The sequence below is a fragment of the Dasypus novemcinctus genome, chromosome 16 (genome assembly GCF_030445035.2).
Source record: "Dasypus novemcinctus isolate mDasNov1 chromosome 16, mDasNov1.1.hap2, whole genome shotgun sequence".
Taxonomy (NCBI): domain Eukaryota; kingdom Metazoa; phylum Chordata; class Mammalia; order Cingulata; family Dasypodidae; genus Dasypus; species Dasypus novemcinctus.
In genome coordinates, this window is record NC_080688.1 from 20056026 (window position 1) to 20128114 (window position 72089).

Genomic DNA, 72089 nt, shown 5'->3' on the forward strand with positions numbered 1-72089 from the left:
TTTGAAAAGTTTTTCTCAGCATTATACTCTCAACGAACACTAGACAATCTTCTATGTTTGTATGTTCCCCCAACCTCCCCCCAATTATTTGGGCAATATCACCCATCCTCCCATCCCTAGCCCACCTCAAGCCCATAAAGCCCCACCCAAAGGTAACCCTATGCCCCCATTTTACCCCTTCCTTGTACACATACTTACCTCCAGTTTATCATAGATGTCAGCCTGCAGCTTTCCTCTACCCCCCGATTTCCTGTAAGCCTATCATCCAGTCTCCAACCTTTTGGGGCAGCTTGGTTTACTTATTTCATATCATTGAGGTCATGTAGTATTTGTCCTTCAATGCCTGGGTTGCTTCACTTAACATAAGGTTCTCAAGATTCATCCATGTTATCACGTGTGTTTGCAGTGTATTTGTTCTTAAGCCGAGTAGTATTCCATTGTATGTATATACCACATTTTATTGATCCATTCATCTGTTGATGGACATTTGGGTTGATTCCAACTTTTGGCGATAGTGAACAATGCTGCTATGAATATTGGTGTGCATACATTGGTTTGTGTCCTTGTTTTCAGTTCTGCTCAGTATATACCCAGCAGTGGAATTGCTGGGTCATATGGCAAATCTATGGTTAGTTTTTTGAGAAACTGCCAAACTGTCCTCCAGAATGGTTGGATCCTTCTGAGTTTCCACCAGCAGTGGATGAGTGTTCCCATTCCTCCACATCCTCTCCAGCATTTGCATTCTTCTGTTTTTACATAGCTGCCAATCTTATGGGAGTAAGATGGTATCTCATTGCAGTTTTGATTTGTATTTACCTGATAGCTAGAGATTTGGAGAATTTTTTTCATGTGCTTTTCAGCGATTTGTATTTCTTCTTTGGAGAAATGTCTGTTTAAATCTTTTTTCCATTTTTTAAATGGATTGTTTATCTTTTTATTTTCAAGATATAGGAGTTCTTTATATATGCAAGTTATAAATCTCCTATTAGATATATGGTTGCCAAATATTCTCCCAGTGTGTAGGCTCCCTTTTCACTTTCTTGACAAACTCCTTTGAGGTGCAGAAGGCTTTAATTTTGAGGAGGTCCCATTTATCTATTTGTTCTTTTGCTGCTCGTGCTTTTGGTGTGAAGTTCATGAAGGCATTTCCTGTTACAAGGTCTTATATATGCTTCCCTACACTGCTTTCCAAAGTCTTTATGGTCTTGGCTCTCTTATTTAGGTCTTTGATCCATCTTGAGTTGATTTTTCTGTAAGGTGAGAGATGGTAATCCTCTTTCATTCTTTTACATATGGATATCCAGTTCTCCAGGCACCATTTGTTGAATAGGTCATTCTCTCTCAGTTGAGAGGGTTTGGTGGCTTTATTGAATATTTTATGGCTGTATATATGAGGATCTATATCAGAACTCTCAATTTGGTTCCATTGATCTGTGTGTCTCTCCTTATGCCAATAGCATGCGTTTTCACTACTGTAGCTTTGTAGTATATTTTGAAGTCAAGTAGTGTGATTCCCCTAAATTCATTTTTGTCTTTCAATATGTCTTTGGCTATTCGGGGCCTGTTTCCTTTCCAAATAAATTTCACAGTTAGTTTTTCTAGTTCCTTAAAGACTGCTGTGCTGATTTTTATTGGGATTGCATTGAATGTGTAGATCAGTTTTGGTAGGATAGACATCATAATAATATTTAGTCTTCCTTTCCATGAACAGGTTGGACTTGTGTTTGCCATATTTTATTTGTTTTTTTTTCCCTTTTCTTTTTGTCTTTTTTGTTGCTCTTACACTGTTCTCCAACTCTGCCTCTCCTGTTTTTTCCTTTCTTTCTGCAGAATTCCCTTTAGTATTTCTTGAAGGGGAGGTTTCTTTTTGCCACACTCTTCAATTTTTGTTTATATTGAATATTTTGAACTCTCCATCATTTTTGAATGCTAGTTTAGCTAGGTAGAGTATTCTTGGTTGGAAATTTTTTTCTTTTAGTACCTTGACTATATCATACCACTGCCTTCTTGCCTCCATGTTTCAGATGAGAAATCAACACTTAATCTTATGGAGCCTTCCTTGTATGTGATGGTTTTCTTTTCTCTGCTGCTTTTGGAATTTTCTCTTTGTCTTGAGCATTGGATAATTTGACAAATATATGTCTTGGGGTGGGACTGTTGGGCTTTATGATGTTTGGGGTGCATTGTGCTTCCTGGACATGTACATCCACCTCTCTCAGTAGATTTGGGAAGTTTTCAGCCACTATTTCCTGCAACACCTCTTGTGTCCCCTTTCCCTTCTCTTCTCCTTCTGGGATGCCTATAATACATATATTTGTGCATTTTGCATTGTCATTCAGGTCTCTACGTCCCAGCTGGATTTTTTCTATCTTTTTATCGATCAATTCTACTATCTGTTTGATTTCTGATATACTGTCTTCCATGTCACTAATTCTCTCCTCTGCCTCTTCTAATCTGCTGCTATTTGCAGAGAGTGTATTTTTTATTTCTTGAACTGTAATGTTCATTACCAGTATATCTGTTATCTTTTTGCATATGTCTGCAATTTCCTTTCCAATTGTTTTTTTTCAGATTGTTAAACTCTTCCTTTAATTCATTAAGTTGGTCTCTAATATATGTTTTGAGATGTTTAATTACTTGTTCGATGTTCTGCTCCCCTTCCTGGTTTTTAGTATGTTCATTGGATTCGCCATTTTTTTCCTGATTATTGGTTTGCTTTGTAGTTTTTTGTTGCTGTCTGGTCAGCATTTTATCTTGACGGGTGTAATCAGTTCCTTAGCTTCTTTGTCTAGTCTTGGGGATTAATTAGTTTTTGTTCTTGCATAAGCTTTATGTCTTCTCTTTGTCACTTTGTTCTTCTTACTCTAATTTCTTATTGGTGGCTAAGTTCACTTTGAAGGAAAATATTAGGGCCAGGAAAAGTAAAATGAGTAAGACAAGTAAATGTGTAAAGTAGTATTGGTAATAACTGTTAAAGGAACAACAATGTGACATCTGGGAGAATGGATATTGGACTCATGTAAGTTGTGTAGAATTATAGCAGTAAGTAGAGTACCTATAATGAGAGAGTCAACTGAATATGGGGAGGAATATAATATGGATTAAAAAGCCAGTGTTTTCATGAGAGAAGGAAAGAGAAAAGAAAGACAATAATATCAAGAGTGGATAAAAGACAGAAAAAAGAACAAAGGTATTAGAAATTAAAAGTTAGACAATTTGGGGGCTCTAGAAAGGGAGGTGGAATGTAAGAGAGACAGTAGATGATGGAGGATAGCAAGATGTGGGGGAAACAGGTTAGTGTAGGTGGCCAAAATCAATTCACACAGAAACCAGGAAATGAAGGATGAGGAAACACAGCAAATGTGAGGAGCTCTGTGCAGCACCTATTGTATAAATAAAATAAAATAAGAAGAAAAAGAGAGAAAAGGGAAAAAAAGAGAAGAAAGAAAGGGGTTGGGCAAAGAAAAGGGATGGAAACAAGCAAGAAAAAGTAAAGAAGAACAAAAAAACCTAAATAAACATAAAAGTACCTGGGGGATACAATGGGAGAAAAGACCAGGAGATAATGGAGCATTAGCAACCAAGACAATAAAAAAAAAAAAGAAAAAAGAGAAAAAAAAAAACCCAAACGCTGAGGGCTAGGACAATCAAGGACCTCAGATGGACCTCAGGGCGTGGTGGATTCAGGGATGGGAAGTCTGTGATATTGCAGACTCAAGAGGTGTGAGTCTCTGGAGTGTGGGCCACCAGAGTTTAGAGGACACAGACCTGGGAACCACGCATCTGGTTAACAGGGAGCCTGGGAGCACCGCAGCACAACATAGCATTCAGGGATCCCTGCAGCTGGGCGCCAGCCTTAGGGGGAGGGGTCACGCCTGCAAACTCTGACCTCTTTGTCAGAAACCCAAAATTCCACCTCTCACAAGAGTCTCTTCTGTCACTGTCTCACCAAATTGACTTCAGGACACCTCCCACCCTGCAAGACCCCGAAACAGCCTGCTGGGGGTGCCGCTGCCCTACAAACAATTCAGGGACAGCTGTAGATGGGCTGCCAGCCCTAGGGGGAGGGGATCCAGCCAGAAGCTCTGACCTCCGTGTCAGAAACCCAAAATTCCATGTCTCACAAGAATCTCCTCTGTCACTGTCTCACCAAATCGACTTCCAGACACCTCCTGCCCTGCAAGCCCCCCAAAACAGCCTGCTGGGGGTGCCACTGTACTACAAGCAGTTCAGGGACTGCCACAGATGGGCCACCAGTCCTAGGGGGAGGGGCTCTAGCTGAAGCTCTGATCTCCATGTCAGAAACCCAAAATTCCACATCTCTCAAGAATCTCCTCTATCACTGTCTCACCAAATCAACTTCCAGACACCTCCCACCCTGCAAGCCCCTGAATAGCCCGCTCAGGGCTTGGGAACTCCCTAGCGCAGCAAAGCCTCCAGGAATCACCACTGCCAGGCCACCAGCCCCAGCAGGAAAAGTCCTGTGCGCAGTCCCAATCTCCTTGAAAGAGACCCAAAGTTCTACCTTTTACAAGAATCTTCTCTGTCACCACCACTAAATTGACCTCCAGACACCTCCTGTCCTGCAAACACCCAAAACAGCCCGGTCCAGCAGGATTCCAACCCTACTCAGCCACTTCTGTGCAGGAAAGATTATAAGGTGCACTCACTCAGATGCCATCTTGCCCCCACCTCTATAATTTTTTTAAAGATTTATTTTATTTATTTATTTCTCTCCCCTTCCCTCCCTGCCCCAGTTGTCTGTTCTCTGTGTCTATTTGCTGCATCTTCTTCATCCACTACTTTTGTTGTCAGTGGCACAGGAATCTGTGTTTCTTTTTTTGTTACATCATCTTGTTGTGTCAGCTCTCCATGTGGGCAGTTCCGTTCCTGGGCAGGCTGTACTTTCTTTTGTGCTGGGCAGCTCTCCTTACAGGGTGCACTCCCTGCACGTGGTGCTCCCCCACACAGAGACACCCCTGCATTGGCTCTTCTTGCACACATCAGCGCTGCATGTGGGCCAGCTCCACATCGGGTCAAGGAGGCCCAGGGTTTGAACCATGGACCTCCCAAGTGGTAGATGGACGCCGTAAACACTGGGCCAAGTCCAGTTCCCTTTTATAATTTTTAATGTAACATTTTCATGATCTATGTATCTTAAAAAAGTCAATAAAAATAAAATAAAATAAAATATAATTTTAAAAATCTGGCCAGGGACTCACCAGTGGGAAGCAGATTTCTCCCAGGAGTAGGATAAAAAAAATCCAACAAGAGCTTGTCGATGCAATTTCTAGACCAGCAGATGAGCAGATGGTGCTCATCAGTGCACATTTCCAAAGTGGTGTTTCAGTCTGAATTTCATGTGTTCCTGTTTTGATTCTGTAAAGCAGTTGTTCAAAGCAGGTTCTGTTGGCTGAATTCACTGAAGAAAAGGAAAAGCATTCCAATTTCCCTCCCCTTTCCTTTGAAACAGTTGACAGGAAGGAAAGATATCTGTTCCCATCTCAGTTGGCTGTAGTGTGTCAGAGATTTTACTCCAGCTCAATGTCTTGGATGTGGAGTAGAGGAGCCCTACTGGTAGCATATTTATTGTTCTGGCTTCTTCATCTCTCTGTCCCTCACTGTCCCGGGAGTTGTGTAGCACTGTCCTGGTCTGCTGTCCCCCAGACAGATTCCTAGGACAGCTTTTGTCTCTTTCTCCACTGTTTTTTTGTGAGAGCATTGAGCTCTTACTGTTAGTTCAATGTCATCATCCTATATTTCCCAATTCTTCTTGAAATGTTTATCAGAATTCACCTCTGAAGGCATCTGGTATTTCACTTTTTTTCTTTGAGTTTTTATCTCTGATTCAATCTCATTAAATGTGATTGGTTTGTGGAGTTCCTGTATTTCTTGTAAAGACAATGAAGTTGTTAGAGCATTTTTTCTAGGAATTTGTCTATTTTATCTAGGTTGACTAATTTCTTGGCATAGAGTTTCATGTAATATCTTCTTATAATCCATTTTATTTTTGTGGATTCAGTCATAATGTGCCTCCTTTCATTCCTCATATTATTTATTTGCATCTTTCCTCTTTATTCTTTCTTAGTGTGCCTAAGGCTTTGTCAATTTTCTTGATCTTCTCAAAGAAGTTTGTTGTTTTGTTTTTTGTTGGGACCCAGCCTCCCACCAAATCTTCAGCCTGTAGCCACCTGCATGATGTAGACATGTTAAAAACTAACAGCTCTCTCCAAAGGGAAGGGAATGTATAGACGTTATCATAAACTATAATCTTCCCAAAACTGTAAATATCCTTCCTACAAGTTTAGTGAAAACATCACCACCTGCCATGTGTATGCTTCATGTGACCCCAGCAGAAACTCTGTTCTCCCACTCTATGGAATGTCTTTTTCATGAAACCTCTTAAATATAGCCCTCATTGTCTCTTCTCTTTGCAGAACCATAATTTTCATTCTCTGAATCACAGCCATGAGAGATTCTCTCCTGTTCTTATGTCCCAATAAAGCTTATGCCTTCCTACATACCAGGTGCATTCATTGTTCTTTCAGCCTCATCAACTCATGACATTCATGAGTTGGGTTGCAAAATTGGTAAGCCACAGCTAGGAGACCAAAGGACCACTGTCAGCTGTGGGCATGAGCTCAGGGAAAGGAGAATCTGCAGGGGAAATCCCAGGTTTGCTTCTAATGTACATGTGGAGAGGAGTGGCTGACCTCCCGAATGAGAGAGGACCACTGAGAAAATATGGGGATGCCCTAAAAACTCTGGCAGGTATGCTGTCTGTACTACAACAGGTAGCAGAGCAACTGAACTTAAATAAGGAAAAGGAAAGAGTTTAATAGGATGTCATTTTGACAATGTTTTAAGTTTTATTCACATTTCATTTTGATGAAATTTTGTCAAGGTGTTAAAAAGAACTTTCCACTTTGAATCAATAACTTACTCCTGAGCTTCAAGTCTAACTAAGTGTATTCCTAAAGAGTAACCCAAAGTATATATACGTGTTGCATGTCTGTCTGTCTAAACTGCTAAATTAAGACTTAACTGCATTTATACTACTCAAGTATTCATAACTGGTTATTGGTACTAATAAAAATCTTTCCAAGAACTAGGTTGCATATTAAAGGCAACACTTATTCCAGAGGACAGCTTAAAGGCAGTAAAAATCAGAGATGTGAAATGAAGGAGAGCCTGAACATAGCTATAATAAAGTAGTGAGAATAATGAGCCGAATTAGTGAGTTTTATGTTTCTCTTGTTGTATCTTAACTATTTTTGTCAGTTTGCTCATTGTATATTTTTCATACCTCCAGATGATAATATTAAATTAACAAATGAAAATTCATAAAATAGCTCTATTCAAATTCCTAAAAATTGAATGTGTGCTTATATGAGTAAATGAGTACTCCTTAATTCTAAATCAGAGAAACCAAGCAGGATAAAAAGTCACATAAAATCAGAATAAAGAAATTATTTAAAGGAAAGAAACTAAAAAGTTTATCCTAAATTCTCCCATAATCTTTCAGTAGCCTATTGTGTCCCCAGGGTCTTCTCCTAAACTTGACTGAATTCAAGGGACTCAATAAAACAAATTAAGGAAATTAAGGGGATAGACTTAGTGTGGAAAGTTATGTGAACTTACTGAGAATTCTGAATATCAGGACTGGAAAATAAAATAATAGGGACAGAGGAGATTTTACAGAATACCCCTTGTTTTGTATATTCTGTCCTCTAATTCCCCAATTAAATTTTAGCAGCTTTTACGCTAACAGCAATAATCTAATGGCCAAACTTCAGTAAGTAAAGAAAAGTTCTTGAAAGGTATGGAAAGATTTTCCTAAATTATGATTAAAACAAATAAAAAATTTTTATGTATTGCAAAACCTGGCATTCAGTATGCTTTTAAGGTTATTCACAATTTTAGGATTTTATTAAAGTAAAAGAGATGTTTAGCTTCCTGTGTATGGAGGAAGAATAAAGAACATCTCTTGCATAAACAGGTTTTTGTAAACTTAATTCATTTTCTAAGTAATTAATGAGCATGCCTATAAGATAAAAGAATATATCACTTAAGTACTGTCTTTATTTGCTTGCCATAATCTTATCTTATTTTTTGATAATATTGTCCTTGCAAGTTTATGGCTGGGACAGTCACTCTCCTCATACCTCTCCTAGATGTTCTAGGCATAACCATTACTTTGGTTACTGGGGGTGGCAGATTCCTGGACAACATTTGAAATTTAACGGGACATTATAGATCCCCCCAGGGCCCACTGGATGGAACGTGAGAGAGTCTGGGCTATGATGTGGACCATTGACTATGGGGTGCAGTGATGCTCAGAGATGAACTTACCAGGTGCAATGGATGTGTCATGATGATGGGAGAGAGTGTTGCTGTGGGGGGAGTGGGGGGTGGGGGCGGTGGGGTTGAATGGGACCTCATATTTTTCATAATGTAATTAAAAAAATAAATAAATAATTAAAAAATAAAAAAAAAAAGATTTAGCCATTCACCTTTGGGAGTATGTAGCCTCTGGAGGCAACTGGCCTTTCACATTCCCATGGTCCATTATGTCATGGCTGGCCCCCTTTTGGGGGCTGTTTACAACCATTTTCTTTATCCTTTTAGTAAGACCACATATCTTCAAAATTCTAAGCTTATTTCTTCCAGAATCAATGCATTTAAGAACAAAGTATTAGTCATGTGAGATTTCATCCATTTCCAACCACAGTGCAAGATCTGCCTTCCATCAACCTCAACAGAATAGTCAGGAGGGCAAATGCACCTACATCACCTCTACTACATAAGTGCACCTACATCACCTCTACTACAGAGAACTGGTTGTTTGGGGATAAGGTCTTGCCTGAGTGAGCTGTTTTGGGATCCCATAAAGCAAGAGGCTTCTGGACATTGATCTGGAGAGAGTGTGACAAAAAGAGTGATTGCTAAAGGTAAAACTGTAGGTTTCTGATACTTTTGCGTGGAGCTGTGGGAGGGCTAAGCCCTTCCCTTGGGGAAGGTATATGTGGCATTCTCTGAGCCCTGCTTGTCACAGTAGTGTTCCCCAAAATCCACATACCCCAAACCTGTGATCCTCAAACCTGCATTCCCTGAGCCCACTTCCCCCAAACCCAGTGCTCCCCAAGCCCCAAATCCCAGCATTCCCTGAGCATGCCAGTCTAGGACAGACTCAGAAAGTGGAAGGGTTCTGGTGAAGGGTGCACAGGGGTCTGAGGAGTACGGATTCAGTTGTGTAGACTCCCGTTTTGAGCTTTGAGGAGCATATTGGCTGGCTTGATGAGAAACTAGGAAGAAATGAGAGGTAAATCTGTTGAGGCAGCCTGATTTACCTAAACACCCTTAGATAGGGAAAATTGGTGTGGAAGAAGGTGGAGTCAAGCAATTAACTAGTCCTGTGCAACACACCTAAGGGAGGGGGATAGTAGGAATTTCTTGGTAGACTTCTAAAAGAATATTTTGGGTTCCTGAGAATCATTTTCTGTGATGAGTTAGTTCACTGAGGCCCCAATTGAATCTCTGAGAGAAGCTCTCACACAGGCTACCTGCTGCCCTGGGAGAGAGGGAAGCGAGGGAGGGAGAAAGGGATAAGGACTGCTTGAGGGCTTGTCTGGTTTTCTATTTTGTTTCTTGTCTTTCCTTCCTCTTTATCCCCCTACTCCTTTTTTTCCCCTTTTTTCCTGTTTTTTTTTTTATTAAGTGCTGCTGACTTGTTTCCTGATTACTGTGCTTCCTCATTCTCAATTTCCACTTTTCTGTGTGTATGCACCAATGCTGTATCCTTTCCTTTCTACAGCTTTCTATTCTCCACTTTCCATTGCAGCTCTTACATCCACCTTTCTTTGTTAAGCCCCAAATATTTCTGAATTTTTATTTCTAACACTTTTATTCTGTTGCCTATATTTTATTAACTCTTTCTGTTATTGTCCTTTCTTTTCTCTTTCTCTCTTTCCTGATCATGCTGGCCTCTAAATTCATACTACATTCTCCCCCATATTCAGTTTCCCATCTCATTATAGGCACTCCTCTTTTTCATTTCTATAAATCTACACAGCTTACATGAGTTTAATATTCATTCTCCTAGATCTCATATGGATCTTCTGCTAACATTTACTATTGATACTACTATTATACTTTTACTTTTATTTATTTATTTATTTTTTTTTTAAAGATTTATTTATTTTATTTAATTCCCCCCCCCCCCCCCCCCGGTTGTCTGTTCTTGGTGTCTGTTTGCTGCGTCTTGTTTCTTTGTCCGCTTCTGTTGTCGTCAGCGGCACGGGAAGTGTGGGCGGCGCCTTTCCTGGGCAGGCTGCTCTTTCTTTTCACGCTGGGCGGCTCCTCACGGGCGCACTCCTTGCGTGTGGGGCTCCCCCACGCGGGGGACACCCTTGCGTGGCATGGCACTCCTTACGCGCATCAGCACTGCGCATGGCCAGCTCCACACGGGTCAAGGAGGCCCATGGTTTGAACCGCGGACCTCCCATATGGTAGACGGACGCCCTAACCACTGGGCCAAAGTCCGTTTCCCTACTTTTACTTTTATTACCTCTTTTGCTTTCCCTGTCCCTAATCTTTTTCCATCAAAAGAACTCAGACAACAACAAGGAATAAAATAAGAAGAACAAAGTGTGAGAAAATTTAACACACAGATAGAAGCTAACAAGTGGAACAAACCCATCAAGATAAAATGATGACCAGAGTGCAACAAAATATTACTAACCATCACAGGAGTCAGGAAGACATGATCCAATCCAATGAACAAGCTAAAAACCAGGAAAAGGAGCAGAACATTGTAAAACTAATTAAAGCTCTCCAAACAAATATCATGGAACAACTTAATGAAGTGAAGGAAGAGAATAAGGATATTAGGAAAACACTTGGACACTATTCTGGAGAAATTGTAAAAATACTCAAAAATAAATGGATATTTTGGTGATGAATGGCACAATTCAAGAAATCAAATATACATTCTCAGCAAATAACAACGGTTTTGAACAGGCAGAGAAAGGAATTATTGATGTGGAAGGCATTATATCTGAAATCAGATAGTAGAATTGATCAATAAAAAGAAAAAATTCAGCAAGGACTTAGAGATATGGATGAAAACACAAAATGCCCAAGCATATGTATTATACGCATCCCAGATGGAAAAGAACATATACTTGTCAAATTATCTGATGCTCAAGACAAAGAAAATACTGAATGTAGCAAGAGAAAAGAGAACATCACATACAAGAGAAGCTCAATAAGATTGTGTTGATTTCATTTGAAATCATGGAGGCAAGAAGGTAGTGGTATAACATAGTCAAGATACTAAAAGAAAAAAACAAGTTTCAGCCAAGAATACTCTATCCAGCAAACCCGGCTTTCAAAAATAATGGAGAGTTCAAAATATTCAGAGAAAGAGAGTCTGCCAATAAGAAAGATGCCCTTCAAAAAATACTAAAGGGAGTTCTGCAAGAGGAAATGAAAAAATAGGAGAGACATTGTTAAAACTGAGTGTAAGAACAACTAAAAAATACAAAAAGGGAAATAAAAACAACATATGGCATACATAAATACAAAGAAAATATGGGTAATGTAAGTAATTCTTTGAGAATAATAAAGCTGAATGTTAATGGCTTAAATTCACCTGTCAAGAGACACAGATTGACAGAATGGTAAGGGAAGTGTGACAGAACTTCATGCTGTCTACAACAAACATACCTTAGTCCCAGGGATTCATGGAGGTTAAAAGTGAAAAGCCAGAAAACAATCTTAGAAAGAAACAATAGTCTAAAAAGGGCAGAAATCACTATAATAATATCAGATAAAATAGACTTTAAATGTGAAACTATTGTGAGAGACAAAGATGAACCCTAAATATTAGTAAAAAGAGCAATCACTCAAGAAGGAACAATGATAAACATTTATGCACCTAAACAGGGCACCTCAAAATACAGGAGGCATTCACGGGAAAAAATTAAATGAAGGAATAAATGTCTCCACAATTATAGTGGGGGACTTTAATACACCACTATCAACTTTAGACAGAACATCTCAAAAGAGAATCAATAAAGAAACAAAGACTTTTAATGATATATTAAAGGAACCAGACCTAATAGACATATACAGAACATTATACCCAAATACAGCAGGATATACATTCTTCTCAAGTGCAAATGGATCATTCTCCAAGATAGACAACATGCTAGGCAACAGAGAACTCTCAATGAATTCTGAAAGATTGAAATCATACAAAATAATTTATTTGACCACAGCGAAATGATGCTGGAAATCTGCAAGAGCCAGAGAAACAGATTAAGCACAATGATATGGAAGTTAAGCAACATATTCCTAGAAAAATGTGGGTCAAGGAAGAAAACTCAAAAGAAATCAATAACTACCTTGAAACTAATGAAAACAATAACACAACATATCAAAAGTTATGGGATGCAAAAGTTACTGAGAGGGAAAAGCCACAAGTTCATATATCAAAAAAGAAGAAAGAGCTAAAATCAAAGACCTAACTGTGTACTTGGAGGAATTAGTTAATAAACAACAAACTAACCCCAAAGGAAAATGAAAGAAAGAAATAAGAAAGATCAGAGGAGAACTAAGTGAAACAGAAAATAAGAACGCACTAGAAAAAATAAACACAACAGAGAGCTGGTTCTTTGAGAAGATCAATTAAATAAATAAAATAATAAAAATCCTTTGTTAGACTAACAAAAAAAGATAGAAGATGCAAATTCACAAAAACATATTGAAAAAGAAAAATGAAATCAGAGGAATTGCACTACTTGACTTTAAAATATACTACAAAGCTATAGTGGTCAAAATGGCATGGTACTGGCACAAGGATAGACATACTGATCAATGGATACAAATTGAGAGATCTGATATACATCCTCGCATGTACAGATGTATTAGTCAGGCAAAGGGATGCTGATGCAAAACACCAGAAATTGGTTGGTATTTTAAAGTGTATTTATTTGGGGAAGGAGTTTACAGATACCAGGCAAAGAAACAAGTTATTTCCCTCATCACAGTCTATTTTCACATGTTGGAGTAAGATGCCTGCCAATTTCAGCATGGGTTCAGGCTTCCTGGTTTCCTCCCTTCCTAGGGCTTACTTCTCTTTCCTCTGTGGGCTTACTGCCTGGGGCTCCAGCTAGAGGCTTCAGCATCAAACTCCAACATAAAAACTCCAACACCAAAAAATACTTGCATCAAAAGCTCCAGCTCTGCCCTTTGCCATGCCTCTTATCTGTGAGTAACCATCCACCAAGGGGTGGAAACCCAATATCCTAATGACGTGGCCCAATCAAAGCCCTAATCATTACTTAATCATGTCCAGTAATAGACCAGATTGCAAACATAATCCAATATCTATTTTTGGAATTCATAATGATATCAAACGGTTAAACTCCACCTTCTGAATTCAAAAAAGACATTACAATATTAAAAAAAAAACTTTAAATCAGTAACAATGCAAGTACTAAATCATATCATGATCAACTTAAGGAAATACTTTGCCTTAGGGCAAAGTCTTGTCTGCTATAGACCTCTGAAATTTGCAAAACAATTTATCTGTTTCCAATACATGAATGGGCAGATAAAGAATAAACATTTCATTGCAATAAGGAGAAATTGGGAGGGAAACATGAGTCATGGGTCCTCTACAGTTCAATAAATCTACAGGGCATCCTCCATTCAATTTCAGTCTGAGAGTCACTCTTAAGATGAAGGTTTCTTCTCCTTGGTGCCTTATGGGAACCCACACTTTCCACCAGCTTGCCCAATGGACATTTTCTTGCTTCCATTTTCTTGTACCTGGGTGTCGGCCAAGCTCCAGACCTCTCCCTCCAAGAGTGTTGGGATGATTGCCACACCTTACGCAATCTTTGGGTTAGAGTATTAAATCCCCTAGTACAGTGGCATGAAGATAATATTCCCCTTAACTTTTTGCATACAGGCACTACTTACTCAGAGCAACTAGTTGACCACATGCCCTTCACTAATCCTTGGGAGATAGGTCCACCCTTCTCATACCTGTGGGGTACTGACCTTAACCACCATAATCCTTGGGGAATATGCTCCATCCTCTCTGCACCCTGGAGTGGCAGAACTCTCCCAGAATATTGGGTAGGAACATCAAGCCTCTTCATCTGCAGGTACAAACTCACCCTCTCTGTACACAAGGTTGGGATTAATCTCTTGGCCCAAGGTGATGTCTTAATTCCAGATCTCTGCTTCCATGGTTTTCCTCTTAAAGCTGTTTCACCTTCAATCTCTCCTTTTACTCTCCCTTTTAGTCCAAATTGACAGTGGCTTTGTTCATATAACTCTCTCAAAAAACTTGTTGGTCTAACATGCAATAAGCAGGGGTCCAAGCCATCACACAGTAAGAGTTTCCACAAGTTTTTCTGAGATAACTGTATCTTCAATCCTTATTTCCAAGTTCCAAGTTTAGTTAATTCCTCCAATGGGGCACTTTCATCTGTGAGCTTAATTTTCAGATGCTTGGAGTTGCCAGAATTAGTTTGTTTTCTTCGTGCCTGACAGTTCATTCCTCAGTATATCTCTTTAGTCTAGCATTTTGCTATAAGCTGCAAGCAGAAGCCAAGCTGCATTCTCTAGATTTTGTTTGGAAGTTTCTTCAGCTAAATGTCCAGTCTCACCATAGTCAAAGTCTGCCTTCCATTAACCAGGAGTTAATCTTGCTAAGTTCTCTGCAACTTTAAAACATGGATCACCATCCCTCCAGTTTCCAATAATAGTTTCATCATTTACTTCTAAGGCATCATAAAAAGTCTCTTTGGCATCCCTATTGTTATCAACAGTCTCTTCAAAGCACTCTAGGTCTTTTCTTCCAAGCATCTCACAATTGCTTAAAAAAATACCTCTTACCCATTGATAAAACCATTCTGGCACTTTTTTCATTGCAAAAGTATTTCCACATTTCTCGATACCAAATACCGTATTAGTCAGCCAAAGTGGTACAAATGCAAAATACCAGAAATTGGTTAGTATATATAAAGGGTATTTATTTGGGGTAGGAGCCTACAGATATCAGGCCATGAAGCATAAGGTACTTCACTCACCAAAGTCTATTTTCATGTGTTGGTGCAAGATGGCTGCCAACATCTGTGAGGGTTCAGGCTCCTGGGGTTCCTTCCTTCCTGGGGCTTGCTTCTTTTTCCTTTGTGTGCTTACTTCCTGGGAATCAAACTTAAGGCTTCAGCATTAAACTCCAATATCAGAACTCCAACATCAGATATCCTTTCATCAGAAGCTCCAACTCTGTCCTTTGCCATGCCTTTTTTCTGTGAGTCCACACCCACCAAGGGGTGGGAACTCAATGCCCTAATGATGTGGCCCAATCAAAGTCCTAATCATAACTCAATCATATGCAGTGTTAGACCAGATTACAAACATAATTCAATATATATTTTTGGAATTCTAAACATATCAAACCACTATGACAGTCATCTGATATTCAACAAGGCCACCAAGCCCACTCAACTGGGAGAGAATTGCCTCTTCAACAAATGGTGCTTGGAGAATTGAATATCATATGCAAGAGAATGAGATAGGATTGTCATCTCACACCTTATATAAAAATCAACTAAAACTGCATCAACGATTTAAATATGAGAGCCAAAACTATAGAGAACTTAGAAGACCTTGTAGGAAAGCATCTACAGGACTTTGTAATAGGAAATAGCTTCATGAATTTTACACCCAAAGCATGAGCAATGAAAGAAAAAAGAGATAAATGGGACCTCAAAGAAGTTTACCAAGAAAGTGAAAAGACAGCCTACTCAGTGGGAGAAAATATTTGGTAACCATATATCTGATAGGAGCCTAATATCCAACATATATAAGGAAATCCTATATATTGAAAAGAAAAAGACAAACAACACATTCAAAAAATGGGCAAGAGACTTGAACAGATGCTTCTCCAAAGAAGTAATACACATGTCTAAAAAGCACATGAAAAGATGCTCAACATCATTAGTTATTAAGGAAATGCAAACTAAAACTACAATGAGATACCATCTTATACCCATTAGAAAGGTGGCTATTTTTAAAAAACAGAGGACTACATGTGTTGTAGAGGATGTGGGGAAATGGGAACCCTCATCCACTGCTGATGGGAATGTAGAAGGATCCAGCCATTTTGGAGGACAGTTTGGCAGTTCCTCCAAAATCTAGCTATAGATATGCCATAAGACCCAGAATTCCACTGCTGGGTATATACCCAGAAGAACTGAAAACAAAGACATTAATGGATATATGCACACCAATGCTCATTGTGGCATTATTCACTATTGCCAAAAGTTGGAATCAACTCAAATGCCCATCAACAGACGAATGGATAAACAAAATGTGTTATATACATACAATGGAATAGTACTCACCTGTAAGAAGGAATACAGTACTAACTACTAACACATGCGATAACATGGATGAATCTAGAGGATCTTATGTTGAGTGAGGCAAGCCAGACATTGAAGGGGAAATGTTACATGACCTTTCCTATATGAATAAACAAATTAATCTGTCTCAGACATTTAGAGACTGGAAGATTGGTGTACAGCAAATGGAGGAGAGAGGAAGTTTGATAATCAATGCCCACATGAGTGAAATCTATGATAAACTGAAGGTAAGTAGATGTGCAGTGAACAGATAAGACGGGGGCATAGGGATACTATTGGGTTGGGCTTTGCAGACTTGAAGGGAGCCTGGGTTGGGAGGATGGATCAAATGGCCAAAGGAATGGGATGGAGGGTTGGAGGGGAGCAAGTGAACACTGGAGATTTTCGGGTATGTGGTTGAAACTATAATGCTGAGAAAATTCTTTTTAAAATATCATAAGAAAGTTACTGGTTTAAGGTGTGTGATGGAGGTCATTTGGCAAAGGGTGCACCTGGGGCAGACTTGTAGGGACTGTGTTATATCAGTGGTTGCAGACGCATACAATGAGTGGGAAGGTGTTATTACCCCATCCTGGTAAGGCCTGATGTTCTCAGAGGGGTTGGTTTCTCTCAAAAGCATTGGTGGCTCCCTATGGGGAAGGACTGATTGTGTGTCAAACCCTAAGCATTGTTGCAAGTATCTGTGAATTTTGTCCTTCAAGATGTGAAGCTTGGTTGTCATTGAGGACCCTGAGGGGATAATGAGAGAGGAAAATAATAGTTGGAAGAGGGTATAACTAGGGGACAGTGGAAGTGTTCTGCAAGATCCTGCAATGATGTATACAGGCCATTTAAAATATCAACAAAATTTATAAAGATGAATAGCCTAAAATGTAAACCATAATGTAAATAATAATTTAGCCAAAAATTTATAAAAGTCTACAGTCCAAAATGTAAACCATAATGAAAACCATAATGGAACCATGGTTTGTAGTTATATTTCAATATTTGTACATCAGTTGCAGCAAATATAACATCCACATGTAAAAAGATCATTGCTGGGGAAGGGGAAAAAGGTTTTGATGTTGAGTATATGGCAGTTCCCTATATTCTATATGTGAGTTTACTGTGGCCTAAAATTTTCTGAAGACATAATAAAGAATAAAAGGCTGTAGTCACTGAGGAAGAAATAGAAAGGATGACTTTGCCACTGTATAGGAGTGCGGGCCAGTTCTGGGCCGGCAGCCCCAGCCAGCCCGGCAGCAGGCGTGTGCACAGCCTGAGACCACGGTTTAGGGTGGCTGGAACGGGCGACCATGCCCTCGGCCTGGTATGGGCGCAGCGCCCTCAGCCTACCCCGGCATGCATTATCACCAACGGCTGCCTCCTTTTATCTCTCGCCTGAGCGCTGCATCTGGTCGGCTCCCCGCCGCTGCTCCCCCTCTCACTTCCCTTTTCTTCCCGCCGAAATGAAACCTCACAGCTGCCCCTCTACCTAGTAACTGCTTATGGCAACCAATCAGAATAACCCCCTAAGCCGAGCCAATCGGCGGCCACCATGCCACCCCTAGCCCTATAAAAACTACAGCCACTTCCTCAATAAACCAGACTTGTGCCACCAGCCCTGTCTCCGTGGTTCGTGTTCCTCCAGCCCGGCCGCGTCGTCCTCGCCTCCTGCGCCCCCACGAAGCCCCCCAGAGGCTTCAGCTGGCGCCCAACTTGCCACTGTACATACAGGGCAACACTTATTACAGCAATGAAAGGTAAAATGTCAATAAAAGTTTTATGATATTTTTCATTTTTAATATCCCAATTTATTTTGTACTATATTTTAATTTCTCTAAATTACTATGTAGTCTATTTCTAATCTTGAAAACTATCATTACTATTTCATATTCCTAATAATTGAATTTGGCAGTATATTAGACTTCATTTTTAAGAGATTTTGGATCACAAGGAATACAACTATTGCAGGGGAGAAGTGATGATTTGTGGTGTCAATTTATGGGGGATGCATGGGTGGGAGGGAGTTCTCCATGGCATACATATAAGGTGTGTGTGTGTGTGTGTGTGTGTGTGTGTGTATATATATATATCTTCAATATTCGTTTGGTATTGACATGAAGTGTAGAATCTCACACAACAACTGAGGGACTGCTGAGTTCCCATTCCTGGAAACTCTGTCATGCTCCCCAGTGGAGGATCAACAATCTCCCAAGTACAGAGTCAGAGTCCAGAAAAGAAGTATGGTTAAATGATGGACACTTGATCCTGATGACTGTGCCTATTAGCCTGTATGATTGAAATTTCAACTAGGCTGAGAGCTGCAGGGTGCCTACAGTTAACTCCTGAGAACCTCCATCTTGCTAAAATGTGGCTACTTTCTAAGCCAAACTTAGCAAGTAAATGCATTACCTTCCCTCCAGTATGGGACATGACTCCTAGGTGTGAGCCTCCCCAGTGCTGAGAGATTATTGGTGAACACAAGCTGGTGATGCAACTAGAAAAAGACCTTGAATAAAAGGGGATATGGTAGAGCCAAATGAGTTTATATGGATAAGAGACTTCAGAATGAGTTGTGAGGTCATCAGAGGGTTGCTCTTATGCACATCTCAACAGAATATCAAAGACTGCCAAAGTAGATACAACTCCAGGTAGTGGTGCTCCTGAGGGTTACAGAGACACCCAGGTGCAGCAGTCAGGACAGATGGCTCTAGAGTTTGGTGCCTTGCCATTTGGTCCTCCTTTGGAATTTGTGCTCCTGAGCGTGATGAAATTGGACTTATATGTGACCTCTCTATGCATGACTTTTCTGTCAGTTTTACTGAACCTGCAGTTGATGCTAGGGTTGGTGTGTGTTTAGGAGACTTGAATCTCTGGACTGTCTATGTGTGAGCTGGGCTCTGAACCTCAGCAGAGTTGCAACACCTATTCTCTGTTTCATTGGTTTTACCCAAGTCAGCAAACAGTGAGTTGAGGATTGTCAGTCACCACACCAGGGAACCAAGAGAGTCTACAGCTGCAAGCAGGAGATTTCCATTCATCAGCCATGTGGGATCTAAGCCCCCTCTCATTTTAGAGGTGGGGTGGAAATTACCATCGCAGGGTCCTCAGGATATAGGAATAAAATATGGATTAGAGTGGACTTACTGGTATTCTACTAAAGAATTATTGTGACTCTAACAATGGAAAAAATCATATCATTGATATGGAGACATTGGCCATAGGAGTTGCAGAAAGCAGGTAGAGAGAAAAAGAGGTGATATTCAGGCATTTTCAGGACTTGGTGTTTTCCTGAATGATATTGCAGGGATAGAGGCAAGACTTTATATATCCTGCCATAACCCACTGAATGGACTGGGAGAGAGTGCAATCTACAAAATAAACTATAATCCATGCTGTGTAGCATTGTTCCAAAATGTACTTATCAAATGCAATTAATATACCACACTAATGAAAGAAGTTGTTGATGTGGGAGGAATAGGAGATATGGGGAGTGGACTATATGGATTCTGTTATTTTTTCTTCTTTTTTTTTTTTGGTTATATTTTTTATTGTAACATTTTGTGTGATTTGTGTATCTTTAATAAAAATAGAATTAAAAAAAAAAAGACTGAAAAAATTAGAATAGTCAGAGTTTCACATCTTGTCAGGCAGGGAACTTCTGCCCCTAACCAGTGGGAAGCAGGTACAGAAGGATAAGGGTGTGAAGTCTCTGAGGGAGGAGTTGAGTCAGATTAGTAAAGGGAATGAGGGAAGGAAGATGGTAATAATAAAACTTGCCAAAACCCTAGGTCATGGGGTCTAGTTCGAAAGTCCTGGATTAAAAAAAATTCTGTATAACTCCAAACAGAAAGACCTCCCCATTGTTTCCCTGAAAGCTGACATGTGAAAGTAGAAAGGCAAAAAATCATGTCAGCAAATAACTGGGGCCCTGTGTGTTCTGATATCTTTTATTGGATTACCCCTATTATTCTGTAATATGTTATACTCTTGCTGTGGAATGTGGATGCAAAGCTTGTCCTATGGTCAATGTAAGCCTCTTCATTGGGGTGAATTGTGTGGACCCAAAGCATGCCCTAAGTCTTCAGCACATAGCTCCCTGTGTGACCTAGACATATGCTAAAGGTTAACAACCCTCCCCAGAGGGAAGAAAATGTATAGATGTTATTGTGAACTATAATCTTCCCAAAACAGGAAATGTCCTTCCTATGAGCATAGTGTCATAGGACCCTAACAGAAAGACTGTTCTTGTACCCTATGCAATGTCCTTGTTATGGAACCACTTATATACCACCATTAATTTTCTCATCTCTGCAGAGCACTAACTTCATTCTCTGAACTGCCATCATCAGAGATTGTATTCTGTCTACAATTCCCAATAAAGCTTTAGCCTGTGTACCAAGTGTGGTTTTGGTCTCATGGCCTTACCAACTCATGCCCTTCAGAAATTGGGTTGTAGCATTTATTTTTTCTATTATTTAATTCTCAATTTAATTTATGTTGCATTAAGCTTTGTTATTTAATTATGTTTATTTGCTTTGGGATTGATTGCCTGTTGTTTTTCTATTGTCTTCATGTGTTCAGTTAGGTCTTTTATCTTAGCTCTTTCTTCTCTTTTAAATATATTTATTTAAAAGGTATTTAGGGCTATACATTTCCCTCTCAGCACTATCTTCACAGTATTCCATACATTTTGATATACTGTGTTCTCATTTTCATTCCTCTCATGATATCTACTAATTTCTCTTACAATTTCTTGTTTGCCCCACTGACTGTTTAAGAGTGTGTTGTTTAGCCTCCATTTCCCACCTATTCTTAATTTTCCAGCCTCATTCCAATATAGTGAAAAACTTATCTTTGTATAATTTCAATTTTCTTAAATCTATTGAAAGATGTTTTGTTGCCCAAGCTATCATCTATCATGGGAAAAGATCCACAAGCTCTTGAGAGGAATATATAACCTATTTCTCCTTTCAGTTTTTCTAGCATTTGTATTTTGGGGGAGCCTGGAAAGCTGCATAGATATATATGACTGTTACTCTTTCCTGGCAGACTGTCCCTCTTATTAAAATACAGTGGATCTCAGCATCTCATTACATTTTTGCTTTTAAAGTCTGTTTGTCTGACACCAGTATAGCTACCCCTGCTATTTTTTACTGTTTGAGTGAAATACCTTTTTTGAAAGCTTTCACTTTCAGGCTATTTGTACCCTTGGATCTATGGTAAGTCTCCTGCAGACTACACATGGATGACTTTTCTTTTCTTATCCACCCTGGCAATCTATGTCTTTTGACTGGAGAGTTTAATCCATTAACATTCATTGTTATTACTGCAAAGGCATTACTTCACTCATTTTATCCTTTGGCTTTTATATGTCCTATCTTAGCTTTGTCTTTATTTTTACCATTTTGGTTACCTGTTCTGATAGTCTTCACTTCTACACTCTCCTCCAAGTCTCTCTCTCTTATCTTTCCTTTTCTCACTGTAGAAGACCCTGTAGCATTTCCTGCAGAGCTGGCTTCTTGTTTAACAACTCTGAGTTTCTGTTTTCTGTGAATATCTTAAACTCACAATCATATTTGCAGGATAAAGAATTCTTGGATGGCAGATTTTCTCTTTCAGTACCTTAATTATATCATACTACTGACTTCTCACCTCCACAATTTCTGTAGATAAATCCACACTAAGACTTACTGGATGTCCCTTGTTTTGATTTTTAACTTCACCCCTTGCTGCTTTCAGAATTTTCTCTTTATTTTTGGCATTGGCATTCTGAATATTATTCATCTTATGTAGGTCTATTTGAATTTATTTTAATTGGGTACACTATGCTTCCTGGACACATACATTCGTGTCTATCATGAGAGTTGGGAATTTTTTAGCCATTATTTCCTCATTTACTCTTTCTGCCAATTTTCTGTTATCATTAACTTCTGGAACTCTCATAATGCATATATTGAACTTCCTTAGATGCTGTTCACTATTTTTCCATTCTTTTCTCACTGCTCTTCTTTCTTTTCAGTTTCAGCTCTTCTGTATTCTAAGCCACTGATTCTTTCTTCCAAGATTTCAAATCTGTAGTTCTCCATGTTCATTTTATTTTTACTCTCAGTTATTGTGTCTTTCAATTTCATAAGTTCTGTTATTTTTTCTATCCAAGATTTCAGATTTTGTTTTGTCCTCACTCAGTTTCTTCATAGTGTCAATTATTTCTTTAACCATGTTGTCCTTCAATTCCATGTTATGATTTAGGAGATTTGAATGATTATCTTTGATTACATGTTTCAAGTATTCTGTCTCAACTGGAGCTTTGATTTGGCCCTTTGCCTGAGCCATATCTTCCTTTTTCTTAATGAGTTGTAGTTTTCGATGATGTCTAGACAAAAGATTATGATGTTGAACTTACTCAGATGTTCAGTTTCTCTCTCATTTAGGGATTTACTGTTACGTAGCTGTGTGCTACAGCTGTTCTTTGATTCTTAGTTTAACTTGTTCCAGGTATTTAAGTTTGTCCCTGTCTAACTGTTCAAACAAGGGCTAAAGAACCAATAATGGGGTGCAGGCCATTTTCCAAGGGCCTTGGGGAGTGGTTCAGTATAGACAGCAGATTGTCTCACTTATTTTCCCATTCTTTGCATGGACTTTCCTGGTCTGCCAGCAGATAGCATTCTTTGGCAGGCCTCTCAGTTCAGACCCAGGTGCTAGAAGGAAATGCATTCACTGTAACCCTGCCCATGGAGGCAGTGCAGAATCAAAGTCCTTAAGGGTGGGACAAGCATCACAAACAAACTTTCTCAAAACTTGCTGTACTCACATGACCACCCTTACCCTCTCTTCCTCTGCATCCTTAGCACCAGTCAAGGGCAATAGGGAGGTTATATTCTAGGAAAATTATCTTTAGTTTCTTAAGACTTTCAGGGAAACAATGCTGCAGCCCACCTGGATTATTAGTGTGTGGCCCCTCCAACACAGTAGACCAAAGTCATTGTCCAACACCTGAATTTGTCAAAGGCTTCTTGGGGAAGAACACCTGTAAACCCCTCAGTCTGTAGCCACCTGCTAGTGGCCATAGAACCCAATGCTCTTTGCTCCCAAGTTGGAGGGATGGGTGCCAACAACTGTTGCTACAGCTGTACTCATTGGATTTTTTCAACCATTAGAGACTTCTTTCCTTATAGGATTACCTTTGGGTGGGGCTTTGTGGGCTTGAGGGGGGCTAGGGATGGGCAGATGGGTACTATTGCCCAAGAAATTGGAGGGAGAGTGGGGCAACATGCAAACATAGGAGATTATCAGGTGTTGGTTGAGAGTAAAATGCTGAGAAAACCTTTTCAAAATATAATTAGGAAAGTTACCTGTTTAAGATACTTAAAGGGGATAATCTGATGTAGGACAGACTCCTAGGGAATATCTGAATGCTCATTTTGCCAGAGTGGGTTATACCATTGGGTAGAGACCCATATAATGAGAGTGAAGGTAGACCCACATCCTGGGGATGACTAATGCCATTAAATAGAGGGAGCTGTATCTCTCAAGAAAAATAGTAGCTCCCAGGGCATTAGGGCAGTTGAGCAAGTCAAGCCCTCAACACTGTTGCAAGTATCTCTGAACATGGCTCCTCAAGAAATGAAGATTGACTGTCACTGTGGGCCCCAAGGGGAGAGGAAATAGATATTGAATAGATGGAACCAATGTAACTGTGAGGGCAATAGAAGTGTTTCAAAAGAGTATGCAAGGATGGATATAAAACATGTAACATTACACCAAAAACATATAGGGGATGACGGACTAATAATGTAAATCATAATGTAAATCATAGGATAACTAAAAATTTAGAAAATTGTATAGCCTAAAGTATAAACCACAATGTGAACACAAATGTTACCTTGTTTGAAAGCTATTGTCTCAATATCTGTACATCAGTTTCAGTAAATATGGTATGAATATGTTAAAAGATTATTGCTGTGGAAGGGAAAAGATTTTATATTGGATATGTGGGAGTACTGTATATTGTATATATGAATTACTGTGATCTATAGATCTTGTGAAGAGAAGCTTAATAATTAGGAAAAAAGAAAAGAAAAAGATAGGATGTAGAATTTTTCCAAATCAATATGTATTCTATATCTAACCTTCAAACTCATTGTTATATTCCATTTTACTATTAAGGGAACATGGCATTAAATTGGGCTTCCCTTTTCAAGAAGTTTTGGATCACAGAGTGGTTGAACAATGGCAGCGAGGAATACTGGTTTGGGATGTTATTGACAGGGGACATATGGTTGACAGGGAGTTATACAGGACATGTGTCCAGGGTGCATGGAAATGTTTGGATATACTCATAGTGGAAGCAATTAAAAACTACAGCTGGGGGGGTGCTGGGTTTCTGGCAGGGGGGGCTCTGTCGTGGTCCCTAGGGGAGCAGCCACAGTCCTCCAGGTGCAACGGCAAGGACCAGGAAGGAATGAGGGTCCAACAGTGAGCCCCTGATACTAATGACTATGCTTGTTAGCCTATACACCTGAAATAAGAACAAGGCCTAGAGCAGCACTGTGCCTAAGAGTTTCCTCCTGACAGCCTCCGTGTTACTCAAATGTGGCCAGTCTTGAAGCCAAACTCAGCATGTAAACACACTGCCTTCCCCCCAGCATGGAACATGACACCCGGGGATGAGCCTCCCTGGCACCGAGGGATCACTACCAAGTACCAGCTGATGACGTAACTAGAAAATGACCTTGAATTAAAGGTTCAACGCAGACCAGCAGAATATCCTTGTCTACATATAATAACAGGAGTTAAAAATGCTTTTTGACCTAAATTAAGGGGGAAATGGAAAGGACAATTGAGTTTTATGGCTATGAGTCTTTAAAAAAGAGCCAGGAGGTTGTCAGAAGGATTGCCCTTATGCACACCTGAGCAGAGTCTCAGAGACAGCTAAAGTAGATACAACCCCAGGTATTGGTTCTTTTGAGAGCTAAAGAGACCCACATGTCAGTTGGCCCTTCTTTGGAGTTGGTGTTTCTGCATAATGGAGCTGGACTCAGATGTGATCTCTTTTCACAAGTCTTCCCTGTTACTTTACCGGAATTGTAGTTTGTGCTGGGGTTTAAGATATATCTAGGGGATCTGAATCTCTGGACTGACAATATGATAGCCAGGCCCTGAGCCTCAACAGACTTCAGCTCCTACACTCTGGTTTAGTGGACTTACCCCACTCAGCTAACATGGAGTTGAAGAATGTCAACCATCACACCATGGAGCCAAGAGTGCCTACAACTGAAAGTAGGAGGATTGCATCCAGTATCCATGTTGAATCTAAGCCCCCTCTTGAAATAGATGTGGAATGGACATAACCAATCCAAGGTCCACAGGAAGGAGGAATACAGTAAGGATTAGAGTGGACTTACTGCTATTCTATTCATGAACTACTGTGGTTAGTAATCGTGGATTGTAAGACTAAATATTATGAAGATATCTGTTCTACCCAAACTTATTTATAAGTTTAACACAATCCCAATAAAAATTATAATAACATTTTTTTTTACTGAATTGGAAAAGGTAACTATGAAATTTATTTATATGGGCAAGAGGCACTGAATAGCTAAAGACATATTGAAAAATAAAAACAAAATTGGAAGAAATACACTACCTGATTTTAAAACATAATATCAAGCTATAATGGCCAAACTGCATGGCATTGGCACAAGAATATACATACTGACCAATGAAACAGAGTTCTGATAAAGATTTTTGTATATATGGTTAAGTGACACTTGGCAATATCATCAAGCCCACACAATGGAAAGAGAATGAACTCTTCAACAAATTGTGCTTGGAAAACTGGATATCCATATCCAAAAGCATGAGACAGAATCACCATTTCATACCTATACAAAAATTAATTCCAGATGGATCAAAAATCTAAATATAAGAACCAAGACCTAAAAACTCCTAGAAGATAATATAGGGAAATATCTACAAGAACTTGTAGTGTGAAATGGTTTCATAAACTTTACACCCAAAGCACAACCAATGAAAGAAAAAATAGATAAATAGGACCTATTCAAAATGAAAAACGTTTGAGCTTCAAAGGAGTTTGTCAAGAAGGTGAAAAGGCAGCCTACTCAATGGGAGAAAATATTTGATAACTAACTATGCAATAGAGTCTAATATCCAGCATATATAAAGAAATCCTGAATCTTGAAAAGAAAAAAGACAATCAACCCATTTTAAAAATGGGAAAGAGATTTTATTAGACACTTCTCTATAAAGAATTAAAAATGGCTAAAAAGCACATGAGAGGCGGAGCAAGATGGTGTCCGAGTAAGTACACCATCATCATCTCTCCTGCAAAGGACCAGCTGAGTGGTGATGGAATCCTGCTGGAGAGAGCTGTTTTGGGAATCTACAAAGGAGATGTCTGGACAGTGATCTGGAGAGACTGCAACAAAATTAGTGCTTGCTCAAGATGAAACTGTATGTTTCTAACACTGAACTCAGAAGCTGTGGGAAGGTAAATCCCTTCCCCCTAGGGGAATGGTTGCAGCATTCCCTGAGAACTGTCAGTCTTGTGGTGGAGTTCCCAAGCCCTGTGTTCCCCAAATGCATGAAACCCCAAGCCCATGTTCCCTGAACACCTGCAACCCACATTTCACAGACCTACATACCCCGTGTCCACATTCTCCCAGGCCTCTGTTTCCCAAACCCAGCACTCCTGGAAATCTGTCATTACCCTAGCCCTCAGGTCTTGGACTAACTCTGGGAGTGGGAGGGCTTAGGTGAGAAGTGCAGAGGGGCCCAAGGAGTGCAGGTTCAATTATCTGATCCCCCCCTTTTATTAAGTTTGGAGAACCATACCAGCTTACTTGGGAAGAGCCTAGGAAGATAGGAGGGGCAAATCTGCTGAGAGAGCTCAATATACCTAAATGCCCTGGGATAGGAAACTTAGTCTGGGAAAAGGTGGAGTCAAAAAATTAACTTGCCCCCCTGTAGCATACCTAAGGGAGAGAGACAGTAGGACGTGCTTTGCAGGCTTCCAATAGCATACTTAAGGTTCTTGGCAAGTGGTGGGTGCTGTCTCTCAAAAAATTAAGAAACATTGTTTTCTGAGGTGAGTTGGTTCACTGGGGATCCATTTGAATCTCCTATGGGAGCCCTCACATAGCCTTCCTATTGCCCTGGGAGAGAGGGAAGTGAGGAACAGAGAAAGGGAGAAGGTCAGACTCTTAAGCAGTTTATTCAATTGCAAAGATGATTCCTTGCTTGAGGCCTTCTCTGGTCTTTTTTTGATGGTTTGTTTTCTTGTTTTTCCTTCCTCTATATCCCTCTATGGCCCTTTTTTTCCTTTCTAGTTTTCTTGCTTGCTTTTTTTTCTTTTTCACTTAAAAAATTTGTTTTCTTTTTTTTTTTTATATTAGGTGCTGCAGGCGATATTTCTTATTTGCTGTGGTTCCTCATTGTCAATTTCCTCTTTCCTATGTGTACTGATTTTGGGTACCAATGCTATACCCTTTCCTTTACATCTTTCTATCCTCCATCATTTATTGTTTCTCTTACATTCCACCAGTCTTTCTTTACTCCTAAAATTTCTGACTTTTTATTTCTAATACCTCTAATCTGTTTTCTATCTTTTATTCACTATTCATATTCTTGTCCTTTCTTTTCTCTTTCCCTCTCTCCTTACCACACTGACCTTTTAATGCATATTATGTTTCTCCCCATATTTTTTTAATATGTCATTATAGGTACTCCACTTTTTTTGCTGTTATAACTCTACAAAGCTTACATGAATTCACTATCCATTCTCCTAGATCTCACCTTGTCTTCTGCTAGCATTCACTATCAATACTACTATTATATTTTTCTTCTCTTAGCCCTTTTGATTCTTCTGGCCCTAATATTTTCCTTCAAGGGAACTTAGAGAACAACAAGGAAATAGAATAAGAAGAAAAAAGTGACAAACAGAAGACTTAACATATACTCAAAAACAACAACTAATTAAACCCCAAGATAGCTAGTTAACAAGAAGCTAGTTAACTGAATAAACCCAACAAGATAAAATGATGACCAGACAGCAAAAAACACTGCAAACCATAACAATAGTCAGGAAAACATGATACAATACAATGAACAAACTAAAAGCCATGAAGAGGAGAGGAACATTGTAAAGCTAATTAAAGCTCTCAAAACATGTATTGTGGACCAAATTAATGAAGTGAAGGAAGAGATTAAGTATATTAAGAAAACTCTTGGAGAGCATACAGAAGAAATTGTAATCATATGCAAAAAGTAAATGGATATGATAGGGGATCAACAGCACAATCCAAGAAATCAAAAATATACTCTCAGCAAATAGCAGCAGATTTGAAGAGGCAGAGGAAAGAATTAGTGATATGGAAGACACTACATCTGAAATCAAAGAGATAGTAAAACTGATAGATAAAAAGCTAGAAAAAGTCCAGCAGGGACTTAGGGACTGAATGACAATGCAAAATGTGCAAACATATGCATTATAGACATCCCAGAGGAGAAGAGAAGGGAAAGGGACAGAAGGAGTGTTAGAGGAAATAATGGCTGAAAACTTCCCAAATCTACTGAGGGAGATGCATATACATGTCCAGGAAGCACAATGCACCCCAAATAGCATAAATCCCAACAGGTCTACCCCAAGACATATACTTGTCAAATTATCCAATGCACAAAACAAAGAGAAAATACAAAAAGCAGCAAGAGAAAAGAGAACATACAAGGGAGGCTCTGTAAGATTAAGTGCTGATTTTCATCTGAAACCATGGAGGCAAGAAGGCAATGGTATGACATAGTTAAGGTACTAAAAGAGAAGAATTTTCAAAAAAGAATACTCTATCCTGTAAAGCTAGCATTAAAAAATGATGAAGAGTTCAAAATATGCACAGATAAACAAAAACTAAGAGAGTATGCCAACAAGAAAACTGCCCTTCAAGAAATACCAAAAGGAGGTCAGCAGGAGGAAAGAATAAAAACAGGAAGGACAGAGTTGTGCAGGAGAGTGTAAGAACAACTAAAATGACAAAAAGGGGAAAAAAATCAAACAACGTATGACAAACACAAATCCAAAGAAAATATGGCAAATTTTAAGTAATTCCTCGAAAGTAATAACACTGAATCTTAATTGATTAAATTCACCTGTTAAGAGACACAGATTGGATGATTGGATAAGGAAATATGACCCATGTATATGCTGTCAACAAGAAACACATCTTAGACACAGAGATTCAAGGAGATTGAAAGTGAATGGCTGGAAAACAATCTTACAGGCAAACAATAAACAAAGAAAAAAAGGGTAGAAGTAGCTATAGTAACATCAGACAAAATAGAAATTAAATGCAAAATAATTGTGAGAGACAAAGATGGACACTACATATTAGTGAAAGGGATAATCTTCCAAGAAGAAAGAACAATCAAAATGATTTATGCCCCTAAAATGTGTGCCTCCAAATATGTGAGGCAAACACTGGAGAAACTAAGGGAAGGATTAGAATCCTCCACAATTATAGTGGGAGACTTTAATACACCACTATCACCATTGGACAGAACGTCTCAAAAGAACCAATAAAGAAACAAAGACTTTGAACAATATATTAGAGGATCTGGATATCATAGACATATACAGAACATTACACCCAAATACAGCAAGATATACATTCTTCTCAAGTGCACATGGATCATTCTCCAAAATAGACCACATGCTAGGCCTTAAAGAAAGTCTTAATCAATTCAGAAAGATTAAAATCATAGAAAATAATTTCTCTGACCACAGTGGAATGAAGCTGAAAATATGCAAGGGCCAGAGACCCATATTTGGCACCAAGATATGGAAGTTAAATAACACACTCCTATAAAAAAAAAAGTGGGTCAAGGAAGAAATGCAACAGAAATCAATAACTACCCTGAAACTAATAAAAATGATAGCGCAGTGTACCAAAACTTATGGGATGCAGCTAAAGGTGTACTGATAAAGAAATTCGTAGCCATAAATTCCTATATCAAAAAAGAAAGAGCTAAAATAGAAGACCTAACTGTACACTTGGAGGAACGAGTAAAAAAACCCAACAAACTAACCCCAAAGAAAGAAGAAAGAAAGAAATATCAAAGATCAGAGCAGAACTAAATGAAATAGAAAATAAGAAAGTGCTTGAAAAAAATAAAACAAAGAGGTGGTCTCTGGGAAGATCAATAAAATTGACAAAACCTTAGCTGGACTAACAAAGGAAAAAAGAGAGAAGATACAAATAGACAAAATAAGAAAGAAGAAAGGGGATATCACCACTGACTCTCTCAAATAAAGATGATCATAAGAGGATACTTTGAAAATCTATATTCCAACAAGAAAGACACTTTAGAGAAAACAGACAAATTCCTAGAAACACATAGCAGCATACATTGATGAAAAAAGTATTCAATGTTCTCAAAAAACAAATGACAAGAAAGAGATAAAATCAGTCATTAAAAACTTCCTTCCTAAGTAGATCCCTGGTCCATATTGTTTCACAGGTGAATTCTACCAAACATTATAGAAAGAACTAACAATCTTGCTTAAACTATTCCAAAAAATCTAAATAGAAGGAGCATTGCCTAACTCATTTTATGATGCCAACATTACCCCAATACCAAAGCCAAATAAAGAAACCACAAGAAAGGAAGATTACAGACCAATCTCTCTAATGAACCTGGATGCCAAAATCCTCAACAAAATACTTGCTAATCATATTCAGCAACCATTAAATTGAATTATACTCCTTGACCAAGTAGGATTCATTTCTGTTATGCAAGGATGGTTCAACATAAGAAAATCAATTAATGTAATACACCACATAAACAGATTGAAGGAAAAATATCACATGATCATATCTATAGATGCAGAAAAGCATGTGACAAAATACACCACCCTTTATTGATAAAAACACTGTGGAAGATTGGAATAGAAGGAAACTTTCTGAACATGATGAAGGGTATATATGAAAAACCCACAGATAATATCATATACAATGATGAAATCCTAAAATCTTTCCATCTAAGTTCAGGAACAAGGCAAGGGTGCCTACTATCACCCCTTCTATCTAACATTGTGTTAGAAGTACTTGCTTAAGTACTGAGGCAAGAAAAAGAAAAAGATATAAAAGGATCCAAATAAGAAAGGAAGAAGTCAAAATTTCACTATTTGCAGATGACATGATCCTGTACATAGGAAGCCCTGAGAAGTCTACAACAAAGTTTCTAGAACATATAAATGAGTTCAGTAAAGTCCCAGGTTATAAGATCAATGCATAAAAATCAGTAACATTTCTGTGCACTAATGATGAACAGTCTAAGGAGGAAATCAAGAAACAAATACCATTTACAATAGTATATTAAAAATCAAATACCTAGGAATAAATATAACTAAAGATGTAAAAGACTTATACACAGAAAAGTACACAACACTGTTCAAGGAAATCAAAGAAGATTCAAATAAATGGAAGACTACTCCCTGTTCATGGATAGGAAGACTAAATATTATTAAGATGTCTATCCTACCAAAACTGATCTACAGATTCAATGCAATTCCAATAAGAATCAACACAGCATTTTTTAATGAACCAGGAAAAGTACCTATGAAACTTATTTGGACAGGAAAGAGGCCCTGAATAGCCAAAGACATATTGAAAAAGAAAAATGAAATTGAAGGAATCACACACCCTGATTTCAAAACATACTACAAAGCTATAGTAGTGAAAACAGCATGGTATTGGTACAAGGATAGACACACTGACCAATGGAATTGAATTGAGAGTTCTGATATAGATGCTAATATATACAGTCATCTGATATTTGACAAGGCCACAAAGCCCCCTCAACTAGGAGAGAATGGCCTCTTCAATAAATGGTGCCTAGAGAATTAGATATCCATATGCAAAAGAAGGAAAGAGGATTACTATCTCACATCTTATACAAAAATTAACTCAAGATGGATCAAGGATCTAAATATAAGAGCCAGGACTGTAAAGACCTTGGAAAACAATGTAGGGAAGCATCTACAAGACCTTGTAATAAGAAATGGCTTCATGAACTTTACACCCAAAGCTTGAGCAGCAAAAGGACAAATAGATAAATGGTACTTCCTCAAAATTAAAGCCTTTTGCACCTCAAAGGAGTTTGTCATTAAAGTGAAAAGAGAGTCTACCCATTGGGAGCAATATTTGGTAACCATATATCTGATAGGAGACTTATATCCTGCATATATAAAGAACTCCTATATCTTGAAAATAAAAAGGCAAAAAAAAAAAAAACTTTAAAAAATGGGCAAAAGATCTGAACAGATGCTTCTCTAAAGAAGAAATACAAGTGGCTAAAAAGTATATGAAAAAATACTCAAAATCACTAGCTGTTAGGGAAATGCAAATCAAAACTACAATGTGATACCAACTTACTCCCATAAAACTAGCAGCTATCAAAAAATCAGAAGACTACAAGTACTAGAGAGGATGTGGAGGAATGGGAACACTCATCCACTGCTGGTGGGAATGCAGAAGAATCCAGCCATTCTGGAGGACAGCTTGGTGATTTCTCAAAAAGTTAGCTATAAGTTTTCATATGATCCAGCGATTCCAACTTGTTATATACCCAGCAGAACTGAAAACAAGGACACAAACTGATATTTGGACACCAATGTCCATAGCAGATTTATTTGCTATTGGATAAAGTTGGAATCAACCCAAAAGCCCATGAACAGATGAATGGATAATTATAATGTGGTATATGCATACAATGGAATACTAGTCAGCTTTAAGGACGAATACACTGCAAACACATGTGATAACATGGATGAATGAATCTTGAGAACCTTATGCTGACTGAAGCAAGCCAGGCATTGAAGGACAAATACTACATGACCTCTCTGAATGAAATAAGAAGGCCAAGCTGCCTCAGAGAGCTAGAGACTGGAAGATAGGCATAAAGGAATTTGGGGGAGAGGAAAGTTGTGAGCTGATGCCTACATTGGTGAAGTCTATAATAAGCTGAAGGTAAGTATTTGTACATGTAAGGGGTAAGATGGGGGCATATGGAAAGCTTTGAGTGCAGCTTTAAAGACTTAAGGGGGGCTAGGGTTTGGAAGATGGTTCAGATGGCCCATGGAATTGGGGGGAAGGCTGGGGGAATAGTCTAATATGGGAGACTGTCAGGTATGTGGTTGAAACTATAATGTTGTGAAAACACTTTAGAAAGTATAATAAGGAAGGATCACATGTTTAAGGCACGTAAGGGGGGCATCTGGCACAGGGGAAGGCTTCTAGGGAGTATATGAGTGCTCATTTTGTCATAGTGTGTTAATTCATTGGTTGGAGACCATACAATGAGTGTGAAGGTATACCCACAACCAGGGGAGGCCTGAATTACTCACACAGAGGGAATTGCATCCCACAAGAGAATTGGTGGCTCACAATGGGTTAAGGCAGTCGAGTATGTCAAGCCCTCAACATTGTTGCAAGTACCTGTAAATCTGGTCTCTCAGGTAGTAAAGATTGATTGACACTCTGGGCCCTGGTGGGGGGAGAGGTATAGAATAGATGGAAGCAGGGTAAATGGGAGGCAATGGAAGTGCTCCACAAGATCATATAAGGATGGATAGAGGGTATATTAACTTATAACAAAATGTATAAAAGTCTATAAGCTAAAATGTAAACCATAATGTAAAACATAAGGAAAATGAAAATTTAGAAATTTGTAGAACCTAAAATATAAACAATAATGTAAACCAAAATGGAACCATGTTTGATAGCTATGTTTCAAAATCTGTACATCAGCTGTAGCAAATATGGACATGTAAAAGATCATTGCTGGGGAAGGGGGAAAAGTCTTTGATGTTGGATATATAGGAGTCCCCTATATTGTATATATGAATTACTGTGATCTAAAACTTTTTTGAAGACAAAATTAAAAATTAGAAAGAAAAAAAGAAAGAATGGAGACACTGAGGAAGAAATGAAAGAAAGTGCCTTGCCACTTTGCATACTGGCAACACCTATTACAATGATGAAAGGCAAAGTGTTTAAAACAAAGCTTTATAATATTTTTCATTTTTTAAATACACCAATTTGTTTTTACTTTATTTTACTATTTCTAAATTAGTAGATATATTTCTAATCATTAAACCTATCTCTATATTTCATTTTCTTATTAATTGAATATGGCAATATATTAGGCTTCAGTGTTGAAGAAATTGGACCACAGGGAGGTTCAACTATGTCATAGGAGGAACATGGTGTGGGTTGTTATTGATGGTGGTACATGTTTGGGAGGGAGTTTTCCAGGGCATGTATATCAGGCATATTAAAATGTTCTGATACATGTTGGGTATTTTCATAGAAATTACAGTTACAAACATCAACTGAGGGAGTGCTGACTTCATATTTAGGGGACCTCTGTCACATTCCCCAATGTAACAGCAATAATCCCTCAAGTGCAATGGAAAAGACCAACAAGGAAGAATGGTCCAGTGATGAGCCCTTGGTACTGATGACTATGCTTATGAGCCTGTGCACCTGAAATATGAACTAGGCCTAGAACTGCAGGGTGCCTAAGATTTACCTCCTGAGAGCCTCCATGTTGCTCAAATATGGCCACTCTCTAAGCCAAACTCAGCATGTAAATGCGTTACCTTCCTTCCAGTGTGGGACATGACTCCTGGGGATGAGCCTCCCTGGTACTGAAGAATTACTACCAATCATGAACTGGTGATGCAACTAGAAAGAAACCTTGAATAAAAGGGTCAACAGAGACAAGCAGAATATCTCACCCTATATGTAGGATCTTGTGTTAAAAGCTTCTTTTTGACCTTGAATAAAAGTGGAAAATGGCAAAGACAAATGAGCTTATATGGCTAAGAGTCTTCTAAAAAGTGTTGGGAGGGCATCAGAGGGAACATGGTTATGCACACCTCAGCAGGTCCCCAGAAAAAGCTAAAGTAGATACAACCCTAGCTACTGGTTCTCCTGAAGGCTATGCAGGCTCACAGGGTATATGGTCATGGCTAATGGATTTGGAGTTCTGTTCCATGTCAGTGGGTCCTACTTTGTAATTTGTGTTCCTGAAAGTGATAGAGCTGGACTCAGATGTGACCTTTCTACATCATGCCTTTTCTGTCACTTTTACTGAACCTGTGGTTGGCGCTAGGGATGGTATATATTCAGGGGACTTGAATCTCTGGACTGCCCATGTGCCAGCTGGACCCTGAGCCTCAGCAGAGTTGCAATTCCTACTCTCTAGTTCATTGGACTTACCCAGATCAGCTAACAGGGAGGTGAAGATGGTCAACCACCACACCAGAGAACCAAGGGTGCCTACAACTGCAGGCAGAATTGTATTCATCATCCATGTGGAATCTAAACCCCCTCTTGATATAGAGGTGGAGTGGATGACATCATCTCATGGTCCACAGAATGGAGGATTAAAATATGGATTAGAGTGGATTTACTGATATTCTACTACAAAACTATTGTGACTAGTAATAGAAGAAATTGTCACATTGATGTGGAGAATGTGGCCACAGTAGTTGCTGAGGACAGGGAGAAGGAAGAAGAGATGTGATGTGGGGGCATTTTTGGGACTTGGAATTGTCCTAAATGATATTGCAGGGTCAGATGCTGGACATTATATATCCTTCCATAAGCCAGTGAATATACTGGGGGAGAGTGTGAACTACAAGGTAAACTATTATCCATGTGGTGCAGCAGTGCTTCAAAATGTGTTTGTCAAGTGCGATGATTGTGTCACAATGATGTGGGAAGTTGTTGGTGTGGGAGAAGTGGGTTCAGGTGGTGAGGGGTATATGGGAACCTCATGTTTTTCTAATGTAACATTTTTTTTGTGATGTATGCATCTTCAAAAAATACAATTTACAAAAATGTTTGGGGTGGGGTGTGGATGGTGGGTTATATGGGAACCTCTTATGTTTTTTTTTAAATGTAGTTTTCTGTATGATCTATTAAATTTAAGTTAAAAAGTGTTAAAAATAACAAATAAAAATTAAATAAAAAGCACATGAAAAGATGCTCAACATCACTAGCTATTAAGGAAATGCAAATCAAAGCTACAATGAGATATCATCTTTTACCCATTAGATTGGTGGCTATTTATAAAAACAGAGGGCTACAAATGTTGGAAAGGATGAGTAGGGAGGGGAACACTTATACACTGCTGGTGGGAATGTGGAATGGTGCAGACATTGTAGAAGACAATTTGGCAGTTCCTCAGGAAGCTAACTATAGAAGAGCCATATAATCCAGCAATCCCACTGCTGGATATATACCTGGAAGAATTTAAAGGTGGGATATGAACAAATATATGCACACCAATATTCATAGCAGGATTATTCATTTTTGCCAGAAGTTGTAATCAACCCAAATTCCTTCAACAGATAAATGGATAAGCAAACTGTGATATATACTTACAATGGAATATTACTCAGCTGTGAGAAGAAATTCTGTGTTAACACATTGGATAACATGGAAGAAACTTGAAGACCATGTGTTGATTGAAGTAAGCCAGGCACTGAAGAAAAATATTACTTGACCTCACTGATATGAATTAAGCAAATTGAGCAAATGCACAGAGCTAAAGTCTGGAAGACAGGTTTACATGAGACAGAAAGGGAGTAGAGGGTGGTGAGCTGATGCCCATATGGTCAAACTCTAGGATAAGTTGGAAGGGTATGGTAGGGCAGTGGATGGACATGACACTAGTGCAGTGATGTGAGAGGGTATGGCTTTGCTGGTCTGTTGAGTGGCTGTAGGGTGTGGGGTTTTGGTTGGATTATCCATGGAACTGGGGGAGGGTCAGGGAAAGGAGATGATGAACTCTGGGGATTTGCAGTTCTATGGTTAAACCCACAATGTTGGGAATATTCTTTTGGCAAATATGGCAGTTGAGGGTTATTGGTGTGTGGTGTTTGTGGGGGCAATATGGGGTAGGGAGTACTTGAGGCAGGCTTCTATGGAATACCTAACTGTTGGTCATGTCACAGTGTGTTATATCAGTTCGTGGAGACCCACACAATAAACAAGAAAATATTAAACTCTCACCATGAGAAGTCCTGCTATATTCTCAAATAGAGGGTCCAGAATCTCATGAGAATAGGGAGTGTGTAATAAAAGAAAACAAAACAGTATGTGTATGTCAATCCTTTAATATTTTTGCAAGTAACTATGAATCCTATTCTTTCAAAATTCAAACTTAGTGGTTACCAAAGGCTCTGATTGGTAGGGGAGGGAAAATTAGAGTAGATGCAACACAGGGCATTTTTAGGATATTAGAATTGTTCTGCATTTTCTTGCAATAACAGATATAGGCCATTTTAAATTTCATTAAAACCTATAAAAGTATATGGTCCAAAATGTAAACCACGATGTAAACCATTGACCATGTTTAGCAGCAATGCTTCAATAATTGTAAGTCAATTTTAACAAATGTGCCATACACATGTAAAGTGTTATGAATAAGGAAGAGTGGAAAAGGGGGAAGGCGTTGGGTATAGAGGAATCCTCTATATTCTCTATGTGACTTTTCTGTAAACTAAAGCTTCTTTGAAGATAAAATGAAGAGAAAAAAAAAGAGACACTGGTGAAATATAAGGTATAAAATGTCTCTCTACATTCAAGACAATATTTCTTATGGTGGTGAAAGACACAATGTCTAAGCAAATTTTATTGTTTCAAATTTTTGTAATTTACTTGCTATTTTTAAAACTTATTATTTCTTTTTGTTATTAATTTCATTTGCTTATTTTTTGGCTTCATTTTTGGAGAGGTTTTTGATCACAGAAGTTCACAACTGTGGCAGGGGAGGATCATTGTTGTGGGGTGTCAGTAATGGGTGTCAGTAATCAGGAAAGGTTCACCTGGAACATGACTCTAAGGCATATGAATATATTCAAGTGTTCATGGGACACTGCCTCAATGGATGGAGAACCACAGAATAACCACAAAAAATATTGAATTCCTATCCTGGGGAGCCCTGCTACAGTCTCTAATAGGATGGTAAGAATCCATCAAGTACAAGGCAGTGTCTAGTGAAGGAAGACCGATCATTATGCCAGGCCCTTGATATTAATGCTTGTACTTTGAACCTTTTCTTGTGAAATTGAGCTTAGCCTAATATTATATATTGCCTAAGAGTTACCTCCTGAAGCCTCCTTGTTGCTCAAATGTGACTTCCCTCTAAGTCGATTGTAGCATATAAACACACTACCTTCCCCCACTGTTGGGCATTATTCTGGGAGATAAGCCTCCCTAGCATCAAGGGATTACTACCAAGCACCAACTAGTAATGCATCTGGAAACAGAACTTGGCCAAAAGGGGGAAATGGTAAATACAAAGGAGTTTCATGGCTAAGAGATTTCAGAATGAGTCAGGAGATCATTCCAGAAATTATGTTTACACATATATCAGCAAGATCTCATTGACCACTGCAGTAAACATGCCTCAAACAGTGAGGTTCCTGAGGGTTCTAGAGACATCCAGACACTCTAAGCAGGGCAGACAGATTCAGGAATTTGGCTCCCTGGCAGCCGGCCTTACTTTGATATTTATGACCTCCCCGTGTAACATAATTAGACACATTTATAATTTCCCTACACATGTTTCTTCAGTCTTTTTTATTTGGACCTATAATTAGCATTATACTTGTTAAAGGAATGTCCTAGAGACTTTAAGCTTTGGCCTGTCCAAGTGCCAGTTGAACCCTGAATTTAGGAAAATTGCAAAACCTACTCTCCAATTCATTGGACTCACTCAGGACAACTAACAAGGAGATGATGATGGAAAACACCCATCCTAAGGAACAGAGAATGTCTGTAGCAGCAAGATAGTCCCATCCATCTGCCTCATGGGATCTAAGCATCCTCTCAATTAGAAACTTAGTGGGCATCACCATTCCAAAATCCTCAAGATTGGGGAATGAACAATGGATTAAGGTTTACTTATTATTCTATTATAAACTTATTATTTTTCTAGAAATACAAGAACTTTCGTCATTGATATAAAGGCAGTGACTACCAGAAGTTCTGAGGGGAGGGAGAGGGAAGAATTAGGTGTGACATGGGGAATTTTGGGGGCCCCATAGTTAGTAGCAATACTTTACTACATGTTCATCAATTGAAACAAATTTACCACACTAATTATGGATGTTATTAATATGGGAAACTGAGGAAGGAGGTGGATGAAGCATGTGGGAATCCCCATGTTTTTTAATGTAACATTTATGTAATCTAAAGCTGCTTGAAAAATAAAAACAATTTTAGAAAGATTTCCTTTAAAAGTGAGAAGACATTGTCTAAAAATGAAGACTTTTAAATGCAATATCAATATCAATAGTGATATTATTCTGATAAAACATAGAATCTTTGTCTTATAGACAGATTACCCAGATGGTTAAAAACTTTTTCTTACCTTTTTCTAAAAGCAGAATAATAATAAAAGAAGAAATTCTTTATTTTAACAGATAGAAAACCAAATTCTAAATTTGCATTAATATAATGTATTATATGAAAAGTCTTAAAATATCAGATCTTAGCTTTGACCCATACAAACAAAATTCAGTCTGAATATTTAAGGCTAGGACATACAATTAATGAGTATAATGCTATGTTGTTAATGTGGGAACATGTGTGAGGAGGAGGGGCATGTGTATGGGAATTCCCAGTTTTATGTGTGTTTTTGTTTTTTTATTTAAAAATCATACAATAACATATATAAACAATAATTATATAGTAAACATTAGGAGCTTAAGAAACAAACATGCATATCATCATAGAGGGCTCCCATTCATCACCTAACCACCAAGTCCTTGCATTGTTTTGAAACTTTTGTCAAAAACTATGAAAGAGCGTTGTCATATTCTTACTACTAACTATAGCCCATATCTCCATTTGGAGTATTTCCTCCAATCCCATCCATTATTAATACCCTACATTAGTATTATTATTATTTTAAAGATTTTAAAGGTTTCACATTACATAAATGTAATATAAGAAAATAATAGAGCCCTGGGATGGAAGGTGTGGAAAGACAGCATAGGATTAGGCAGGCAAGTCTCAGCTCTCTCATAAAAACAACAATGAACCAATAGCTGCCCTAAGGACCTGCTTTGGGGATCAGCAGACCAGGACAGGGCTTCACAACACTCAGGAGGGTGAGGAACAGAGACAAGCCAAAAACAACAAATGTGAGTTACCAAGCCCTCATGATGGCTGGGAAGGCTTCCTTACCCCAACTCCAATATAATAAGTGAGGTAAAACTCCTGGTTCACTGCTGCTGACTGAGAAGGGAGCAGATGTCTTCCTCCCCATCAATTCTTACGAAGGAAAAGGGAGGGTGAGTCAGGGCATTTCTTCAGTGAATTCAGCTAAAGGAGCCCTTTCTTGAGTCTCAGCTCTGGCAAGACAAAAACAAAGGAAAACAGGGAGAAACATACCACAGTGAAAAAGTAAGACAACTAGCACTATCTGCTGGCCAGTCTGGAGATTGCATGGACAAAAACTGCACTTCGGTCTCTCTGTCTTCTAACTTCTGGGAGCAAGTCTGTACCTTATTAGTGAGCCCTGGCAAGATTATCATAACTTAAGCTGGAATATTTTAAATATGTAGGATAAGTTAAACCAAATATCATAGGAGTGCTGTGAAAAAATAATAATAGGTGAGAGAAATTGGACATCAGAGTAAATTCACCAGTATATTTAGATGGCTGGACATGAGCAAAAAATTTAAAGCCATACTAGGAAATAGGAAGAGATGGCCCAGCCAAAGGAAAAAATAAATCCTGACAATATGTAGGATTTAAGAAAATTAATCAGTGATAATCATACAGCTGTCCTAAATCACATCAAAGAACTTAAAGAAAATATAACTAAAGAGAAAAAGAATATTAAGAAGACACTGGGTGAGCATAAAGAACAATTTCAAAGTTTGCAAAGAAGTGCATTCCCCCCAGCGTGGGACATGACACCCAGGGATGAGCCTCCCTGGCACCGAGGGATCACTACCAAATACCAGCTGAAGATGCAACTAGAAAATGACCTTGAATTAAAAGTTCAATGTGGATCAGCAGAATATCCCTGTCTACATATAATAACATGACTTTAAAATGCTGTCTGACATAATGTAAGGGGGAAATGGAAAGGAGAATTGAGTTTATATGGCTATGAGTCTCTAAAAAAGAGTCTGGAGGTTGTCAGAAGGATTGCCCTTATGCACACCTGAGCAGAGTCTCAGAGACAGATAAAGTAGATACAACCCCAGGTATTGGTTCTTTTGAGGAATAGAGAGACCCACGGGTTCTATGGTCATGGCAGATGGGGTTCACTGCCATGTCAGTTGGCCCTTCTTTGGAGCCGGTGTTTTTGCGTGATGGAACTGGACTCAGATGGGATCTCTTTTCACAAGACTTTCATGCTACTTTACTGGAATTGCAGTTGATGTTGGGGTTTAAGATATATCTAGGGGATTTGAATCTCTGGACTGACAATATGATAGCCACGCCCTGAACCTCAACAGACTTCAACTCCTACACTCTGATTTATTGGACTTACCCTACTCAGCTAACATGGAGTTGAAGAATGTCAACCACCACACCATGGAACCTAGAGTGCCTACAACTGAAAGCAGGAGGATTGCATCCAGTATCCATGTGGAATCTAAGCCCCCTCTTGACATAGATGTGTGATGGACACAACCAATCCAATGTCCACAGAGAAAATGTGGCATTGGTGTGGGAAGGGTGGCCATGGTGGCTGCTGGGTGTGGGGAATGGGAGATAGAGATGAGATGTGGAGGCGCTTTCGGGACTTGGAGTTGTCCTAGGTGGTGCTTCACGGACAATTACTGGACATTGTAGATCCCCCCAGGGCCCACTGGATGGAACGTGGGAGAGTGTGGGCTATGATGTGGGCCATTAACTATGAGGTGCAGCGATGCCCAGAGATGTACTTACCAAATGCAATGGATGTGTCATGATGATGGGAGAGAGTGTTGCTGTGGGGGGAGTAAGGGTGGGGGCGGTGGGGTTGAATGGGACTTCATATTTTTTGAATGTAATATTTTTTAAAAAATGAATAAAAAAATAAAATAAACACTTTAATTTTAAAAAATAAAAAAATTAAAAAAAAATAAAGTTTGCAAAGAAAAGTCACAGGCCTTGTGTTAATGAAAGTCATGGTGGATGAGATTAAAAATATATCAGAGGCACAGAAGAGCAGATTTGAATTGCTTGAAGATGGAATTCATGATTTTGAAGACAGAACATCTGAACTGGAAGAGACAGGAGAACAGAAAAAGAAGAGAAGAAAAAAAATTGAACAGGGTTTCTGGGAATTGAATGACAAGACAATGTGAAACACAAAGTCTTATGCATTATTGGTGTACCAGAAAGAGAAGAAAATGGAAAGGGGGCAGAAAGAATATTTGAGGAAATAATGACTGAAAAATTCCTGAACCTTACAAAGGCATAAATATCAGCATCAAAGAAGGACAATGCATCTCAAATGGAAAAATACTTACCCCAAGATACCTACTTTTTAGAATGATAAATACCAGAAACATAAAAATGATTCTGAAAGCAGCAAGAGAAAAGCAAAATATCATGTACAAAGGAATCTCTATAAAAGTAAGTGCAGACCTCTCAACAGAAACCATAGAGGAGCAAAGAAAGTGGTATGATGATTTAAGGTACTGAAAGAGAAAAACTGCCAACCTAGAATTCTTTATCTGGCAAATCTGTCCTTCAAAAATAAGGGAGTATACAAATTCTGCCCAAACAAAAATTGATAGAATATGTTACCAAAAGACCAGAATTACAAGAGATACTAAAGGGAGTGTGGCAGCCTGAATGGAAAAAACAAGGGCCAGAGTCTTGTAGAAGAATGTAGAAATGAAAATTATTAGGAAGGGTAAATTAAATGGTAAAAAGATAGACAACAGTACAATATGAGATTGGAAGTCAAAGGTCATAATAGATGAAGTAAATAATGCTTTTACAATAATAACATTGAATGTTAATGGCTTGAACTCCCCAATGAAAAGGCAAAGACTAGGGAAATGGACTTGGCCCAATGGTTAGAGGGTCCACCTTCCACATGGGAGGTCCGTGGTTCAAACCCCAGGCCTCCTTGACCCGTGTGGAGCTGGCCCATGTGCAGTGCTGATGTGTGCAAGGAATGCCATGCCACATAAGGGTGTCCCCCGCATAGGGGAGCTCCGTGTGCAAGGAGTGCACGCCATAAGGTGAGCCACCCAGCGCAAAAGAAAGTGCAGCCTGCGTAAGAATGGCACCACACACACAGAGAGCTGACACAACAAGATGACACAACAAACAGAAACACAGATTCCTGATTGAGCTGATAAGGATAGAAGTGGTCACAGAGGAATACACAGTGAATGCGCACAGAGAGCAGACAACTGGGGGGGCAGGGGAGAGAAATTTTTAAAAAAGACAAAGACTGATAGAATGGATTAAAATATGAGCCATCTATATGTTGTCTACAGGAGACTCACTTCAAACATTGGGACACAGCCATTTAAAACTGAAAGGATAGAAAGAGATATTCCACACAAATAATAACCAAAAAAGGAGCTGGAATAGTGATACTAATATGTCGGCATACAGACTTTCATAATATCCTTTTGGATCCTTTTTATTTCTGTGAAGTCACAAGTAAGGTACCCCCTTTTATTCCAGATTTTCAATTTTTGCATCTTTCTTTTTTCTTTGTTAGTCTAGCTAAGGATTTTTCAGTTTTATTGATTGTTTCATAAACAAGTTTTTGATTTTGTTGATTCACTCTATTGTTTTATTTTGTGTTGTCAATTTCATTTATTTTTGCTCTAGTCTTTGTTATTCCTTCTGCTTGCTTTAGGATTACATTGCTGCTTTTTTTCTAGTTCCTGTGGGTGTTCAGTTAGGCCTTTGGTTTTAGGTCTTTCTTCCTTTTTAATATAGAGATATAGGGCTATACATTTCTTTCTCAGCACTGCCTTTGCTGCATCCTATAAGTTTTAATAAGTTGTATTTTTGTTTTCATTCATCTTAAGATATTTATTTCTCTTGTAATTTTTTCTTTGACCATTGATTAAGAGTGTGTTGTTTAACCTCATCATATTTGCAAAATTTCTCATTTCCACCCATTTTTTACTTCCAACTTAATTCCAATATGTATGCTCAAAGAAGGTGCTTTGTTAAATTTATTATAAATATAATATAATATATTATATATGGTAATGTGATCTATAATATAGATCATAGATTATGTACAATATATAAATACTTGGCTAAGTTTCAATTTCACAATAAAAGGGTTCATAAGCACAATCATCAGTATCAAGATAGGGCCTGACATAATGGTCTGTCTTCCTTCACTAGTCACTGCCCTTTTCTTAGGGGATTCTTGCCATTCTATTAGATCTAATGTAACTGGATTCCCCAGAATAGGAAATCAATATTCTTTCATAAACTCTGTTACTTTTTTGCAGGTTTTCAGATTGTTCTTCATGCTCACACAGTGTCATCTTAGTATCTTTCATCTCTGTATTAGATATATTTTCCTTCATGTCCTTAAATCGATTAAGGAGGTTTGTGTGAGCATCATTTATTAGTTCTCTTAAATCCTATTTCTCATCTGGATTCTTGGTTTGTTCCTTTGTCTGGGCCATCTCTTCCTGTGTCTTTGTCTGGGTTGTTATCTTTTGTTATTTAGGCTTCTAATTATGTTTGTGATTTTGTTATCAACTTTTCTCTTTTACAAATGAGTTTATATGACTAAAAGACTTCAAAGTGAGTTGGGAGGTCATCAGAGGGATTGTGCGTATGTGCATCTCAGCAAGGTCTGAGACAGTCAAAGTAGATACAAGCCCAGGTTGTGGTACTCCTCAGGGCTACAGAGACACTAGGCCCTATGGTCATGACAGATGGATCTGGAGTTCAGTGCCTTACCAGTGGGTCCCAAATTGTGCTCCTGAGTGTAACGGAGTGGGACTCAGATGTGACCTCTCTTTGCATGCCTCTTCAGTCACTTTTGCTGAACATGTGCTTGGTGCTGGGGTCGGTGTATGCTCGGTTTTGCTGAACATGGGGTCGGTGCTGGGGTCGGTGTATTGTCTAAGTGCCAGCTGGACCCTGAGCTTCAGCAGAGTTGCAACAACTACTCTCCAGTTCATTGGACTTACCCAGGTCAGCTGACAGGGAGGTGAGGATGGCTAACCACCACACACCAGGGAACCAAGAGAGTCTACAGCTGCAAGCAGGAGAATTCCACCCATCGGCCATGTCGGATCTAAGCCCCCTCTTGATTTAGAGGTGGAGTGGACGTCAACATCCCAGTGTCTTCAGGATGGAAGAATAAAATATGAATTAGAGTGGACTTGCTGGTATTTTACTATGGAAATTTTGTGACTCTAGCAATGGAAGAAATTATATCATTGATGTGGAGACAGTGGCCACGGGAGGTCCTGAAGGCAGGGAGAGGGAAAAAGAGGTGTCATATGGTGGCATTTTTGGGATTTGGAGTTGTCCTCAATGATATTGCAGGGACAGATGCAGAACATTATATATTCTGCCCTAACCCACTGAATGGATTGGGAGAGAGTGTACACTACTACATAAACTATAATCCACACAGTGTAACAAATGTACTAATCAAATGCAATGAATGTACCACACTAATGAAAGAAGTTTTAGATGTGGGAGGGGAGGGCGTTGTAGGGAGTAGGGTATATGGGAACGTCTTATATATTTTAATGTAACATTTTATGTGATCCATGTATCTTTAAAAAAAGGTAATAATAGGAATTTTTAAAAATTTTCTCTCTTTTGCCTAGTGGTTTTATTTCACAGATTTTTTTAAATTTTTATTTTATTTTTCTCCAAAACTTTAAGATTTCCCTATTTAAATAATCAAAAGAGAGGCAGGGAGATGTTAATGGAGCCCAAATAAATCTACCATATCTGGAAAGAAATGGAAAGATTAGCCTATCTTCTTTCACTTTCTCAACTGGCCAGCAGGTGGTGATTCTCAGCAAACCCTTCCAAAGAGATGAATCCTACAATTTCCATTAGCTCTTCGGAACCAGTGAGTTATGGTAGATATAGTCACTAAAGAGAAGCCTCAGTGAGCCCTCTGTCACATCATCTCTCTCCTCAGGGAGAAATCTGTCTTTTCCCCTTTCTACCGGCCAATCATTCACAGATTTTAAAAAAGCTGTTCACCTTGGGGTGGGGGGTGAGGGGTGTTCCCAGCCATGGTTGTATCAACTCATGGTTTTACCCTTGGCCTCTCCATCTCTCCACCCCAATACTTCCTGGATGATGCATGTGGCACACTCCTGGTCTGCCATTCCCCAAGTGGCTCCCTCATGTGACTTCTATGCCTTCTCCCTTGTATTGCAAAAGAGCTGTGCCCTGCCTAGGCTACTCCAACAGCATGTTGGATTCTTCTCTAAGAAAATAGAATTATAAAAAGTGATCAGGCAGTACTGAGCACCTCCTGGACTCAGAAAGATATGAATGACAACACTCTACAAATGGACAGTTTTCAACAGGGGCACCTCCAACTGCATCCCCTGTAAAGAAATGTGAGAGAACATGGACTGTGGACCTGGAAAAAAAATGCCAAGTGAAAAAGAAGAACAGACCCTGGGTGTCTGCACTCCAGATTTTTCCAATATCACCCGGAAGGGCTTGGTTGGACAGAAACACCTACCGCAACAAATGTGCACTCTTCAAGGCCAAAGATAAAGAGCAGAACAGGAAGTCCAGAATCAGAGCAAATGTAAAAAGACCTGTCAGGATGTTTTCTGTACAGTGACATATAATCAGATTTGCCCAGAAACAGCCTCCTCTGAACAGTATTTCTGTGGGAATGATGGAGTGACCTACCCCAGCACCTTCATCGGAGAAAGGCTACCTGCCTGCTGGCAGATCGATTGGATTAGCCTATGAGGGAAAGTGTATCAAAGCAGAATCTTGTGAGGACATCCAGTGCCCTGGCAGATAAAATGTTTATGGGACTCCAAAGTTGGCAAAGCCTGGTGTTCCCTCTGTGATGAGCTGTGCCCTGAGGGTAAGCGACAAGATTGTCTGTTTCAATGATAATGCCATTTATGCCGGTGAGTGTGCCATGAAAGAGGCTACAGGTCCCTCAGGTGTGCTGCTGGAAGTAAGGCACTCTGGATCTTGCAACTCCATTTCAGAAGGCAACAAGGAAGAGGAAGAAGATTAAGACCAAGGCTACAGCTTTCCTGCATCTTCCATTCTAGAGTGGTAAACCCTCTATCAGTGTTCTGTGTTGACATAGCCTTTGGGCAAAAAAATTTAAAAAGAGAGGGTGAAAGGAAAGAAGAAAAAATATATTTTCCATACTGTAAATAAAGGTATGCTTAACTATTTTGGGGAAAAATTATACATAAAGGACCTTTTTCCTAAAGCTCTCTCCCAGGCTACCTTGTTACTCATTGGACATGGAGAGACAGTCATCGTGAGGTCTACTGTATGAGGCCTATAGTTGAAACTTATAGACATTTATTTATACTGTATCATGTTTTATAATTTATACATAAAATGTCTGATTGACTGTATATCTTGTTTTTGGAGAAATATATTCGTGAAAGGACGAGTGGTTATTATTTATTGTGAGTCCTCTTGCTTGTAAAGTGAAAGCTTTTCTTTTTCCTTGTAAACCATTTAAATCCATTCCTTACTATTCACTCACTCATCTGTTTCCCTTCATTTCATTGTTGTTAGGGTCTTTTCCATTTTAATATATTTGCATGAAAGTTTCTGTCTTGCTTATTTGTTGGATTTTCTTCTGCCTGTCTGTACATACATGCTCCCTCAGGTTTTGTTTGCAAGGAATCTTGACTGATCAAAAGGCATTATAACTGGCTCAAATGTCAGGTACAGCAGATGCATTTTCAAGGAAACTCCTGCTTCGGTTCTCTTGTTATGAGGAAGACATTTGAGGGAAAGGAGGGGATAACAATGTTAAAATTCTAATAAAGTTCTTTTCAGAAGTTACAGATCCAAAAAAATTGAGTGCTAGAAGCATCATGAGACTAAAAGAAGGGGAATGCTATACATTGGACCTTTTGTTAAGTGTTTCCTTTAAGCTAGCATCTTTAAAATTAGTTCTTTTAGAGTCAATGTGTCACTAAAAGTTACATCAAAGCTTTATCAGTTCAAGTTTCTTGCTTTTCATAATACATTTTTCTGATGTAACTTTATATTTTCAAATATGGCAAGTTAAATATAAATTCACTTAAAAATATAGTTTTATACTTTTCTACCATGCAAGTGTGCAATGTATATAAATGTTATAATGTTTTTTAAATAAACGATGAGAGAAAAAATTTTTTTTTAAATTTAAAGGAAAAAAAAAAAAGTTCAGTACCAAAGAGAAGTATGGGAGATCATCAAGTATGTGAATATATGCCTTATGGAAGTACCAGGAGAAGAGAGAAAGAGCAGAAGGAAATTTCCAATGGATCATGACACAAAACTTCCAAGTATAACAATAGGCATAAATACGCATGTTCAAGGAGGCCAAGAAAACCCAAACAGAATGAACTCAAAAAAGACACATGCCCAGGTACACTGACATCAAACTCTTAAATTCCAAGAACCAAAAGAGTGTCCAGACAGATACAAGACAATAGAAATGAGTTACATAAATTGAATCACACTACAACTAAGTGCCAAAGTCCCATAGAAAACCATGGAACTCTCAATTAGAGACAGATTGGACATCACCAACTCAGAATCCTCAGGATTGGGGAATGAGTGATGGACTAGAGTAAACTTACTGGTATTCTACTATGGACATTGTGATTCTAGCAACAGACGAATCTTTTTCATTGATTTGGAGGTAGTGGCCACTGGAGGTTCTTAGGGGAGGGAGGGATAAAAACAGGTGTAATATGGGAACATTTTGGGGACTTGGGAATTGTCTTGAATAACATTACAATGACAGAAGCCATTATATATCTTGTCATAAATTACAAAATTGTGTGGGAAAGTGTAAATTACAGTGTAAACTATAATCCACACTCACTGGCAATGCTCCTAAATGTATTCATCAATTGTGACAAATGCATCACAGTAATGAAAGATGTTGTTAATATGGGAAAATGTGGGAGGGGCTGGGAGTGGGATATATGGGAATCCCCTATATTTTTAACACAACATTTATGTAATCTAAGTATCTTTTAAAAAACAATAAAAAAGTATATTTAAAAAAACATGGAGGCAAAAAACACTCGTGCGAAATAAAGTGCTGAAAGAAAACAATAGCCAACCAAGAATTTTATATCCAGTGAGAATTTTTTTCAAAAAATGATGGATAAATTAAGACAGTCTCAGATAAATAAAAGCTGAGGAAAATGGTCATCCCTAGAATAGGTGAGGCATGGAGGAGTATGTGAATAATGGAATAGTGTTTTGTATGATATGAACCTGGGTTTGAATAAAATTAAGTAAGATCTGACATATTTAAGATGTTAAATTTAAGCCCCATGGAAACCACAAAGATATATATGAAAAACAACTCACAAAGAAATGAGAAGGAACTCAAAATGGCACAAAACAGAACATTATATGCATATACATATATATATACATATATATATATATACACAGAGAGAGAGAGAGAGAGAGAGAGAGAGAGAGAGAGAGAGAGAGAGAGAGAAGCATTAACTGAAGGCTTGAGGGTCAAAAGCAAAATAGCAAACAAAAATTATAAACACAAAAAATAGCAAAATAACAGAAGAAAGTCCTACATTATCAGTAGTCATTTTGAATGTAACTGTTTTGAAACATCCAGACAAAAGGCAGAGATTGGCAGAATGGATAAAAAATATTTATGACAAAACTATATGCTGCTTACCAAATACCTTAAATGCAAAGAAAAAAGTAAGTTGATAGTGAAAGAACAGAAAAAAATATACCATGAGAATAGCACCCAAAATAAAACCTGGAGTAGTTATAGTGTTGCAGCAAAGCCAGGAGTTCTGAATGACAGAAAAACCCGAAATGATCCTTGGAGATGTGGAGGAACAGATTTATTACACGTGAGCTCAGAGAAGAGTCAATCTCCAAATTCTGAACCCGTTTTTAGTTTTCATAGGTTTATACAGGATTTTATGTGGGATCAGTATGACTTTTGCTCATTGGCTAATGCGTTGTTAGGCAAAATTTGCAAGCAGGGTTACAGAAGCAGAATGCAGGTGCAAGGTTGTAGGCTGATTTCTGGAAGTGGGTGGGGGGGCCGGAGTGGTTTGTTAGATTACAGAAGTGGGGGGGTAGGAATTGTTCATTTGATATTTTCCTGCAAGGCCATGTTTTCACGGGCTGATTTACAGAAGTGGGGGCAGAAATGGCCCATTAGATATTTTTCTGCAAGGTTATGTTTTTGTTTCTCAATGATAGTATCAGATAAAATAGACTTTCAGTCAAAAACTGTTCTGAGGGACAAACAAGGTGACTATATACATATAAAGGGGTAAATTAAATAAGAATATACAATAGTTATCAATATATAAGCACCTAATGGCAAAGTCCTCAACAAAATGAAGAAAATATTGTCATATTTGAAGGGAGGAACATATGGCTTTATATTAATAGTAGGAAACTTCCATATACCAATTGAAATCAGGGATAGAACATAAGACAGAAGATTTGAATGAAACTGCAAACCATTAGACCCAGAACACATACATAGAACATTTCAACTAATAGTAACAGAACACACATTCTTTTCTACTGTACATGAATCATTCTCCAGGATAAACCACGTTAGATCACAAAACAAGTAACTCTTAATAAATTCAAGAATAATGAAATTATGCAATGTATCTTCTCTAAACTCAATGGAAAGAAGCCAGATATCAATAGTAGAGGTAAAACTGGAAAACTCAAAAATATGTGAAAATTACTCTTAAACAATCAATTGGTGAAAAAGAAATCACAAGGTAAATTAGGAAACACCTTAAAGTGAATGAAAATGAAAATAAAACAAATTAAAACTTTTGGGAAAAGTGAAGGCAGTTCTGAGAAGGAAATTTATGTTTCTAAATGCTTACATTAAAAAAGGAGAGATCTCAAATCAGAGACCTATCCTCACAACAGAAGAATCTAGAAAAAGAGGAGAAAATTAAACTCAAAGCAAGCAGAAGGAAGGGGATAACAAAGGAAAGTCTCTTCAACAAATGGTTCTGTGAAAACTGATATCCATATTCAAAAGGATGAAGGTGAAACCTATTATATCCCATATATAAAAATGAATTCAAAATGTATCAAAGAAATAAATATAAGAACCAGAATTATATGACTCCTGAAAGAAAATGGTTGGAAGCATCTTCAGAAATTTTAATTAGATAATGGTTCCTTAGACTTTACACACAAATCACAAACAACAAAAGAAAAAAATAGAAAAAGTGCATAAAAACTTTGTTCATCAAAGGCCTTTATCTTGAAAATAAAAAGAGAACTGACAGAATGGGAGAAGATATTTGGAAACCACACTGCTTATAAGGGTTTTTATATCAAGAACATATAAAGAATTCCTCAGCTCAAAATCAAAAAGACAAACAATAAAATTTAAAGATTGGCAAAAGTCATGAATAAACCTTTCTCCAAAGAAGATATACAAATGGCCAAAACCACATGAAAAGATGATCAATATTATTAATGATTAGGGAAATGCAAACCAAAACCACAATGAGATGCAATTTTACATGCCCAAAGATGGCTGCTGTTAAAAAATATGAAATTATAAGTTTTGGAGAGGATGTGGAGAAATAGGAAGACATTCATTGTTGGTGAGAATGTAAAATGTTGCAGCTTCTGTGGAAGATATTTTTGCAGTTCCTCAGAAAGTTAAGAATTACCCAATGATCTGATATCCCCATGCTACATATATATCCCAAATAATTGAAGGCAGGGATTCAAACAGGTATCTGCATGCTCTTTTTCATAGTGGCATTATTCCAATTGCCAAAAGATAGAAAGAACTCAAGTATCTGATAAGTGTATAAACAATTGTGGTATAAACACACAATTCAAGCACAGAAAAGAATGAAATTCTGATATACATGACAACATGAGTAAACCTTAAAAAACATCATGGTGAATGAAATAATCCCGATATGAAAGGACAAATAATGTAGCATTTACTGTTATAAAAATAATTAGAATAAGGATATCAATTAATAAAGTTAGAAGCTAGAATATAGGCTACCAGTGGCTGGGGTGGTAGGAAATAGGAGTTAATGTTCATATTGCATATAATTTCTATTTTTGTTGATGGAAAAGTTTTAGTAATAGATGGTCCTGATTATAGTGCATTATGAAAAAGGTTACCAGCACTGAATTATATATTTGACAGTTGTTAGAAAGGGGAAATTTTGATTGTGAAGATTTTAGTATCGAAAAAGTTTTCTTAAAAAAATCACAAACAGTGACCCTTAATGTCAACCATGGACTATAGTTGATATTTCTATATATAGAAATATTATATTATATAATATATAGTAATAGAAAATAATTATAATATTACTCTTTCATTAATTTAACAAATGCAGTACATTAATGCAAGGTGTTAATAAGGGTATATATTCATTGTGGGAATTTTCCATGACCCTACTCTTTGTCTAATAAAAATGGGTCTGCACTTTTCATATGCTACACAATGTACAGATCTTAAAATAATTATGGTGATTTAATCTAGAAAAGCAAACTAATCGACAGTGGCAATAAACAGTTCATGGGTTACCTGGGGAGAGAGGGATTCATGGAAGAGTGGGAGGAAGGGACTACAAAGAGGAAAGTAAAACATTTACAAGTCATGGATATATTCACTATCTTGACTGAGGTTATATATTCACAGGGATATATTTTTATTTTTACTCATTTTATAAAATTGTACATATTATTCATACAATTTAATTTTTGTCAATCATACCTCAATATATCTGTATCAGAAAGCGATCTTAGTCCTAAACCTGAAGCCAAAATTATAAAATTATAAAACTTCTGAAAAAAAACCTTGAGGTAGGCATAGATTTCTTTGGACACAAGAAAAGCACTAATTATGGGTGGAAATGATAGAAGGTAAATTTGACTTTATCAAATACAAAAATTTCTGCCCTTCTAAAGAAGTCTTTAAAAAATGAAAAGGCAAGTTATAAATTTGGGGGAAAAATGTGTCTATATCTCTATGTTATATTTTCTCCCAATCTCTATTTGACCAAGGACTTTTTAACTAAATCTATAAAGAACTTTTAAATGTCCAAAATAAGACAAATGCCAATGGAAAAAATGAATTGAACAGACACTACAATAAGCTCTTGGAACTCAACCTGGATGTTTACCGACTACTTTATAATGGCAAAATATTCTAAATAAATTAGCACTTTAACTTTCTTTGATAAATGTTTGTTCAAAGTTAAGATTACGGTAAGAAAGTTTGGTTTTATGTTCCATTATTTAAAAGGCATATAAAAGAAAATATATACATGGCCAATAAGCACAAGAAATGTGCTTATCATTATTTTCATCGGAGAAAATAAAACCTTGAAAATCAGGCAATCAAACTGGAAAACAGGTGGGCAGTTCACTTACTGCCTTTGACACATCAGTTCCATTTTAGGTATTTATCCCAGAGAAATAAAGCATATAGTAGCAGTGAAAAGACTGTCTAAGAATATCCATAGTAACTTTTTTTCAGAACAGTTTCAATTTGGAAACAATCTAAATTTGATTTTATCAATAGGTAAGTGGAATTTTTAAATCATGGTATATCCACACAAAGAAATACTACTCATAACAAAAATGAACACCTAAAAAAGACTGAACTTTTTAAAACTTGTATTAAAATAGTATATATTGCATTATTACATTTACAGGAAACCCCAGAAGAGGAAAAATTAATATAAGATATTAGAGGTAAAATCTTTGTTTGGGGCAGGGACAAAGGATGGGAGAACAATTTACTACATAAGGTCAAAAGAAAGCCTTGGAGTGATGAAACTGTTCTCTGTCTACACCAAGGTAGTACTTAGCATCGGTGTGTATAATCATCATAATTATAATCTTTGATTTTCATGTTAATTATACCTCAATAAAGTTAAGGTAAAAGTCCTCACTAAACAAAAAAGAATGATGAATAATATACAAATATGATCAAAATATATGTATGCTGAACAAAGTTATGGAATTTGGGTTAAAATCCAGCAAGGATAAACTATGTAAATTTGAATATAGAGTTTCAGAATTTTATAATAAAATGAAATATTAAAAAAGGAACACTTTGAAGAAATGTAAACAATTATGTGTATTGATTAATTGTAGGAAAAGAAATGAGATACATATACTATTATAAAAAGATGTTAGGAATACACTCACATAGTTGTGTGTAAGATTATTAAGATGTGTAATTAGTGGAATATAGAATTACAAGAGCATATCCTTCTGTGTAGGTTAAAACGTAGTGAGGCCATCCATAAAGGAATGTCTGAAAATATAATGGTGATGAATTGAAAGCAAATATTGAGGGACATTGTGCTAGAGAGGGTGGGCTTCAGTACAGAGCTGTTCTTGTCCTTACAAGTTGAGGCTAAAATTGCCCAACTCTCTTCCTCTGTACCTAATTTATGGAAAGCATTAAACCAAAGAGCCATGTTTAATTGCTCCCAAGAGCTTTTTCTTAGATTCTGCTCCCCAAGCTCCCCAGGACAAGCACCTGCTCCTGGTCTTGGGAAAACAGAGATTTACTTGAAGACCAGGTAAATCATAGCCCAAAGATACAGACAGGAGGATGCTGGAGACTTGCCTTCCCAGAGAAAGTCATCGGTGGTTACTGCAACATTTAATTGGTCCTGAAGCTGCCTTCCTAGATTTCCACTTTGTCACTTGTGTGCCCAAAGGTGAGTGAAGCATCACTACTCATCTTCTGGATCCTGGACTAACACAGAGAGCTTACAAAATATTTATTTCACAGTAAGAATTTAATTTGTAACAGTTCTTGGAACTCAACCTGGACATGTACAAACTACTTTATAATGGCAAAATATTGTAAACGAATTAATACTTTAACTTTTTTTGATAAATATTTGATCAAAGATAAGATTATGGTAAGATAGTTCAGTTTTGTGCTCCATTATATAAAAGGTATAATATCAAGTCATTTTTCATGAACTGTGAGTTTTTTCATATCTTATTTTTATCTTATTCAAAACCTTGTTTTCTTACTCACCAGTCTTGCTGATAGCACAAATTTAAAGCTCTAAGAACCACACCCATGAATAGAAAAGGCTTGGAGGTCCTTCTATTCAACTCTGGCCTCCAGAGAGAAATTTCTGAAATTTTTACAGATACCAGCCCCTTACTCCAATCTTAACAGATCAACACTTAACAGTGCAAAAGGCTTTCAGCTACCAGTGAAAGGAAAATATTAAGTCACATGAGGGCTTGCTGTGCCATATCTACGGTGGATTCAGCACTTAGATGCCTGGGGGCACCAAAATAAAGTATTATTGCCATTTAGCCTTTAAAGTGAGAAAAATTATTGAGATATGGATACAGTGGGAAAAGAGCATGTGATACAAGAGCTATGATAGTAGGGTGATTATTCTACTAACATGTTCCAGAACATCAAGTTTCGCAGTGCTTGGGGCCCTACAGGAAGTCTCTGGTCACAAGAGTGGACCCAATGGTAGTTTGGATCCCAATAAAATCTCAGCCCTTGCAGGCATGGAATTGACTTTTCTGAGTCCTCTTTTTGTTTTGTTTTTTTTTTGAGATTTTTTATTTGTCTTTTTTTAAAGATACATAGATCACAAAAAATGGTACATTAAAAAATATAAGAGGTTCCCATATACCCCCTACTCCACCCCCTCCTCCACAGCAACAACCTCTTTCATCAGTGTGGCACTTTCATTGCATTTGCTGAATACATTTTGGAGCACTGCTGCACTGCATACTGAGTCTTTTTGACCTCACTGCCTGTGGGGCTGCGGTGAAGCTGCTCCAGGTCATTTATAAAATCACTGTCCAATTCTAGACTCTTCAATGGGATCTTTCAGGAAATGTAGCCTTAGCCTCTTTACAATTTCTCAAAAGGAATAATTTAAAGTTCATGCAGTTTTCACAACAGAAAACAGGAAGTACAAGAATCCTAGATGTGTGAAAGATGCCCCACAGCTCAGGGTTGACCCAGGCCACCTTTGCCAGTGTGGGGCTGGGGAGGAACATGATTTTTTTTATTCCCTGTGGATGTCAGTTCCCGGATCTGAAATAAGGGGATTAAAAACAGTACCGACAGGGAAAAAGGTATCCAAGGCTAGTGTGAAGGCTTTTGTCTGATTATTGATTTATTGTTTTTGTTGTAAGTTTTTTTCATCTACTTTTTTTATGACAGTAATTTTAGGTTATAAAAAATTGCATAAAAAGTAGAGTGTTCCCATATATGCTATCTCCCCTGCCTGCCATGCAGTTTCCCCCATTGTTAACATCTTGTACCTGTGTTGCAATTGTTGAACCAATATTGATATTTTATTATTAACTAAAGTCCACAGTTTATTTTAGGGTTTTTTTTGTGTGTGTTGTAGAATCCTATTATAATAACTATTTTATTTTTGGCATAATTTCAAACTTATAGGAGAATTGAAAAAATACAAACCCCATATGGAGAAGTGTAACAAACCCCCAACTCCCCAGACACTCAGATTCAAAACTTTTAATATTTTGCCACTTTGCCATATTATTCAATCATTAATCCATCTATTAATCATTTATCCATCTACCTACCTACCTACCTACCTACTTACCTACCTATCTTTCTTCTGAACATTTCAGAAGAGGTTGCACACATCATATACCTTAAACACATAATCCTTCCATGTACATTTCCTATGAACAAGTAAATTCACTTATATAATCACTTTAAGTGCTGTTATCAAGTTCAATAAATTTAACATTGATCTAAAACTTAGCATCTATATTCCAATTTTTTTATTTCCCATAATGTACTTTTGAGCATTTTTCCTTCCATTCTTAGATTCCTTCCAATGCCTTGCATTTCATTTAATTGTCAGTATCTCTTTAGTTTCTCTTTCTTAAAAAAAAAAAAATTGTGCAGCCCTGTAGACAATGAAAATCTTCCAATCCGAAGCCCTTCCAAGTATGTCATTCATTCAGACTAATCACTTTCACAATATTTTCATACCCTCACCAACATCCCTTACTATAACTTTTCCTTCACCCCAAACCAAAACTGTGTACTGATTTTGTATTAACTCACCTTTGCTCCTGCCCCATCTCTGGTAGTCTGGACCCTACTTTCTTTCCTATGAGTTTACATATTCTCTGAAATTTTCTTTGTTACTTCCATGGATCTTAATTTTAATGTCCTGAAACTATAATGAAACTGGTGTTTTGATATCATCTTAACAACTTCCAAAGTATACATATACTATTTTCTATAATCCTCCATCCCCAACCTTATTTGAAGTTCTTGTTTCAAATTACACATTTATACATTATGAGTCAGAAACCAGTGACATCATTATACTCTATGCATTTGCTGAGTAGATCTGTAAAAAGTAAAAAGTGAAGACACAAATCAAAACACAGTCATGCTGGTATTTATACTTACCCATATTATTTTTACCAGAATCTTTTTTTCTTCATGAAGTCTACAGATCAACTAAGGGAGAATTGGTATCTTAATAATATTCAATCTTCCAATTCATTAAAGTGGTGTATCTACTTATTTACCTCATATTTAATTTCTCACAGCACTTTCTTTTTTTTTTTTAGAAGCCAAGCATCAATATTTATTCATCAATTGCAACAAATATACCACACTTATGCAATATGGTAATAATAGGAGAAAGTGTGAGAAGGGTACAGCTTTTGAGTGAGAGGTTTTGTGTATTCTGTCTTAAATTTATTCTTAGGTGTCTTATTTTTGAAGGCACTTTAAAAAGATTATTGAAGTTTTATTTTCCATTATTTTCCTGTTAATACATATATACATATGTGACTGCCTTTTGTATGACCTTGTATCCTGCAAACTTGGTAAATTAACATATTTCTAGTACTTTGTAGAAAGTTTAAGAATTTTTACACAACCAATTCTATCATCTGTAAATAGAGTCTTACTGCTTTCCTATCTTTATTCCTTTTTTGTTTTTCTGTAATTACTGCACAGGCTAGGACCTCCACTACAATGTTGACTAAAATTTTGTGATTTTTTAAATCCCACTCTTACCTTATTTCTGATCATAAAAGTCAATATTTCACCCTTAAATTGGCTTTCATAAATCCACTTTGTCAACTTCAGAGATAAACCTTTTATTTCTACTTTACTCAATGTATTTCTGAATGAGTGTTGAAATTTGTCAAGGGCTTTTTTATATTTGTTGTTTTTATCTTGGTTTCTTTTTTATTATTATATTAATATAGTAAATTACATTAAACTGTCTTCCACAGAAGCTGTACCATTTTACATTAATTATTGCTAAACCAATCTTCCTTTTCTGGTATAAACTCATTGTGAACATGATGGATTATACATTTTAGTATATAGCTGAATTTGTGACTAGTATTTTGTTAAGGAGTTTTGTGTCTGCATTTAAATTATCTCTTTTTTTTGCCATATCTTTTCAAGTTTTGCTTATTTATGCTGGTTTTGCACAATGAATTTGAAAAGGTTTCTCTTCTGTTGTCAGAAACCGTTTCCACAATATTATTATTTCTTCATTAGATGTTTGCTAAAAATCGCCAGTGTAACCATCTAAGTTAAGATTATTTTTACAATAAATTCAATTTCTTATTGCAGATTTGCAGAAGGACCCATAAAGATGACTTATATTTTTCCATTTCTTTTTTATTTCTTTTAGTAAGTTGTCTTTTTCAAGCAATTTTTATATTTCATCTATGTTTTCAAATTTATGGTCATAAAGATTACCAAAATATTGCCTTATTGTCATTTTTAATGATTGGCCAATTAAGGAGATATATCCATCCCAGAAACTAGAGTGCTTGCATTTTTTCAGAATGACAGCAATGATAAGTCTTATTTAAGAAGTTGATTGATTGACTGATTAAATGTGGGGGTTGAAGAGGAATTAGGATTCATGGATGACTTCCAAGTTTATAACTTGAGCAACTGGGGCCATTTCTGAGATAGGGAACACTAGATCATCTGTTAAAGTTTGTTTATATTGCATTTGGGGTGCCTTTGGAATAGCCAGACTGAAATGTTCTATAGGCAGTTCCATATTCAGAAGTGTGTTCTGTGCCAGAATGAATTTGGGATTTGTCAGTAGTACAGATAGCTCATTCATGGAAATTGAGAATATTTCCTTTGTGAGCAAACATGAGGAGCACATTTCAGGGCAAAAGTGATGAGTTAGAGTTTGAAGGACCTATAGATGATCAAAGCAGAAAAGCCACAGAAGTTCTTGGAATTCACAATTTGGGAGGGAGGTCACCTGGAGTGATTGATCTGTGAAATGTCAGAGAGTGGGCAGAATCAGCCACCGGAGTGGAAAGATGGACCACAGAGGACACAGGGCAAGGAAAGATGCCCAAAGGTCATGTGTGGAATCATGCATATGGTAGGGAAGGGAGAAGAACCCATCACCCCAAATAGCTGAAAACAGCAGCCATTGAAGAAGGGGTCCTGAGAAGCAAGGCTTTGTCAAATACTGCACAGAGGCTCAGAGTGACCCAGTAAAGTGAATTGTTGCTGTGGCAGCAGAAGTTGGAAAGAGCCTCTCTAGCCATGTTCAGCAGACTGCAGTGGATGGAAGGGACAGAGAGAGAAGGAACAGACAGCCCTCTGCAAGGGATTTTCTGCTTAACCTTGCTATATAGGAAGGTTAGGGTGTGGTCAGGTGACCCGCTGAACAAAATCTGGAAGACAAAGATTTTCAAGGTGGGAAATGAAAAGTCAATGAAGGATCTGAGGTTTTCAGAAAAGCATTAGAGTAGATGGTGGTTGAAATAAATGGGCCTCATCAATAAAACTCTTTCCCTTTCTGAAAACAAGGTGGGTTCTAAGATTGTCACACCAAGAAACCTGACTCTGAAGTGAGTGTCATATCACCTCTGGAGAGAATTGCAGATTTGCAGAAGGACAAGCCAGCATGGATGCCCAAATGAACCCTGACCAGGCAGCTGTGCCCAACCAGGTAGGAAAATCCAACCAGACACTGGTCATGGAGTTTGTGCTCCAGGGTTTTTCAGAATACCCAGAACTACAGCTACCCCTATTTGGCTGTTTCTTCTCCCTCTTCACAGTGGCCCTCATGGGAAACATTCTGATCATTGCCATCATCACCTACAGCTCAAGCCTGCGCAGCCCCATGTACTTTTTCTTGTTTAACCTGGCTACCATGGACATCATCTGCACCTCCTCTGTGCTGCCCAAGGTGCTAGTGGGATTGGCCTCAGAAGAAAATACCATCTCTTTCCAGGGGTGCATGGCCCAGCTCTTCTTCCTTGTCTGGTCTCTGTCTTCTGAGTTACTTCTGCTCACGGTTATGGCCTATGACCGCTATGTGGCCATCTGCCGGCCCCTGCATTACACAACACTGATGGGCCCATGGGTGTGTGGGGCACTGGCCACAGCAGTCTGGGCTATCTGTGCCCTGAATTCCTCCATCCACACTGGCCTGATGGCACAACTGTCCTTCTGTGGCTCCAATGTCATCACTCACTTCTTCTGTGAGATCCCCCCACTGTTGCTTCTCTCCTGCAGTCCTACCTACTTGAACAGCATCATGACTGTCTTGGCTGATGCCTTCTATGGATTCATCAATTTCATGCTCACCCTTGTGTCCTATGGCTTTATCATTTCCAGCATCCTACGCATCCGTTCAGCTGAAGGGAAGCGGCGGGCCTTCTCCACCTGCTCCTCTCACCTCATCGTGGTCTCAATCTACTACTCAGCTGTGTTTTGTGCCTACATCAGCCCAGCTTCCGACTATAGCCCTGAGAGAAGCAAAGTGGCTGGAGTGCTGTACACAACGCTGAGCCCCACCCTGAACCCACTCATCTACACACTGAGGAACAAGGAGGTCAAGGCAGCCCTGGGAAAAGTCTTCCCCTTTTGCAGAAATTAAATGTCATTTTTCCAGCACGTGTTGTCTTCTTTTTCTCTGATTAACATGTTTATAAATTGAAGGCCTGGATAGTGAAGCTACAGCAAAATCATTCTCGGATGTAGATGCTGGCCAAGTTGTTGTGACTTTGCTAGGCTGGTTGTTTTGCTGAAACTGCATGGGACTTGTGCTTAGCCTCAGCACAATGTCATAGGATGTGAGCACATAATAGCTATTGGGTCTACAGAAGAAGACTCAGCTCCTGAGAGGTACTTGTCTTGCACCCTGGGAAAAAAGGCCAGGCACTGGAACACCACTCAGAGAGACCTGATCCTTAAAACTATCCTGTAAGCCTTTCCTGATTGAGTCATCCTTAGATGTTCTTACCCCCTTCCTTATACCCCAAGTTATGGTAGATGGTATTTGCACCTTGCTGGCCTCCCATACCCTGCCTGTACACATGTACTGCCCCCATCCATGCACTTTCTCTACCCATGCACAGTCTCCACCCATGCACTGCCTCCATCCATGCACTCACAGGGGCCTATTTTCCTAGGACCCTCCCTCTTATAAGTCCACATATTCAACATCAGTACACATTCAATCCAGCTCAAAAGCCCCTTTTCTCAAAGTCTTCCATCAGCTTCTGAGCCAAACATAACACCTTACTCTCCCTCTTCAGTGCTGGTTACCTGGACCTCTTGTTCCCTCTATATGCAGAATACTCACTTAACACTTAGATCAGTGACACCATTAGTGATAGGTGCTACTTCATGTGAGAGGTAACTCTATCCTGTTATGTCCAAGACAGGTGTCCTAGCCTAAAACACCCCTCCACCTACTATGTCTAGTTTGGAAATGTGTCCAATGGCACAACATTGCTGAAATTTTCAACTTGTCCACATAAAAAGACACATATGTACATGTTCAGATTTGAGTTGCTTCAGTAGCCAACACTGATGTCTGAAGCTGCATCAGGTTCTTCATGAACCATTTAAAAACTTTTACCCACATTTCATAAAAGAAGGGTTATCTACCTCATGAAGTATGAGATTTGCATCCAATGGTAGTCTGACTTAGGTGGGAAGGGGTTTGGGGTATCTTGTTATGTCCAGTTTGGTGGGATGGAGGAAGAAGTCTTTGTTATAGGGTTTGGGGGTTGCTAATGGTGGGTCCTGGATTGAGGGTTTTGAATTGACCATTCATTTCCAAAATTACCACAATTACAAAAATACATGTGGATAAAACAATAGAATTTTATTCTATCACAGTTCTGGAATCTAGAATTCAAAATCAAGGTGTTATTGGACCATCCTCCCTCTGAAGTCTGTAAAGGGAATTCTTCCTTTCCTTTTCCAACTATTGGTGGTTTCTGCTGAACCTTGGCTTCTGGCAGCATCACATCAATTTCTCCCACCATTGTCATGTGCCCAGCTTCCCCGAATCTCTCCTCTATGCCTATGTCTTAAATCTACTCCTCCTTTCTCTAATAAAGAAACCAGTTGTTGGATTAAGATGAGACCCTTAACTTAATTATGTCATCAAAGACTCTATTTCTAATAAAGAAACATTCACAGGTTCCTGGAAGATATATTTCTCGGGTAATATATTCAACCTACTAGTAACCTCTTGCTGCCAAATTTCGTGCCAGTTCCAAATGAAAAATACAGTCACCCAATGCCAAAATCCCCCCAAATCTCAACCTAATACATAATCAACTCTATGTACAAAATCTCATCTTAATATTAAGAGTTCAAAAGTACCAAATCACAATATTAAATCATCAAAATCAAGTACAAGTGAGAATCTGGGTATGAACCTCCTAGAGGAAAAATTTCCCTCCATTCGTTGACCTGTGTAACTAAAAAATGATTCATTCACTTCAAAAATACAATGGCAGGACAGGCATTAATTAGACATTCACACACTCCAAAATGGATAAATGGGGAAAAAAGAAGGGAGTCACTAATCCCAGAAAATTTCAAAAATGCAGCAAAGCTAATTTTCTTGGCTCCTCTTGTTTCTACCATAAATTATGTCAAAGTCTAAAAAGGCCTTTCTCAACACCTCACATAAACTCAAACTCACACAGCCAGTGTCTCAGAAAGATAAATGTTGGCAAAGTTGGCATGCCAGTTCTCTTGTGTTCCACTGGTCCAATAGCCTTTTCAGGTTTCCCTGAAAATTGTCTCTTTGATATACCGTCTAGGGTTGAGTCGGCCTAGTCACTTCTGTAGATCAGGATTCAGTTTCAATTTATATCACAGAAAGCCAATAGCCATGACTTAAGACACATGAGAATTTATTTTTTTGACACATAAAAGGAATTTGGAAAGAGTCCAGGGATGGTGGGGTGGCCTCATGAGGAACTTTATAGACAGGCTCCTCCATTTGTCTATTCCCCTTCTTTAGAGCATAAAGTCTATATCAGAGCCATTTGGCAGAGAGGAAGAGTATAAGACAATGAAAATGGGGCATTTTCAAGCTCATTTTGGGACCAAGAATGTACACAGATATCTGTTTATCCAGACTTGGCATGCTGCTTCCTTGAGGGAAGGAAGGGCATTAGCAGGCAGGAGAGGAGATGGACATCTCATGGGCATTGAAGGATCACAGCACATTGCCAGTCCCTGTGAGCATCAGCAATTATCTGAATCCATAGATCCATGTTATGTGCTGCTAACTTTTGTCACTATGACCACACACTCTATCCTGTAAACATTACAAAGCATTTCTCACCTCTTTTGCTAGCCTTGTCAATGCTCAGGGCTTGGCTACTATCTTGGCTTTCTGAAACATTAATTCACTTTATAACTTAGATAGGTACAAACTACCCACTGCTTCCTTGCCAGACACAACTATTTTTAAATCATGGAGAAATAAAATGGGTCCAAGCAAAAGCATCTTCAAGGAGTGTTCAGTGAGAAAGGAAGTATTCTCACAAAGACCCTGGGGGATGGGGAAGATCTGACAGGGCTCCTGCAGGCTGAAGGACTGTGTTTAGAGGTTACAATTTGAAAATGGGTGCCCATATTAGCGTTATCCATTGGGCAAATATTTAGGTTTAGATTCACATCTACTGACTTTAAGAAATACCAGATGCTGGCCGTGTGGTTTGTGGCAGGTGGGATGATGAGGTGTGCTTCACATCTAAGTCATAGAAGAAAACCCTCAGATCTGTTAAGAGGGTTGGAGCTTCAGACAGGGTTTGAGTCAATATAGTGGCCAGTTGATGGTGGTGGCAAACTTTTTAAACTACTCAACACTGGGTATAGGAAATATAGGATGATGTAATGGCAACATCCCTGCCCTCATGAAGCTTTTTACAGATAGACACAGAGGAACCAAGTTGGACATCTGCACAAATATGTGATTATATGTAGCAATACACCACAAAGTACAGCAATGTTCCCAAGGAATTCCCAGAGATGCTTACATAACATTTATTCTTGCCAAATCCAGTTGTTGTGTATTTTGTCTCTACCCTCTTCTTCAAAGGAGTAAGAAGTTATAGCCAGTGCATCATTAGAAAAAATCCTACTCTAACACACACATGGACACAAACTCCGGAGGATGGTGCAAGAAAGCCCTTTGTTTTCACCACATTTCAAACTTACCCTTGTGAGGCACTTAGTCAGGGGTCAGAACCTTCTCCTTTAACCCCTTCTGTCCTCCTCCTCAGGCTCCTTATTTTGCACATTCTGCCTTCCATCTCCTACCATCTCCCCTTCATTCTGGTTTACGGTCTCTCAATCAATGAGATTGATACATTTTTCTCCGTGAGGGAGACAGAATGGGACTTCACAGCCCTCAAATTCAGGTAAATGATTTCAAGCAAGCAAAATTGCCTTTTGATAATGAGGACTCATCTATTTTTCATTCCCAGAGTTACTTTTAGACTTGTCCTTTGGCCATTCAGGTTTCATCAAGCGAGTATTACAGGGATCACTTGTTACAGACAAAACAAAACAAAACAAAACAGACAACATCGGTTCTCAGCTTTGACCTTAAATTAAATATAAAAACACATATCGCCTCAACAGACTTGCAACTCCTGCACTCTCGTTTATTGGACTTACCCCACTCATCTAACATGGAGGTGAAGAAGGTCAACCACCACACCAGGGAGCCAAGATTGCCTGCAACTGAAAGCAGGAGAATTGCATCCAGCATCCATCTGGAATCTAAGCCCCCTCTTGATATAGATGTGGAGTGGACACAACCATTCTAAGGTCCACAGGATGGAGGAATATAGTATGGATTAGAGTGGATTTACTAATATTCTATTCATGAACTATTGTGATTAGTAATCAAAGAAAATGTGGCATTGGTGTGGAGAAAGTGGCCATGGTGGCTGCTGGGGGTAGGGTGTGGGAGAAAGAGATGTGATGTGGGGGCATTTTTGGTTGGAGTTGTCCTGGGTGGTGCTGCAGGGACAGTTACCGGACATTGTATGTCCTCCCACAGCCCACTGGGTGGAATGTGGGAGAGTGTGGGCTATGGTGTGGACCACTGACCACGAGGTGCAGCAGTGCTCAGAGATGTATTCACCAAATGCAATGACTGTCTCATGATGATGGAGGAGATTGTTGCTATGGGGGAAGGAGTGGGGTGAGGGGGTGGGGGGTACATGAGGACCTCATATTTTTTGAATGTAATATTGAAGAAATAAATAAAGACAAAAAAATACCACAAAAATAAATAAAATAAAATCATCGAAGCACACACACACAAAAAACCACATATCTTCACCAATAGTTTGAGGTCATAGGTTTATGAGGCCAATAATCAGGGCATGAGGTTCATGCAAAGCAGGGGCAGTGATGATGTAGGACACTTTGTCCCTGCTTTATAGAACATAATAAACTTGTCATGGAGAAGGGCAGAGAATGCAGGAGAGCATAAGGTTAAAGGATGTGGACACAGTCATCCCTGGGAGATGTGAGGTTTGGGGAAATTCAAGCCCTGAGAAAGAAGCAGTCCCATGGAGTCTCCCCCCAACATCAAGGACGGGTAGCAGAAAGGAAGAAGCTATGGGTGTGACCATGCCAAGGACACCCGGGAGGCTTTCCAAGCTTTGAGACTTAGCCATATAGAAACTTGACATTTCCATGAAAGAAGTCAAAAGTAACAGAGAGATGTGCAGCATCTCAGAGGCTTCATAACTGACTTGAGGAGTCCATTTGTGGATATCAGGTTGAACCACACATCCAAGACCAGAAGGGAAGTCTATATGTAGCAGGTGCCCTCTGGAAGAACACCATGTTTGGCAGGATCTTCACCTGCAGATGCCAGCTGGGACACAGTGCCAGACCTTGCTCTCCCCTGTTGTGATGCTACAGAAACCCCCAGAGAAGGGAGGGAGAGTGAGCCTCACTAAGATCAACTTGGTGTAGGATTCTGCTGATGTGCAAAATGGGATCTGTTAGAAATAAGTTCAGTGATGGAGAAAATGAACAAGGCTCACCTGTATTCAGACTAGAATACTGTAGATGCTACATTATTAGTGTCTCTTAAGATGGTCTTGAATGGTAAACAGACATTTTCTCTCCCATCTCTCCAAAGACCTCATCTGGTAGGTGACTGAAAGAAGAGGCAGAGTCCCTGCTTCCGTGTCACCTACGGAGAGCTCACTAGGCCTAGCATACCTCTGCCATTAGATCCTGCCAAGTCCCCACTCTCTCTATTTTACAAGGGCTTTTCAACTTCACAGAATGGGGCCTGCCTCCTGGGTAATCGTGTGCATAAACAGGCACCTACAGTTGCAAGCTCTCTTCTACAATAGACAGATAAATTAATGATATAAAATAAAGTGTATTTGATGTTTTATTATCTTCGTATACTAGTCATAATTCTCCTTTAAAGTGACCATGTCAGTCAGTCCTGCCCTGGTCATAACTACAGCTAGTTAGGCATGTACCTTCTTATGATCTAGATGACAAGAAATGCTCTCAACTTCACAAATGGCTCTTTCTGCTTTTGCCCTTTGCAATGCAATAGATCTCAGAACTGCTTTTCCTAGGAAAAACAAACCATTTTGATTTTGAAATACTTTTGTGAAGCGAATATCCTCATGAGTAATATAATCCAAAGAACACATCCTGATTAACTTGGGTACACTTCTTTAATGAAGTATTTTTCATCTAATTAGATTAATTATACAGCTGGAATTAGGGAAACTGATGATGTCCTTTTCTCTGTCTCCTAAAAATCTCAAAATAGCTTCACGCCTTTGCTCATATTGAGGGACTTCACTTAAGGATATCGGAAAATGCTCTTGGAAAGGATAGCTAATATAGATGGGACTTTAAATATTTCAAAAACTTCTGTGTGGGTTTGAATAAGTTTAGAGGTTTTTTTTTCAGGCTGAGAGCAGTTCTAAAACATCCCAGAGAGATCTCAGGAACTGATCTACTCTCAGAAACTGACAGCATAAGATGGAAGTGGAGAGTGGTAGGCTGGTCTGGAGTGAGCAGCAAGCTGGCAGAATTTAGGGACAGAAAATCTTCATAATTACAGAGGTCTTTCTAATGCTAGTGGAGACAAATTAAAGAATTTAAAGAGTTATGTGATTATATTATATTTGTTAAAGAGTCTTTTGCCAAAGACAAGATTGAAGAAATTAAGAATGATGTTGGTGGCTAGTAAGAATTAGATGTTATTTGCCTAACAGGGGGTTGTAAGAGAAACTGGGTGGGGCCAGAATGAAAGAAAATAAGAGAAAGAAGGCAAAATGAAAAAACTCAATTAATTAGTTATTTGTCAGGTATAATTAAACACTGATGAAGTGTGTGACTTTTTGATAGGGACTAGCTATGCTCTTTTGAGAATAATTATATTACCTGGCATTAATGATGATTAAAATCTTATACAAATTATGATTGCATTACAAAATTTTTAAGAATATGAAGCAAATGAGCATGATTTTATCAAAGAATTAAAATTACATTTATTCAAATTCAGTGAATAGTAGGCCTGAATGAGAAATTATAAATTTTAAAAATTACAGGGCTAACAACTAGGAATTAATTTAGAATTCATTACCAAGTAATGATAATAGAGAGATAGAGGGAAATGTTTCAAATAGAGGGAAAAACATACATTGATAAATTAGACTGATGATCAGTTACAGGCAGTTATCCTGGGAGAGAGAAAAAGGTTTAACATAAATTTTGTCTAAATCTTAGTCGCTGTATGACAGCTAAGATCACATTTTATGGTGTGAATTTTTATAAAACAGCAATTTTAACTAAAGTGCATCTGAACAGCTGATGAGAAACTTCTCAGATATCCCAGTGGAGAATTATAAATTCAGATTTGGAGCTCAGATATGAGATTTGGGCTTGAGAGTTGGGTGATGAGAACACAGAGATGGTATATTTGATCAGAGGAATGGAAGAAATTGTCTAAGTAGAGTAAGGAGGCAGAAGAAAAGGAATGGTTGGGCTTGAGACCTTAGGATTTCCAACATGTAAAATCTTCAAGTGCAAAGAAAGAGCGCCCAGAGGAATTAAAGGAAAACATGGAGAGTGTTGAGAACTAGTAGACCAGGAAGACAGTTTCCAGAGTAAATTGTTGAATTTTTTCAGGAACCATGTAGTATGAAGAAATATTTAGTGAATTTAGAAAACTTGCTAAACAATAGCAGTGCTCTTTAAGTGCAGGAGGTGTTAACTTAATTGGAGGGTTTTGAAGAGTGATTGACATGAAGAGAGGATGGAGACATTAAATAGTGTTCTTTGAATACACTGGGCAGAAATGTTTAAAAGAGATGAAATAAATGGGGAAATAAAAGTAGACGGTAAAAAAATTAAAGATTTTAAAATAATACCTTTCTAGAAAAAGCTGTCTGAAGTTGTAAAATGAGAATGGAGTGAGGCTGACTTAAATTTCATTTTGTGAAGTATTCACCATAATAGAATATATATCACATAGTGAGGTCAACTAGATTCTTAGGCAGTTTCCACAGGAAAGCAGATCTTTGTTCTTCTCCCAAAACTGAGCTATCAAGCTTTCTCTTCTCTAGTCTAATGCCACCTTTATTTTGTCTTCCTTTTGTATAGAAAAACAGTTAAAACTAACCAGTACCCCATGCCAGGGGACAAACAATGATTACATAGCTAAAAACTATCCTGTAGAGCACACCATTTATCTTGATTGTATTTACCAAACACTTAAATTTTTAAACCCTTAAAAAGTATTGGAGGTCAAAGAGAAGAATTCATTGTGAATGATCATTTGAAAATTTTTCTTATTCTTTAGTCATTTGATAAATACTTTTGAGTGAATTCTTCGAATCAAGAAACTTCCAGCTCCTGGAGATACAATAGGGAATCAGAGGCACTGTCTATGAAAAAAGAGCTAGAATTCCCTGGAAGAAATCTGGAATAAAGATGAAGGGAATATGAATAAATATGAAATTTTATATGACTATAAATTATGTGATGAAATAGACCTTATTGCTAAGATGGAGAATTGAAGAGGGGACTAGTAGGACAGAAGTCACATAGTACTCTCCAGGACAGATTAAAGAACCTAGTTATCCTGACTATATGAGGGAAATGGGAAACCAATTATTTACCTTTTTTTTTTTTTCAGGGAGGAAATAAGTTAAAATTTAAGTGCCTTCCAAAGTGTACTACATAGTTTTATTGCCTTTTCACTCAGAATTAAAATGTATAATTAAGTAGAATTCAACTGTTTACTTCTTTCACATTTCCCTATTTTAGCTTTGTTTTGTCCAAATATTGCTACAAATATTTACTAGAAAGAGTCTGAGAATCATAAGCCTTTGTTAAAGTTTATAAATATACGCAAGAAAAAAGCTTTTTTATTAAAATATATGGAAATTTTGTTCTTGTGTATATCTGCATGTTTTTTAAACAGATCAATTTTATTGATACATACTTATAAAGCATTCAATTCATCCAAAGTGTACAATAAATGGTATTTGGTATAATCACATAAATGAGGAATTTTCTTGCTAGTTTGTCTGTTTTTGGTTTATTATTATTATTGAAATAATGAAAATGCTCTAATAATGACTGAAAAGATGAATGCACATTTTTTTAGGTTTATGCTTCTTATGTTCCATCAGATACTCTGAGGCAGTAGATTATCAATCCTTTCTGAACATTAAAATTTTCTGGGTCTTAAAAATTTTGATGCCTGGGGCCCATCCCAGAGATTCCAACCTAATTGCTCTTATTCGCACCGTGGGCATCAAAGTTTGATAAGCTCTTCTCTTAGGAAACTGAAACCCACAGTAGGATCTGGTTACTCCTGCTTTAGGATAAATGGTCCAATAGCATCAGTAATTCCTGAGAACTTGGAAGAAATGCAGAACCAAGAACTCCATCCCAGATCTATTAATACAGAAATGTTATTTTAACAAGATTTTAGAGGATATATATGCACAATGAAGAATGAGAAACACTGAATCTGATTGCTTTTTAGATACTAAACCATGAAATTTCAACTCTGTACTGGACAACGATGATACTGCCAATGAATAATTCATTATAAAAAAGTGTATCTTTTCTGAAAAGAGAAAGCACAAACATTGCAGCAAAGATAAGCCCAAAGATTTTGCCTAGATTTTAATATTTGAGCTTCCCTGTCCTAGATACTAAACCTCTCAGTTTCTCAAACCCTTTACCCTGTTTGAGTATTATGTTCTGTTAGTCCTATTTCTCTGCATTTTCAACTCCATTTCCAGAAATAACTGCTTCTAATTATTTTAACTCATCTTGTGCATATCTCCAAGTTTTGATTAACTGTTTTCATTTTAAAGCTTTATCTTTCCCAGTTTATACATAACATATATCTTCTTTCTGGCACTCCCATAGCATAACTACCGACTTCTAAATCCTCAAATATTATTATGTAATAATTTTAATTAAATTAATTCATCTTTCATATAATTATATAAATATTACTTATTGACATGTTTGGATGTGTATAAACTTCTTGCTTATACCATTATTTTTCTGTTAATAATAATTGCATTATATTTTCATTTCTTCATTTTTTAATTTGTGTAAATTACACAGAAGAATAACAAATTCTAATATTCTGCCTTAGTGGATATATATTTAATTTTCTTTGACTCTCCGGAAAAGAAATTGCTCTTTATATTTTTTTCTTTTGATTTATTTTTAAAGACTGGCTGATGAATCCCTGATCACGTATGTCTGTATTTCTTATGGTTTCCAGGTGAATTTTAAATAGATATTACCTTGGCCACATGCAGTTATTTGAGTTAACTTGCAATTTATATTAGACCATATGCTTCTTATTTTACTTTCAGAGAATACCTGGTGCCAATGATTCCTTGAAGAATTGTGCATGATGTACATCACTCTCTTCCCTCATATTACAGGTTTGAATTTCCCTGGTTCTTCCCTTGATGATCAAGAGCTTTTTCTACCTACTTTTAATTGCACTGTTGAAATGATTAAGGAACTTATATAAATTTGGAGAAAATCTGCTTTTGATGT

At 38.0% G+C, this 72089-nt stretch overlaps 1 protein-coding gene and 1 pseudogene across 1 annotated transcript; both read left to right on the plus strand.

The window, feature by feature from the left end:
- Window positions 1–16645: 16645 nt before the first annotated feature.
- On the plus strand, window positions 16646–47753 carry LOC105744168 (follistatin pseudogene; annotated as a pseudogene).
- A 12880-nt stretch (window positions 47754–60633) lies between these two features.
- LOC101419982 (olfactory receptor 13A1-like) lies at window positions 60634–61611 on the plus strand. Its single transcript, XM_004447957.1, has one exon. The coding sequence runs from the start codon at window positions 60634–60636 to the stop codon at window positions 61609–61611; it is 978 nt and encodes a 325-aa protein (XP_004448014.1).
- The last annotated feature ends 10478 nt before the right edge of the window (window positions 61612–72089 follow it).

Coding starts and splice junctions, on each gene's coding strand:
- LOC101419982 (XM_004447957.1), top strand. CDS start 60,634: ATGGATGCCCAAATGAACCCTGACCAGGCAGCTGTGCCCAACCAGGTA.